At 35.3% G+C, this 72,089-nt stretch overlaps 1 long non-coding RNA gene across 1 annotated transcript; it reads right to left on the minus strand.

Annotated features, from left to right (window-relative positions):
* Positions 1 to 7,386: 7,386 nt before the first annotated feature.
* LOC146544754 (uncharacterized) lies at positions 7,387 to 17,457 on the minus strand. The gene is made up of 3 exons (XR_014882573.1): positions 17,326 to 17,457; positions 10,938 to 11,059; positions 7,387 to 7,625 (listed from the first exon to the last, which is right to left on the minus strand). It is a non-coding gene; the product is annotated as an uncharacterized LOC146544754 (long non-coding RNA).
* Positions 17,458 to 72,089: the final 54,632 nt, after the last annotated feature.

Here is a 72,089-nt window from a genome sequence, read left to right on the forward strand (position 1 = left end):
TCTTACATACTTTGTTTTGAAGTGAATGCCAGATTTTTCTTGATATCCATATGTCTAATTCTCTCTCTTATTGTCAACACTTAAGAATACAGTCTGGGACAAGCATTGAAAAACATGCCAGACAAAAATTTAGGGTTTTTCATTTAGTAAACTAAAATATTAGTTTTTTGAATTGAACAAAGTCTGTACACCAAGTCAAACTGCGTAATGGAGAGATCCAGAAATTTGTAAAGTTATGTAGAAGGTTTACATGGCGAGGTTAAGGTTTTGGTAGCAGGTGACTATAGGCAGTGGCCTCTGTGAGCAGCGCCCAGCAGCTGCCCCATGTCAGCAGAGGCCAGAGCAGAGCCATGCGCGACAGTGGGTGTGCTCTGGGTGAGCAGATATAAGAGGGGAAGACATTACTGTGCAACAGCAGCTGAGAGAGGACTGAGAAATATAATAGAAGCAACCCTGTCGGTACCAAGGTCAGTGCAGAAGGACAGGAGGTGCTCCAGGAGAGGCCCATAGTGGAGCAGGCTGTCTCCCTACACCAGGCAGGGTAAATCTCCATGTGCAGCCATGGAGGAGCCCATGGGGCAGCAGTGGGTGAGGTCTGAAGGAGCTGCAGCCCATGGATACCCCTGCAGGAGCAGCGTCAGGCTGGGACTGCAACCCGTGGTAGCAGCCCACAGCAGGGCAGGAGGGCTGGGGGAGCTGTGCCCATGGGGAACGTGTGGAACCTCCTGGAGGCTGGGCCCAACATCATGGATCTGTGTTGGAGCAGTGCTTGGTGAGTTGCAGCATCTGTGGGAAGGACCCCATGTGGAGCAGGGATGGAGAGAGACCATAGAGGAGCGTTGTAACTGTCTGCTACTCATTGCCTTGCATTGCTTGGATGGAGGAAGTAGAAGAGAGTGGACTGGGGGAAAGATGTTTCTAGTTTGCTTTCAGTTATCTCACTGCTCTATTAACATTCAATAAACTATATTAATCTCTCTCTCCGTGCCCAATCTGTTTCACCCACGATGGTAACTCATGAGTGATCTCTTTGTCCTTATCTTAACCCTTGCTTGAGCTCTTTTTTTCTCTTATTTTCTCTTGCTCTTCCTTGAGGGGGAATCAGAGGACAGTTGTAGGGTTTAGCTGCCCATCAGGGTGAAATGACCACAAATTATCTTTTTTTTTCCTCTTCTTCTTTTTTTTTTTTTTTTAATTAATCTTCTTAGCAGAGAGGTTTTCTCTCAGCATAGAGACCTGATTCTAGTCTCATAGATAATATTTAATTTGCAAGATAGCGTAATGAAAATATGTTAATAGCTTTTTCAATAAGTTAATAGCTTTCAAGTTCTTACTAATTAGTTTGTTAAAATATTCTATTGGTAAAATACTTATTTCTTCCCTGGTAAAACTTAAAAATGTAGCACAATCTTATAAGGGCCATCTTGCCAATAGTAAGGGCACAATTAGAAGTAGTATAGAAAATTTTAAAAAAATAATTAGCAAGTGAGTGATGAAGGAAACTGCCATAATTAGCATCAAAGATCACTTTCTGTCATTTTACAGCAAAATCTAAAAGAGCAGAGGAGTGAATCTTCCATAGAAATAAAGCATTCTTAGCAACAAGGATAAGGCAGACATCTTGTGATGGTGCTAGGTGTCTTGGTTTCCTGACTACCTAAGATGACGGCTGGAGGAGGAGTGAGTAGGACTCCATTTTCAGCCCTGGGGGCTAGGGTGCCATGGAGTTAAAGCATATGCCTTCAGGTGGAAAAGTAACCAGTATATCTCATTTTCCAAGTAAACACTCCATTGGCAGAGTAGTGCAATACTTTGTTCAATTAGAAGTAGCAAAGTACACTTTCTTTGATTTTTTTTACTTTTTTTTTTTTTTTAAACCCATATTCCCTACATTCTGACTCTATAAAATCTAGGTATACTTCTCTCTTTGGCATTGTTTAGTAGTGCCCTCAGATATCCTTGACACTGTCTAAAGTAATGCTCCTGACAGTCCTCCAATATCCCTTGAATCCCCATGCAAGTTGTTGGTTTTTTTTTTCTTCATTTATTTCTCATGTCTCTTCAAAAACTTGTAGTACTGTCAACTTCCTTTTTCTTCTGTTAGTTGGGAAAAAGGCATCACATTGTGAATTATTACAAACGATGCTTATTACAAAAAATGCATGTCCTGAATGGCCTGCTCCCTGTTATTAAAAAAATAAATAATCTAAGTCTTCCTTGTTTGGCCATTGGTCAGGAAATTGTTAGGGATTATTCCCACCTTTGTTTCTCTTGCCTTCCCTATTTTCTGAGCACCACAAGAGTTTTAATGTCTTTGACAACTCAGTTGCTTTGAAATGTCATAGAATTAGTCACTGGATTAAAATTTAAGGTAAGATGGTGTACTAATCTATAATTTTAAAATTTTACTTCAGATAATTGATTGCAAAGCAACATGAATCTCTGATCAATGTTTCAGTTGATGAGAAAAAGAAATTGAGAAGCAAATAGACAAATACATCGGTGTGCCCCCACTCCTGTCCCAGTCTGAGTGCACTTACTTTACCATCTGCTGTGCTCAGTCCATGTAGATGCCTCTGATATGGTGATGGGCAGCATAGGGGTTTGTGGTGGTCTGTGTGCTGGTTTGTTTCTGCTTCTTTGTGCTAATGGTTCCTGTATGGATCTACGGTAAGCCACACTCCCAAAGGAGTGTTCCTGTCTTGCTGTGGTCATTAATGGCTGCAGTCTTTTGGGGGTTTCCCTTCCTTACTGTGAGCAGCCCTTAGTCACAGTCCCTTGGTTGTGTCCATACAGTCTTTTGGCTTGGATTGCCCTATCCCCACCACATGTGTCTCCAGGGCTTCAAGGCTGCCCTGTCTTTTTTTTTATAAATCCAAGCTGAGATAATGTATGTTTCTCTGATTGAAGTTTTTTTCTGCTAATTTCATCTGCTCTCAGACAGACTAGATTCACTTTTGGTTGGTACACGATAGGTTATGACTTCCTTCCATGCTGATTTGTAGCCCCCCTTACTTAAAGCCTCTTATATGCTCATTATTGCTAGGTAAAAACAGAATGAATGAGTAGGTGGATCACCTACTTTACCTCTGGTGTTTCCTTGTAGAACGATGAGTGAAAGAAAAGGAAGGACACTAACTTTTCCTCTGCTTTTTTTTTTTTTTTTTTTTTTTGTGTGTGTGTGTGTGTGTGTGTGTATGTTGAAAGGCAAGATACTTACATTATCACTCATGGGGTGAATAACAGGCTTACTGGGAAGTAAGTAAATTTCAGTGAATTTCAGTGTATAATAGGAGAATTCCTTGTGGACTGGTGTTAGATAGCAAAGACCAAAAGAGAAATTGTATTTGAGATCCAGTCTCTCTTGTATTTTTAAATGAGTAGTTCCATCTTACAGTTGTTTTAACTTATAATTAAGCACTTAACTGTACTATCTGAGTAAATGTAAATAAATAAATATTGCTGAGACTTGCATTTGATTCATAGTCCCTAGGAATATAAAAATATGGTGAATGTGTAATTTTAACAGGAAAATTCTCAGCTTTCTGTTCACTCAAGCTTTTCTTGAATGTCTTACTTTGTTAGGCTAATGCGTTACTTTTGAAAATGTCATCCCTCTCTCTGAACAATATCATTTCTACTTATGTTAAAGTTAACCAGGTCACTTTTCTTTTGTGGTGTTTTGTTTGTTTGTTTGTTTGTTTGTTTGTTTTTGCTTTTTTCTTCTTAATAGCATTTTTCTTCTTCTTCTGGAAAATAATTTCTTGGTTCCATGGTCTGGTGAAGTATGATGACTCTGGTCATCATGAGACTTCAGAACTTTTTTGGTGGCTTAGTCCTCAAGCAAAACTTTATATAATTATCATTTGCATGTGAAATCTGTTTTGATCAAATATGATACGGTTTTAAATTTCTTGTAAGCACACAGATAGAATTCAGTGTTGTACTGGGCCTCAATTTTTAAAGCATTCATATAGTAACTATTCATTACTTCAAAGTGTGTTTTTCACAGCAGACAAAATTCAGTTCATACGGAGAAAAGAAAGGAGCAGTAAAAAAGTAAAAATATTACATTCTAACTGAATTAGAATAATTAATAAAAACAATTTCACTTCTTCCAGTCTTTGTGGAAGTCACGAGCCTGTAGAAGGAATTGAATGAAGCAAAAAAGTTTGTTTGGAAAACAGGGTTAGAATTGTATAAGAAGTTAAAATTTATTTTGGTCAGCTTCCAAAAGCTATATCCTAGAGGAAACCACGTTGTTAGTATGTTACAAAACCTTTAACCTCTAGTTCAGTCTAAATGTCTAATAAAAGAAAACTTGCCCTCTTCCTCAGCAGTTCCTTGGGGCTACTTTTTCAAGCATTTTAATTCCACAAAGTTGTTTTTTTTTTTTTTTTCAATACATATTAACTTACATGGGCACGCTTATTATGACAATTAGGGGGGGGAAAAAAAAAAGATGAAGTACTGTAGAAGGATGAGGAACAAATGAGTATTTTAGTTCACCGTAAATGTAAATACATTGAACAAGGTGATCCCTTTTTAATGCTGTGGGCTTAATTTTTTTTTGTTGTTTTTTTGTTGTTTTTTTTTCATGTGTAATAGTACATTTTTTTAATTCATGTGTAAATAATGGTTTTACTTATGTATAAATGATTTAAATGATCACAGTAGAGTTTTTGCTTCAAATAGCTGAAGATTTTGACAATGAGGTCAGTAATGAAGTTGCTCACTTGGCTTCTGTGATTTTGGAAGAAGACTTAATAGATAATATAAGATCATTACCACTGACTTGCTGTAAACAGAAATTTCTTTGCAGCAGATTTTTGCAGATTTGTGGCTTATTCTTTTTATTCTTCTTTATATTTTTTCCCATTTCTTTCTCCATATACTTTGGATTTACTGATTCTCCCAAATATTTGCTAACTTGGATTAATATCTTCTCCATCCCTTCCACCCCACCATGACTGAGAGAAAATAAAAGCTGATTTAAGTAAAGAAGCTTAAGAAAATCTTTTAATAAAACTCGCAGAATCCTAAAGGAGATAACTGGTAGTAGACTTTGCATCTAGTAGAGGACTAAACACATCAATGGACATGAGGTGAAATTTGTGAGATTTGATAAGATTTAATTTTATAGTGAGGATACTCACTATGGAATAAATACTGTAGGAATATGATGGACTCTTTAGAGTCTGAAGTTTCTTAAATTGAAATTAGAGATCATTTAAAGAAGAGAAGGCCCCAGGGAGACCTCATTGTGGCCTTCCAGTACTCGAAGGGAGCATATAAACAGGAGGGAGTACGACCGTTTATGAGGGTGGATAGCGATAGGACAAGGAGGAATGGTTTTAAACTGGGACAGGGGAGGTTTAGGTTAGATATTAGGAGGAAGTTTTTCACACAGAGGGTGGTGACACACTGGAACAGGTTGCCCAAGGAGACTGCGGATGCCCCATCCCTGGAGGCATTCAAGGCCAGGCTGGATGTGGCTCTGGGCAGCCTGGTCTGATGGTTGGCGACCTTGCACATAGCAGGGGGGTTGAAACTAGATGATCATTGTGGTCCTTTTCAACCCAGGCCATTCTATGATAAACTACTGTGTTAGTAGGATTTTATGAATTAATTTTGAATAATATAGTTGTGTTGTCTGTATTATAGCAGTGATCAGCATAAGTTATCATCTAGTTCTCAATAGCTTTAGATTCTACAAATTTAGAGTTAAAGCTCTGTCAGGTGAGAAAGAAGAATGTATTAGATAAGTAAGAAAGATAAAGGAAGAAGAACAGAAGGCCTAATCATGAATGGCATTGTGACAGAAGTCCAGTCTTTCATTTACTATACATCTGCTCAGAAAATGTTGCATAGGTGTGACAGTCAGTTAGCTAATAGGAGGAAGGTGTTTACTTTGAAAATAGGAAGTAGGAAGGGATTTTAAAGGCATATCTGCACCTTGCAATGCAAAATTAATTAGCCTGTGAAAAGTGTGATCCTAATGAAGTTACTAGGACTATAGCTAGTCTTTCTCCATAGTATTTAAAGATATTTAAAAGTATTAATAAATCTAAAGAATAGCTAAATCAAGTAGGTTCATTTTGGGTTTTCATTTTATTCATTATTTGATAAGTTTATAATAGTTTGGTTTAGTAGGCTTTTTTATTATAACAATGAAAGCTTTTCTACATGTATTGCTATCCTTTTAGACAATTGCAAGATTAATTTTAGAAGATCATTGAATTTCTGATTTTTCTCATTCTCTACTTCAGACATGATAGTAGAGATAACCTTGTTATGTATTTGTCTTGTCACTTTATAATAACTTGAGGTGTGCAATACTTACACTGAAAAATCCTTGCTTTAAAAATGTGATTTTTTTTTCCAATTTGGTCTTAAAAAAAAAAAAAAAAGTATGAGAAATATTCTATCCTAAATATATAACTATTGCAAATCATTATAAGTCTGTGCCTGGATATTATTGTTCTAGAATAAGCATGGTCATAGAAAATTGTGATTAAAAATGTATCGATAAATCATATTATGTAAACAAGTTAAAAGTATGTGTGTCATTTGCAACTATTGTGCACTACACCAAGAAAGGATGAGCTGGCCTATGCTACCAGCTTAACTCTTCCTCTGTGAATATAAAAGAAAGCAAAGTAGAAAACAATATAGAAACCATGTTAACATGTTAAAAATCTTATATATATATTATATATATATATAAAATCTAATACATATGTATAATATATATTTATATAATCTTTTTGCTCTACAAAGAGACAATAAAATTATAACTTGTTTTCACAGTACTTAATTCAATATTCAATATTATATAAATTATTTATACTTCATATGATACATTTATACTATATAATATAAAGACTTTTTACTTCGGTAATTGAAATCAAGCACTTCAAGATCCATAGATTTGAACTGTTCTTAACTAAAATGTGCTCAAAACAAGTAATTAAGTAACTTTCTTTCTTTTAGTTGTTTTTTATGTATGTTCCTTTTGATGAATAACAGTATAGAACAATCATGAGATAACAGAGCCAAGCACGGCCATTTAAAGTACTACTCTTGGTGAAAAAAAGCCAAACTCAGGAATCTCACAGGTGTTCATCAAGGTGTGGCTGTGATCTGACAACTCTTCTTGCTTTCTCAAAACTGCAAAGCTTTGTGTGCGTGACAGAAATGTTTGAAAGTGTCAGTGGTTTACGGGCTGGTCCAGCCCAGTTCCAGGACTAGCGGGGCAGAGGGATTTGCGCCTCTGGAAAAGGGAAACGGGACCCCAAAATAATTAAAAACAGCAGCAACGATCTGAGGAGAAACAAACTAATTTACTAAATACAGTATCGGAATGCAAGATAACACACCATAATACAATATAATTAGAATTGAAGCTAATCAAATATAATGAGAGAGACAACGTCCGAAAGGTGGATAGGCCTCACCATAACACTGAGGTGAGATGCACAGCCCAGTTGAACAGCAGGGAGACAGGAGGAGAGCGGATGAAGAAAAGCACATCAGGTGACCTTGCCAGGAGTTCTATCTCCTCTCTGACCGCAAAGCCCCCTGGGAAATGTAGTTCTTCTTATCTTCCAGACAGGTACCTGGAACTTGAGCATTAACAGTTAAACTCCAGTGCACTACATGATATTATGATGTGGAATACTGATAATCAAAAATCATAAAACCATGACAGAAAGCCAGTTTGCAACAGAATTTACCAAATGCTAATTTAAAAAATGCAAGTTGTACTAAGAAGCAGAAGCACTGAAGTGAGCTGTGTACCATTCTGAAACTGTTTGCATTCTAGTGCTGTATATTAGCAGACCTAGAAATTCTTGTTTAAGAGAAATAACCTGGGCCTCAGAATCATTTTTCCTTGTTGATCTTGCTAGGAACATTTTCGTTCCTAAGTAGGATTTGCTCTGTTAGTCTTAAATGATGAGTAAAGAAGGAGTGGGAGCTTTGGAACTAAACCATTTGGCGCTGGAGCTATATGAGCATTGCTTAATGTGTGGATTGAGGACATGAGACAATTACAGAGTAATAGACATTACAGATGGAAAAAGACCTGTTAGGTCATCCAGTCTGTCTCTTTACCAATTCAGGACTATTCCCTATAGAACATTTCCAACAATTTGTCTAGATTGGTTTTAAATATCCCAAATGATGGAGATTCCACTACTTCCCTTGAGATGCTTTTGTACTGCTTTGCAGATCTCATTGCCAAGTAGTTTTTCACAATGCTTAGCTGCAGATTTTTTCAGTACTTACTTTTTTATAACTATGTATTTTGTCTTTTCCAAACAATTATTTAATAATTCAGAATATTAGTCATATAAATATTATAATTTTATTTCTATCTCAGTGACTGTCTGTGTTTCCTCTTAATCCTCTACGGTGAAATTGTGTATTTTTAATTTTCAGAAGTTTTTTTTTTACATGTCAACTTTGCCAGCTCTCTAATTATTTTCATTGGCCTTCTCAGTACACTTACTCTATCATGGTGCACATGAACCCCTCTTCATAGTGTCCCTCTTACCACTTCCCCATGGACAAATGAAATGCTAGGAAATACTCTGGGTATGCTGATATAAATCACTCTGAATAAGATTTCCATATACAAATTCTAAGATAGGTAATTGTGCATCAAGGGAAGAAAGAACATTCACAGTTCAACTATCGAGTGTTCATGTGTGTACATTATTGGTACTCCTTTGGGACAATACATTAGTAATGTGGAAGTAAGACCTGAATGCTTAAATGAGTTTTTGCTGAACGTTCCCAGCTATAAACTTTACACTTGCATAGTACAATTGTAGGTTACCACTGTTAAAGACTTTTATAAACTAATGTTGTGATGCTTTTTGGGAATTAGTGTTTCCTGATGATTGGTTCCTTTCCTACAAGGTTTTGTGATGTTGATGGCCAGTGTAGTAAGGGAAAGTAGCTGTGTTTTGTCTTTATACTTGGTACAGACACTATTTCCCACGTGCATTTGTTACTTGAATATGTGATTAATTCATTATACTCAGTCAGCAGTTTGACCAGTGTCTCGCTCCAATTTATAAGAGGGAGAGGAGATTCTTTTTAATATATGTATACCCAGCATGAGATTAAGAAACAATGGTTCAAATGTTGGTCTGACTAGTTTATTATAAATCCTAATCGGGGAGATGGGGAAGGGAAGGACGGTGACTATTATGAATTAGGGTGATGAGGAAGGGAAGGAGGGCGATAGAAAAGATAGGAAATAAGCAAGAATCGTGTAAAGCAGGGATAGTCACCACCAGGATCCAGCAGCGGTCCCGCTGTATGCTGTTTTGAAGGTCCGAGGCAAAAGCAGCATATCTGGCCTTGGGCAGCAAGCAAGTAGCAGGAAGAAGTCGCAGAGCCAGTCCAGAAGGAAGCAACAAGACTCAGGTAGCAGGCTCAAGAGAGACCGTCAGCATGCAGGAATTCCGTAGTGAGGAATCTGATGGCAGATACCTCTGTTCTTCTTCAGCATCGTGGTAGAGTGCAGAGCAAGTCCAGGAGGGAGAGAGGCAGGTCGTGAGGCTTCTCAAGGCAGAAACCTCTTCTTCTTCATGAGGAATCTGTTGCCAGAAAACCTAAACCTCATGATTGTAGGTCCCCTTTTTATACTTCTTCTGCCATCGTGACATTCCTGGGCGCTTGGGTAAGAGTCATGTGCAGCACCTCCCTTCTCCGTCTCCCTGATTAGGATTTATAGTAAACTGGTTGGACCAACATTTGAACCATTGTTTCTTAATCTCACGTCGGGTATACAGATATTAAAAGAACCTCATCTCCCTCCTGTAAATTGGAGCAAGACACCTGCGGAAGTGGACCTGGAGGTCCCAAAGAACTAAAGCTGGACATGAGCCAGCAGTATGTGCTTGCAGCCTTGAAGGTCAACTGTACCATGGACTACATCAAAAGATTGGTGGCCAACAGGGCAAGGGAGGTGATTGTATGGAGGCCTAACTCTATTCTGCCCTAATGAAGCTCCATGTGAAATGCTATGTCCAAGTCTGGGGCACCCAGTGTGCAAATGACAGAGCTGTTGGAGCAGGTCCAGAGGAGGGCCACAAAGATGTTCAAATGTCTGGAGCATCTCTCTTATTAACAAATGTTGAGGGAGCCGAACTTGTTTAGCTTGGAAAAAAAGAAGACTTCAGAGAGATCTCATTGTGGCCTTTTCAGTACTTCAGGTGAGTTTATAAACAGGAAGGAGGCTGACCTTTTACATGTTGACAGTGATAGGACAAGGGGAAATGACATTAAACTAAAAGAGGGGAGATTTAGGTTAGATGTTAGGAAGAAGTGTTTTTCTCAAAGGATGGTGATGCACTGGAAAAGGTAGCCCAGAGAAGCCATAGATGCTTCATCCCTGATGACGTTCAAGGCCACATTAGATTGGGCCCTGAGCAGCCTGATCTAGTGGTTTAATATATATTGTTCTGTGCTCACGTGGCATTATAGAATTGGCGAATCATAAAATAGGCCAAGTTGGAAGCAACCCACAAGAAAATCCAAACAGTAGATTCCTTAAGTATCTAAAAAATCATACCTAAAATCCAATAAAAGGAATATTGTGATTTGTGAACTGCACTAGTGTGCACTGTACAATCCCACAAGCAATAGCCATTGTGCTACCTTAACCCTCTTTTATGCAACCTTACCTAAAAAATATACAGAAAATTAATTCAGCATTCATGTCAGTTAGTGAGCTTCCACATCCAATCCAAATCATCACTGGAGATATAAAATGTTTTTTTTTTTTTTTAAATGCAGATGACCAAGAATGCATTTGTGTTCTTTGAGTTCTGTGTTCAGGAGCTGTCAAGTCTACGTGGTGACAGGATATTGGGCTTGATACTGGATACTGGATATGTGGATGGAGATAGTAAGTATGGTACCTGCTAGAAATCATATTTCTTCAATGCAGAAGAAGTATATTTCTCATGTACAGTCTGCATAGTTTTTTCAACTCTATTCGTAGCCACTGACTGGGATCAGGCTGTTTACTGCTGCCTCCTCCCTGCAAAACAAAAAATAAATTTATCCATATTTTTGTAGAAAAAAATTAATTGTTACTAGGTAAATGTCATAATAGTAGTTAGGCCTCCATTTTCTGATCACATAGATCAGAGTGAGCTCTATTCATGAGTTTGCAGCTGCTCTAAAGTGCAGCTGCTGTTTAAAGAGTAAGACTAAAATTGTTGATATTCTAACCAACTCAACGTGGGTCTTTTTTTTCTGCTGAAAACTAATCAGTTTGAAAAGTTTTGTTTATATGTGCAAATAAGAGGAGCCTAGCAGAGCTCAAGAGTACTGACAGTAGGCAACACTGTGTATCTGCAACATCAACTGATATCCATTTTGGACTGCATCAGGGAGATTTCCAGTCATTCCAGGATAGCTCATGGATTTGCTATCACAGTGGTTCTGTGAAGTGTATCTGGTGAAGGTAAAGCCACCAGCTCAGTCAGCCTAAGCACAGGGAAAAAAACTAAGGCCTTTCCTGAAGTGTGTATCCTTAAATATTCCTAATTTATGGCCAAGAATACCCCTTGAAAATGTGATCTGTTATTATACTTCTATCACTTCAGGATCAGTATCACATCTGTTGCAAATAAATGTACATGTTCCTTTTTTTTTTTTTCTTTTTCTTTTTTTTTTTCCCCAGTGCCTTGAACTTTCAGAAACTGAGACTGGGTACACATTTTCTCACAGAAAGAGTCGTCTTTATCCTCTTTCTCTGCTGAATGCATCTATGGTTCCAAATCAGAACAGGCAGCATCAGAGATTCTTGCCTGAATAGAGAAGACATTGTCTTACTTGTGTCTGCCAGGCCATTCTAATCCATAGCCTGCCTGAAAAGTGGATCCTATAGAACAAAAAGCAAGTTTGAAGGTCCTCAGTAACTGCAGTCCAGTACTCTGGGTACATTTAGCTGTAAATGGAATTTCTCTTGCATGCTGACACTGAAAACTGTGTACTGACCCAGGAAATAAATTTTTATGTACATGTTCTCCTCCTATGACCTTGTTACTTTTAGTTTCTTAGCAGATGGCTGTAATTGGACATTAGTGTTCTATAATAGTGCATTGTACCATTCATTTCTGAATGCAAACTGCAGCTGCTTCAGTGATGCTTTCTTATCTACTTTGTCTTCAAAAAAACATGGTTCTGGTTTATCTTGTCGAATGCAAGATCTTCTGTAAGTACATCCAGTTTTCATAAATATGCAAATAGTTCTGGACCAAGTGTTCATGTTGTATTGTTATTTTTATTTCTGATACAGACGTGACTGATATGATTTTACCTAGCTGTCTGATCTCAAACTAATCTACAAGTGGAAAGTTAAAGTTTTATGTGTTATCTGAGACAGATCTACTTACTGATCTATCATGTGTGCCAGAAATACACTAATAGATCCATAAAAGAAGAAAAAGAACGAAAGGAAGAAATCTATGTCATCTAGGTTTTGTTTGAAAGAGAAAAATCTTAACATTCTAAAGTGCAGAGGTGTAACAAGAGAAAGTGAAGTGATTTATGACCAATGGTTCCTACAAACAAGAGTGACACATTCCTTGTTTTGTACTACAAGCTTGAAAAAGAATTCTAAGGTGCAACATTCATGTCTGTCAGTCCTGCTTTGAACTGTTGCAATTTTTCTTTGCAATATTATCTTTTCCTGTTCTGACTCACTGTCTTCTTGAATCCACTGTGCATCCATTTAAGTGAGCTACAAGCTGCCTGTTTCAGGTACTAGGCAGTTTTCTTTCTGCAAAAGCCTGTCTATGAAGTTCTTATGCAAGGGGGCACAACTATTAATCTTCACTACACTTAAAGTCCTTAATTACATTTGAATACAATTCTGTCTTGAAATTCTGTGTCACAATGAACTTGATCTGTGGTCCTGCACAAACTACAATTCTTTATGATGGTCTTTCTGTGTTTTATTTAAGGACAAAGTTCCATTCCTTTCCAGTTTAACACTGTCATTTAAGAATGGAATACTAATGTCCAGTTCAAAATACGCGTCACGTGCTTGGTCTATTCTTTTTTTCCAGCTGTAGGAAGAAGGCCTGTCACAAATTTCAGGAACACTTTCTGAGATAATATACAGTTTAAGGGTGCAGTGTCATAGTTTGCTTGAAGTGCTCCTTGCGGTCTTTTTTTTCAGTAACACAGAGAAGCTTGCTCATCTGTCTGAAAGTCCAGAAAAAAAGTGATTAAAAATCCTTCATGTGGACACTTTAGTGGAGTTGCTGTAGTTCAGGAACTTTCTGGAACACATTCTAAAGTATACCAATTGCATTTTTTAAGGCAGGGAATCTTATGTCAGTTTAATAACCATACGTATATTCCCTATATCCCTTTATCCTTTTTGATTTTGTGAAAAGTATTCAATTAGCTGCTATTTGCAATAGGTGCCTCCAGATCCAAGTTATTATATTCACTTAGTCTAACGTTTTGTTTTTGCAGTTCCTCTGTGTTCTGTCTTAAACATCAGATGTAAGCAATGAGTATTGCTTATGTGTAATTACATGGCAAATAAAACAGATTATTATGTGTACTTCTTCTGCCTCTCAAATATATTGAGATTTGCGAAAGCATATGTGTTTGCTTTATATAATATCATCTGAAATATTGGTGAACAGTGGAATGAATGCCCCTGAGTATGCACATTAGCAAATACAATGCTTTTAGAAACAGTGATTGTTGGAGGTCTTAAGGGGATTCCTGCACATGATCGAATAAAAAAACCTCTTCTGTGAAAGACACCATCTCCCTTGTTATTTCTGCTGTACAGAGCTTGTAGGTAAGAGACCTACTCATTGTTACTCATAGCAAAAAACACTCTCCCACATACTTTTCTCTCATACACCTGGAAATGAAAGACTGCTGTGTGCAATGGATGTCCTTTTTTCCTTCCCATCTGACTGGCTTTAGCAAGATGGCTTGTATCAGAAGCTGTTTGTTCTGATCTTCTGTAGAAACAGTGAAAGAAGATTCTACAGATTATTAGTCTTTTAGTCCAACCAGGCTGATCTTCCTTATTAAGGAACTCCTTTCAAGTTTAAGAATGCCTCAAATGCTGTCACCAATGGAAGACTCTTACAGCGCATCCCCTTATGCTCTGTCCTAGAAACAAAATCTTACTGTCTGCATTTTATTCTTCTCAAAAAATAAAATAAAACCTGCTCTCTGTTATCAACACCAACTTGACAGCTTTCCTGGCTCACCACACAGCTTCCCAAGTGTCTTGCCCACAATTTTTTCTCTGTGTCTACAAATAGATACAGCACTGCCCAAATCAGTAAAGGTAATCCAGGCACATTTCAAGTGCTTTCTGGAGCCTCAACAAACTTTTCTTGATGGCTAATAGAATCATAGAATTGCTTAGATTGGAAAAGACCTTCAAGATCATCAAATCCAACCATTAACTTACCTGACCTACCAAGTCCTGTCACTAAACTTTGTACCTTAGTGGATGCACAACTCTTAAATAGTTCCAGGAACAACTCTGCCACCTCCCTGGGCAGCCTGTTCAATACTTTACCACCTTCTCTTCGAAGAAGTTCTTCCCAATATCCAGTCTAAGCCTCCCCTAGCACAATTTGAGATCATTCTTTGTGTCACTTGTCACCTGAAAAGAGTCACTGATGTTCTCCTTGCTGCAACCTGGTTTCAGGCCTCCACTCAGCCTTCTCCAGACTAACCATCTCCAGTTCCCTCAGCCAGTCCTCATAGTATTTGTTTTCTACTCCCTTCACCACTTATATTGCACATGCTCGAGTATTTTTTTTTATAGTCAGGAACCCAAAATGGAACACAGGTGTGATTTTAACAGTACCATGTGCAATTGGTTCGGTACTCCTGCTGGTACACAATTTCTGATGCAGAAGTGTACTCAATACATCCCACACCCTCTGGATATTGTTCATCTTTGTACCTGTTCTTCTTTGAGCTGAAGACAAAAGAGAAAATAACTCAGTAAAGTATATGTCTCTATTCCATCTCCATCTCACTTTTTTTTTTACTATTTTTTTTTTTCTTCTCAATTTCAGTTTAACGGGACAGTGATAGAGTTTGACATAAGTGTATGTGAGATAGCCTGGCATCCACACATTAGTTAGTACTGCTTTGTAGTCCTTACCCTGGACTTTTAAGTGTACTTGAGTCTGAACTCCCCTCTCCATCCTCATAGCATATATATGGAAAAAAATCTCTTTCTTAGGTATTCTTTACATAATGATTAGTCTCTTATTAGTAATAAGAAATGGACTAAAAAGAGAGAGATTTCTTACATATGTTCCACTGAAAGATCATCCTTTGCATCCAACTCAATTCTTTTTTTCACCCAAGAGAATTTTCTCACCCATTTTTTTCTTGTGTACATCATTCGTGACTGATTTTTGTAAATCTTGTTATCTTCTTTCAGATATGGAATTTCAGGAATCTAAGTTGCAGTGAGTGTACATGAAAATGAAACTAGAATTTCTTATGTTTATAATGACTCCTCGAACTTTCAGTAATGTTGACTTAGGATAAATAACCATGTGTGGCTTAGAAAATTATTAATATACAATGCTTTGACAGATTTTATTTACTGCTAGTAAAATTGTTGATGGCTGGTAGTTTCTGTAAAGGTTAAAATACTTATTTTCCTATTTTTGTTGTGTAAGAAATCTGTAGAGTATGTCTTTACAAGTTTCAGTTTCTGCTGAGGTTTTTAGTTTTTATTTTTGGTGGTGATTTTTTTTTTTGTTTTTAAATAAAATATATATTCTTTGTCAGTGTACTTTACTATTGAGAGGTAAAAACCAGAAATAATAATTTGACCTTTCACTGTTGAAAGCATAAATATTTATCACTTTCCTTAGTTATGTTTACTGGATTTGAAAAAGATTAGATGAATAGTAATACTGAACACTAATAGTATGTGGCCTTGTGACCTGTGGCGAACTGTAATTGTTCTTAGTTAAAACACTTCCATATTGTTTGTAGAGATTTCCAGTACAAACACAGATAGGTTAAGGTGCACCAGCATTTGGAAGCCTACCATCTGGAAAAGATGGTATGCTTTGAAGAGAGTGCTCTTGGAGTGACAGGAAGCACTGTATTTCATAGACATGAGAAATGATGGTGTTAATGAGCTTCTCAGTTTGGTAGTACTGAATTATTTACCTCCCTCTCCTCCCCCTCCTCCCCCATACACACACACACACATACACACACACACACACACACACAAAAAAAAAAAAGATCAGCAGATCAGCAGCATGGAATATCTCTTCTTAGCAATAACAAACAATAAATTATTTATATAGGTTATCAAGTAATTCATAATTCTGAATCAGGTGTCTATTGTACTACTATTGCATAAATATAAAACCAAAAAATGATTCTTAGCCAGAAATGCTCAAAAAAGTTGAGAATAAAGAAAGTTTGCCCTTTGGTTATTACCTTTTTGAACCACAATGGGAGAAACTACTTGGAGGGGAAATGGAGAGGGCTAGCTGCTACCACTGGTGTTATTCATCAGTTGCTGAAATTTCATATGTTGTTAAGAAAGATGTCAACCAAAACCTATCTATGAGCTGAATGAATTACTTTATGGAAGACAGTCTGCTCTTACCTATTTCTTTGTTCTTTTCTCCTCAGTTATGGGAAAGGATTAGATATTTACTGTGCACACAGTGCAGTTGGACTTTATAAATCAAATGTTGTCAGGACTTTGAATTTACTGTGCATTTGCAGATTGACTGCTGTGTGCATATTTGTGTTGAAATGCAGGCAGTGAGACTCAAACCTGGGGGAAGGTAGGATGTCAACTGAGTACAGACTTGCCACTTAAATCTTGTTCTATGAGTCTATTTCTTTTCAATATATTCAACTCATTAAATAAAAAAAAAAATTCTGCCCATGACTGACCCATTCTTAGAGGCTTCTTCTCCTCAGTCCCATTCTACTGCAAGCATTTGGCTGCCTCTAGCAGTACAACTATATGTAAATATGAGTCCTGAGCTCCTTCTCTTTGAGTCTAAAATTTGCAGAGCACCCAGCTTCTCTATCCCTAAACATAATGATCACAACATGGCTTTGAAACATTCATTTACACTTGGTTTACTGTAATTACTAGCACAATATTAAAATACACATGTTCTACTCACTGGAGCTGCCTGCAGTTTAAGTACAGAGCACTCCTCAAAGACAAGTTAAAGCAAAGAAAAAAAGAAAAAAAAAGAAAAAAGAAAAAACACAGAACTTAGAAATAATGAAAAATTACTTTACCTAGGTAATTTCCAATATTATGAGCGCCCAATAGTCCATCTACTTTTTCTTCTTCTTCTTTTTTTTTTTTTTTTTTTTTCTTCTCATGTAGTGATCTGCTTTCCAGATGGCCCTTTTGCATGTGCAGGTGTGCAGCTGCTGAGTTCAAAGTACTGAGCAATTGGCTCATGGCTACTACTTGTTTAACCCTTGACTCTCCCTGATTGTATGTGAACTTACTGTGAACTGGAATTGAACTGAATTTTTTAGGATGTTTTCTTCAGAGGAAAAAAGAAATATTCCACTAGAAATCTGTTAATTTGTGTAACATTTTTAATATTGGGAACTGAACTGTTTTAATACTATGAATCAAAACACGTAAAGTTACACTAACCCACTTAACTCAAAATTAGAAGGTATAAATAATTCCAGAAATGTTTTTTCTTATTAGAGATGCAGGAAAAAACTTGGCTTGGGGATAGCACAGAGCATTACAGTGCACAGTTCTTTTTTCCTTTGTATCCCTTCTCCCTTCAGTTTGTGCATTACTATTTTTTCACAAGAAAAATGAAGCAAAGAGAATGATCCTGAATCATTTGAGATAATCTTCCTTCATGAGAAGTATCCAGTTTACTAGCACTGTAGATGCGCATTCATGCATCTTGGAAGTCATAAGGAACAACTTTTGTAAAATCAGATACCTGAGTATGAACAAAGTAATGTAACTAAATGTGTAGACAGGTGCTTACTTACAGAACCAATACTATGCTTTTAGAGATTTATTACCCTACAGCTGTTCATTACACTCAAAGAGGATAAATGGATTAATATGTGAGCGCTCCAAGTTCATTTCAGCACAGAGTGAAATAGGCTCACATAAATTAGAATAAGTAATATTAAGTAGCTACTGTTTTTTTGTGTGTCTTTTGTTGCTGTTTTTTTTTCCTGTGTTTTTCTTTCTTATCTGAGTGCCCCAAAATTAAACTGCATTTGTTCAGTTTAGTTTTGCTGATTATCAAAACACTATATTTTCTTGCTATTTGAAATTTTATTACTAATGTATTTTATTTAGACTACTTAAATCTTTGTTTAGGAATTAAATACAAACTATACCAGGAAAAGGAAAATGCAAATTTTGCTGCACCAAATAGATAGCAAATTTGTGTGTTGTAGATTTGTAGGGTCTTTCTTCTATAGATTTTTCTAGATCATGATACAACAGACACGTTCTATGATTTAGAATTATGGCTAAGTTTTACTGTCACTTAGAATTCTGGGTAAGTTTTAGAGCCTGTAGATGAGAAAATATAAAATAAAGAATATGAACATACGGTGACTAAAGATTTAGTAAAGGAAGACAATAAATTATGCTGCAAGGTAAATTATCAGATTATAAGGATCACTAAGGATGTTTTTTGGTGAATTTTGTTTTTAATAAATGTGTGAATTATTTTTGGATTAAAAAGTGATTCCTAATATTTTATTTTCTGATAATATATGCTGGGAAAACTGCCAAAAAAGGAGAAAGCTTCGTTAGGTTAAATGTTGTACTGTCATCTGAACATACTACATATACTCTCCACTAACATGGTGGACATATACTCTTCAAAAATAAAAAAAAATTGAGAAAAGCCTTAAAAATGGACATTTTATGACATATTCATAGAATAACAGGATATCCAGACTTAGAAGGGACCCATAAAGAACATTGAGTCAGGTTGGATGGGGCCCTGGGCAGCCTGATCTAATATTAAACGTGGAGGCTGGTGGACCTGCCTGCAGCAGGGGCTTTGGAGCATAATGATCCTTGAGGTCCCTTCCAACACAAGCCATTCTCTGATTCTCTGATTCTCTGATTCTCTGATTCGAGTCCAACTCCTGCCTCCACACAGCATCACCCAGAATTCAAACCCTATGTCTGAGAGTGTTGTCCCTCCCTTGGACAGGGATGCCCTGAGGCCTCCCTTCAGACTCCCCTGTCTGAAAAATCTGAGAGACCTCAAAGATTCTTCATACACATTGCCCTCTAGAATCTTCACCATCTTTGTAGCCCTACTTTGGACACTCTGTAATAGTTTTATGCCCTTTTAGTACTGTGACAACCAAAGCTGCAGATAGTGCACTGTGTAGAGTATTATAAGAAGCTATGTTCGGAAGTGTAGCAAATTCTGCCAGAAAAATTAAAATACAGTACAATGCAAAAAGATAACTTATCATAAATAAAACAAAAAACTCCAAGCTAACTCTTGAGCTTGAGTGCTGCTGGATTTTACTAAAGTCACAAAGTGTCTTAAGCTGTTGTTAACATCCTGACCATAAGACAATTGATGATTGCACAGCTGCAGTGTTGAGTAAAATATTATTAAGTGCCTACTATTTCTAAATCTATTGAATCATTTGAAATATCATATGTGGCCATTTAAATTAAGGAGTTTTTATAATGCATTAGTCCAGGTGACCCACTATGGGATAAGCATATGCAACCCCAAACGTAGCATTTCTTTGCTAGTATGCAGAATTTATGTAATTATTTAAAACAAAACAAAACAAAAAAGTATATTATTCATTGCTGCAATTGCATTGCATTTTGGTTTTGTGTACAAATCGTACCCAGAGCTATGCTACCTATATTGTAGTTTCAGTACTATCTTATAGGTGAGGTTCAATTTTTTTAACCACTTGGAAATATCAACCAGAAAAAAATATTTTTGACATGTGTCTGCACATAAAAAAAAAAAACAAAAAAACTTGTGCACATGTCATGTAAAAATAAATAAGATAAAATAACCCAAAACCTTAATAAGAGGAATTACAGTACTTGATAAAGTCCTTGGGAATTGCAATAGGTACAAATAAACCCTCCAGTCTTTGAAAAGATCAATGGCAGGTAGGCAGTCTCCTTTTGGTTATATTTCTTCTATTGTTCTGGTATGGACAATTACCATGTCAAAGGACTTAACCAAGTGCTTTAAAATGTCATTAATTTTCTTAAATGAAATGTATCACAGGAAATAGCTCCAGTGCTTAATTTCAGAAGCTTGGATAATATACTGTGGACCTATCTTGGGACAAGCAGTCCTCTAACATTTTGTTTGCCCTTGAGATTTAGAAGGAATCATATCTATAGTATTCATAATAAGTAGCAATTTAACCAAGTTCAAATTAGATGTGAACAAATGGATTAACAAGCACCTCATTAAAATTTTAATTTCCATTTCATTTATCATTTTAATAGAATCAATTCTGTTTCAGGGTGGGGGAGGATTCGTTTCTAAGTCTAACATTAATTTCACTTGTTTTTATCAATAGCTTGATATATATATATATATATATATATATATTTTTTTTTTTCTGCAAAACGTACTTTGTATGGTTTCCAAGTAACTAACACGCACATAAATGCATAAAGAATAAGGAAAATTCAGATGAACTCACTGTATATTTTTTAAAGTACTGAACTTTACAGTACGGTTGTCTCTAGTATTTTCCTCTAAAATTTTGATGTGTGCTTGCTGGTAAAGATTTGAAGAAGAATAAATGAATTTAAAATAAGTCAATATTGAGGAGTTACTTTCAGTGAAATTATTTAAATAGCATTGTAAATATTTCAGAACTAAAATCTGTTTTTTGAACTTTACTTTTAGGTTTGACCTTCAAAGCAATATTTAAAAGTACTTTGAATCCCTTAGATAGCAGATATCATAAAAGTGTGCAGAATTTTCATAATTTAATATTTTTTTATCTCAAATAAATCTATTAGAAAACTACAACTTTAATATATCTTATATCTTATCTATATGTTGTTGAAAAAGGATTTCACAAAAAAAATGCAATTCATAAATATGTGTTTTAGTAACATTTTTATTTTCAGGGGAAAAAAATAAATAATTACAGGAATATAAGAATTGCATTTTGTAGTGATTTGTCTGTCTTTTTAAGTTCCTATTTCCAGTAGTGATGTTTCAAGTTTTACATGCTGATTTTTAGTTAAGCTTCTTTTTACAAACATGTTATTCCCAAAATGTTTCTTTAATGTTGCTTTCTATTTTATACTGACACACATTATACTGATCACTGTCAGAAACAAAATCATTGTTTAGAGACATTTTTCTGTGTACTGAATGAAATACATATACTATGTATTTTACAATATGAATGCAAAATTGGAAAGTCTTGATTAAATAATATAGAGAGATGCAAACCACCTTTAAACATTGATATGGGAATGGAAGTAGTTTTCACTGTAATGGCAGATTGTGTGCAAGAGAGAGAGAAGAGTGGAAATAACATATCAGACCTGCGAGATTCTTATCACGTGTGTTTTAGGCTAGTAAGGCAAAAAAATAAAAAAGAAGCAACATATAAACTTATCTAAAAAAGAATCCAGATCAAATAACTAAATTGCTTATTTAAGATGGAGAAAAGTGTATTAGACTCCAAGTGCATTGCATCAAGGCTAAACTCAGTATTTGTCAGTCTTTTTTTTTTCTAAATAAATATTATTAAAATTGAATATTGTACTCAATTTTAGATATTTCTCTTTCACTGAATTGATTGCAGCTACTATTATTGTGGATATCTTGATTCTTTATATTTAATCTAATCTACAATCTCTGTGTGGCACAAAAATCTTACATAGGTGCCAGAGAATAGTAAAATCGTAGAAACACAGAATCATTTGAGCTGGAAGGAACCTTTAAAGGTCATCTGGTCCAGCTCCTCTGCAATGAACAGGTAGGATCAGTTCCAGTGCTTCACTAACTTAATCGGAAAATAAACTATTTCTAAATATCCCCTTTCACTCTGAAACCATTTCCCTCTGTCCTACCACAACAGGCTCTGCTCTCCTTTCTTATATACCGTCATTAGATGCTGAAAAACAAACAAACAAACAAACAAACAAACAACAAAACCCCTCTCCGAACAAACAAAAAAACCCACCAGGAGTTAAGGCAGATAACCTTAAAAGTAGCCAATTACATAGCAAAGCATAGATACCATGTTTCATATTTTTCAGTAGTAGTTCTGAGAACACAGAGGAATTTTCCTTATTTTGTTACGAAAGACTTAATGAAGGAAACTGTTCTAATTTCATATCTGAAAGATTAAAAAAAAGATTAAAGATAAACTCTGTATGAACGTATATACATGCATATCATCGTGCTTTGGGGTTGTTGCAGACAGTGGCTGATGACCTTTTCCTAGAATTACTGTATGAGTGAATTAAAAGAACAAAAATGTGGGAAGTGGTGCTGTGAAGCCTCCGTTGTTCCTCTGCTTCAACAGCCTAACTTTCTCTTCTACTGGAATTCTGCATTCAGGTAAGGGTTTTTGAACTACAGGTTAGCAAGAGAATACAGTGCAGTCATTTCTATTTTCTCATGTTGTCTTTTTGTTCTTGAAAATTTTATTTCCTTTCACCACAAATTTTTCTGGTCTTTGATTATGTCCCTGGTATGAAGATATCTAATTTTTTATACCTCGATACCACCATACAGGTGCAGAGTTAATTTATAATAGGTGCCATTTTGTAAATCATACCTAGCTGTACTGCTTTCTTAAGTAATATTTTGACAAGTTCTAATCAAACTTTTCTCTCCAAACTTGTCGGAGACAAAAGAAAGTGTCAAGACACTAAAGTGTACTTCAAGTTATTAAGATAAATTAATTCTAATAATCGCTAGAGAGATGAAAGATAGAAGTACAGGCTAAGGTTAATAAAGAAGATTTAGAAATTCAATTTTTAAATATATATTTTCTATTCCTGTCAGGATTTACATTTCCCACAATGCCTATTTAGTATGAATTTCAAATGGTGAACTGAATGAATGGCATAACTGAAAACCAGGCAAATAGCTGGAAAAACACAAATAACTTTTTTCTTTATTTCCAGAATCTACAGTTTGCTCTGTAAAGTCACAGCTTATTGAAGAGATGTGTTGGAGAGAAAACATAGAACAATAACAAAAAGACTTTCTGTTAAGCTCACTTTGACAGGTATTTTCAAAGGTGTGGTGTTGTCCTTCTGTCATTAAAAAACAAATCACACGATAAAAAAAACAAGCAATCTTGTAAAGAAATGCCTGTCTTACAAAAAAGCAGATGCAATGAGTTAAGTATTTCTGTTCTATCTGTTCTGTGAAGTACTAACTCACAAGATGATGAAATATTGTCATCAAAGGCAAGTCTCTAACATTGATGGATATTTTTTAACATCCTTGTGACTGAAAGACTCAGAGCACTTTTCTTTTTGTATCTTTTTAGCGTCTTAATCAAAATGTCTAGGGTACACAGCTGAATGCTTACAAAAGTCTAACTAGTCTCTGGGGGCCTATGATGGCTTGCACATTTGTGATGTTATTTGACAGATTATGCATTAGGCGATTTCAAGCATTGTTCAAGTCAGTAGACAACCAAAACCCACAATGACAAGGTTTATTTAGTAAAAATTATAATGAAAATATTTCTTCTCAGTTACGTGAAGAAATGAAAAAATTATTTACACACAAATGCTCTTCTGTTGCCTGCTATAACCTAAATCTTTAGAGCTTGAGATTGATTGCATAGGTCAATCAGTTTCAAACAGAGGAATTATCATAGAATGATATATTAGCTCTAGTTAGAAAGGACTTCAAGAGGCCAACACCCTGCTCCAATCTGAACTTCCAAACTTCCAAAGATGGAGTCCACATAGTTGTTTCTGGGCAACTTGTAGCAGAACTTAACTGGGACTTTGGGTTAAAAGAAATTTTCTTAGTCACAATTGTATTGGATTTACATGGCAAGGTTTTGGTAACAGAGGAGCCGCAGGGATGGTCTGTGTGAGCAGAACTCAGCAGTTGCCCCATGTTAGATCAGAGCCAGCTCCAGGACCTACTGCTGCTAGAGCTGAGCTGTGGGTGATGTTGCGTGTGATCTGGGAGAGCAGATTTAAAAGAAAAAATGCTGTACTAAAGCAGCTGCAAGAGAGGAGTGGGAAATGTGAGAGAAAGAGCCCTACAGCCACCAAGGTCAGTGTGGAAGGAGAGAAGGAGGTGCTCCAGGTCCAGAGCAGGAATTCCTCACAGCCCAGGAGAGGCCCATGGAGCATCAGGCTGTCCCTTGTAGCCCACGGGCACCACACACAGCAGACATCTATGTCCAGCCATGGAGAGCCCCTGGAGCAGCCCCAGACTGGAGCTGCTGCCTACAGAGAGCAGCCTATGGTGGGGCAGGAGGGCTGGGGGAGCTGTGCCTATAGGGATCCGTGTAGAGCAGTGCACTCCTGAAAGGTGGGCCCTGTTGTACAGAGCCATGTTGGAGCAGTGCTTAGAGAGCTTCAGCCTGTGAGAAGGCCACGCGGGATCAGTTTGGGAAGGACAGCATCTGTGGGAGAGACCTCATGTGGAGCAGGGGCAGAGCAGCACAAAGTGTTATGAACTGAGTGCAGACCCTATTTCCTGTTTCTCTGTGCTGCATGGAGAAACAAGTTAGAAGAGAATGGATGGAGGGAAGGTGTTTTTGGTTTGCTTTTAGTTCTCACTGCTCTAGTCTGTTAGTGATAGGCAGTAAATTATATTAATCTCCCCATGCTCGATCTGTTTTGCCCTTGAGGTAATTGCTGAGCGATCTCTCTGTCCTTATCTCAACCTATGAGCCGTTTTTCACTGGATTTTTCTCCTTCTCTTTCTTTGAAGGAGTGGTAATGAAGGAGCGTTGTGCTGGATGTCAGCTGCTCTTATGGGTTGATACCACCAAAACAATCTTTCTTGTTTCAACTTAAATGTACATTGCTGTCACAGGGCATGTGCTGTGACCCCAATTGCCTTGTCGGCCCTGCACTAAACTTGGTCCAGTTGATCAGTGGCTTTTTTATAGTGGGGTCGGTGGTAAAATAAGATGGTGTTAGGTGCCTTTACTGTCAGGAGAGGTCTTTCCCAGAAGAGCTGCTTGCCAGGCAGTCTATCCCCAGATGGTAATGATGCAAGGTATTCTTCTTTCCCAAGTGCAGAACTTGGCCTTTGTCCATATATATGTCACAGTGGTTGTTTGCCCTTATTTCTTTCATCCTGTCTATGACCCTCTCAAGCATATCCACCAGTCTCCCCAGTTTGGTGTAATCTGCAGATTTTGTGTGAGTGAATGGCCCTTCTCTGAGCTATTGTCTGAGATATTAAAGAGAAGAGGAGCAAATACTCAAGGGCTCCTGTGAAAGCAGTGCCTTCTTTTTTATTATGTTGGCCACAGTTTCAGAGGTGGATGGTGGTGGTATGGCAGCAGAGGTTGAACCTTCTCACCAATATTCCATTCCATTTTGCTACTCTGTGACGAAATGGTGTCTGACATGGAAGTGCATATGAAGCAAAGGTGGGTCACTGAAATCCTCCATGCAGAAGGGGGGGGGGGGGGAAGGGGAATTGTACCCACTGATATTCATCAACACTTGCTAAATGTTTATGGAGACCAAACAGTGAATGTGAGCACAGTGAGGCAGTGAGCAATGCATTTCAGTGGTGGTAACAGCAACAGTGCAGATTTGTCAACCGTTTACAGGCTGGTTCAGCCTGGTTCCGTGATTAGCGGGGCAGAGGGATCCACAGATCCGCGCCTCCAGAAAAGGGAAATAGGGAACCCCGAATAATTAAAAACAGTGGCAACAATCTGAGGCGATACAAACTAAGTTACTAAATATGGTATCAGAATGCAAGATAACACAATATAATACAATATAATTAGAATTGAAGCTGATACATAAATATAATGAGAGAGTATCTGAAAAGCTGTAGGCCTTACACTAGTGCTGAGGCGATGAGTACAATCGGGACAATCAGCATGGAGGAGAGCCGAAGGAAAAAGAGATACCAGATGACCTTGCCAGGGGTTATATCTCCTCTCTGAATGCAAAATCTTCCGGGATATGTAGTTTTTCTTCTCCCGGACAGCTGCCCAGAACTGAAGCATTAACTCCCAGTGCACTACATGATGTTATAATGTGGAATACCAATAACCAAAAATCATTAAACGATGACAAGATTTTTATGAGTGGCATGTGGGCTCTTGCTCATCACTGGCAAAAATCCATAGCTAATGGTGTCCATGTTGTAACATAGTGTTTTCACAGAATCACAGAATCACAGAATTGTAGGGGTTGGAAGGGACCTCTAGAGATCATCGAGACCAACCCCCAAATTGCTCTATAAGTGGTGTTATTGTGCTCTTTGTATCTGTTGTAGTTCCTGTGGAAATAAATAGGAGGCATTACTTCTGGAGTGATCTATGTCTTTCTGGTATTCCACTTGTTACTTACTGGCACACAAGTAGATCTTGGTACATCAAACTCTTTCCTCTCAGTCTGACTCACCTTTTTAATTGATCCAGTTGTCCATGCATCCAGTCTAACATTTTACATTGGATACAAGAATATTGTGGGAGACAGTGTTGACAGTTTGCTGGTCAGTAGTGAATGACAGACACCTTGAATGTCCTAAGATGAAGAATGGTGTTGGTGACAGTCAGGACTTTTCCTGGAAGACAGCTCAGGGCTAAGATTTGAGTTTAATGTATACTAGTAGAATTATATTCTTTATATTACAGACATTACCAGAGAAGATGCTTAGGGCAACATTAAAATGTTGAATCTTTCATTGCCTTTTTGTCTTTCATATGGTGTTGGCAGAGAATCTGACTGTGAAAGTTAGGTGAGAGCTATGATCTTTGGCTCTGCCACATAATTTTTTGACTAGCTACTGGAGTTGTTCAGAGATGGCTAACATAAAAGCATATTATACTATAATGTACTAATATTGTTCAAACCAGTTGCTTTTTGAGATATTCCTTATTCATACTTATCTCATGTTTGTTAAACCTATAATCTTTCATTTTTATTTGGAGTGGCTTTCAACATTTAAATTCCATATTGTCACTGTAAAAGAAAGAAGTAATTTTTGATTTGATTGAAACCACTGATGGTGAAAAACAGGTACTGTTTCCCTAGACTTTCCAACATTGTCAATTCTTGCTAAAGGGTTTAAACCCATGAGAGTCTTCTGTCATAAAGCAAAACATCACAACTGTGGCCTTGTAGTTTTCAAGACTGGATGTATTTACAGAAATACCTTTGAGAACTCTGGTTTTAGATCCAGCCACATGGGGTTGTGGTTTTCTTTTCTCTGTACTTTTTCTTTTTTTGTCTTTTGCCTTTTGCCTGTGGTCTTCCTCAGTCTTTTTAGTATCTTTTGCTTTTTAATGCAACTTAAAACTGCTGACAGACTGGTGGTGGGGAAGTGCTGAACGAGGCAGAGTAAGGAACCTCTGACATCAGATTATTTTTTTTAAATTATCTGGAAACAATGTTCAAATAAGATTGGACTAGAAAGGGGGCTTTTGCAGCTTATTATTGGTTAATTTGTGTGCCAATTTAGCATTTAGTTGTTTGGGTCTGCTCTGTTGCTGTGAAAGCATTTATGTTTGTGTTGTTCAAAGCGTACCAGCAAACATAACTACAAAAATGTACTAATAAATAAGGATGATTCTTTTTATATTAAAGTACTTAAAACATGAGGAAACTGAGGAAAAACTGTATAAAATTAACTTCAATTTCTTCCTCTTTTTGGTAGATTTCACTATCAGTTCCAGGGTGACCTACAGTTTGTCCACTGTACCAGGACAAGTTCTTGTAGATTGGCTTCACTTTTGCTATTGAAGCTCTACCAGTAATCAGAATAGATTTAAAGATCTTTTGGGTGTTGTTGCACAAGAATTATAATAACAGACTGAGAGAATAAAACTGTAAATTCTCAGCCCTTGAAACTAGATTAAATTTGTAAAAAACTATAAGAATATTAATGTGCATTTTTATTGTATTTTAAAAGGTGCAATACTAGAAATTAGAACACAGAAACTATTAGCACATTTTTGACATTAAAGAAAATATGATTTACTGAATAATAATCTTTCTGAGCAGTCTGAAGAATATAACTGTTGTGGCTATTGGCAGCTACAAGCTGTTCGGAAGGGACAGGTGAAGAAAGATGGAAAGAGGCATTGCCTTCTACATCACAGAAGAAATAGAATGTGAAGAACTTTCCCTAAAGAATGGTAACAAGTAAATCAAAAGCCTATGGGTGAGAGTTAGAGACAGAAGCAGCAAAGGGAGCTTTGTGGTTGGAGTCTACTATGGGCCATTAGATCAGTGTGTGCCTGTTGATGAAGCCTTCTTCCTCCAGCTGCAAGAGGCATTGCAGGCTCTTGTCCTTCTGGGGGACTTCAACCACCCTGACATCTGCTGGAAAAGTAGCACAGTGAGCTGTAGGTGATCCAGGAGGCTCCTGGAATGTGTCAAGGTGTCTGGTCCTTCTCAGTGTGTTTCAAGGGAAGTGAATCTTTTTCTACCTCCTGTGTTGCGCCTCCCATGTTCAGCAAGGGGTTGATACCATGATGGAGTCATCCAAGCCTCAGAGGAATAATACACATCAATTAGTGAGAGCTTTCTTAACAAAAACTAACAACTACTTGGAGGTAAAATTGGCTAATTTACTAATTATGATTAATAAGCATTACAGGTAAGACAATATTAGACAACAACTACTACAAAGTTTAAAATAATAAAAGAAGATAAAAAGAAAAGATAGAAAATGGGGAAAGAGTGGCAGACATACAAACCCAGCAAAGCAGAGCAGTTCACTATCCCTTGATCTGGAGATGTCTTGGAGTCAGTCCCTATGAGTCACAGAACTGGGCTGAAATGGCCCATAAACTGTTGACCGCTTCTTACCATTTCCAGACAAGAGGAAGACTTTCTGAGCCAGGTAATAGACATCTCCACCAGAGGGGATGTAGTGCTGGACCTGTTGCTCCCCAGCATGAGTGAACTGATTAGTGATATCAGGATTGGTGGCTGCCTGGACTGTAGTGACTGTGTAATGGTGTAGTTCACACTCTTGAGGGATATTGGGCAGGCAAAGAAAAAAATCAAGAAGAGAGAGGGACCTAGATGGGCTTGAGGGGTGGGCCCAGGTGAACCTTATGAGGTTTAGTAAATCCAAGTGCAAGGTCTTGCACGTAGGTTGTGGCAACACTCACTATCAGTACAAGCCCAAGGATGAAAGGATGGAGCACAGTCCTGATGAAAAAGACCTGGGGTACTGGTGGATGGGAAGCTGGACGTAAGCCAGCAGTGTTCCCTAACAGCCCAGAAAGCCAACTGTATCCTGGACTGCATCAAAAGAAGTGTGATCAGAAGGGCAAGGGAGATGATCCTGCCTGTCTTCTCTGCACTGGTAAGGCCTCACATGGAGAACTGTGTGTGGGTATGGAGGGCCACAAAAATGATCCAAGGGAGGAACCTCCCTTACGAAGACAGGCTGAGAGAGCTGGGGTTGTTTGCCCTGGAGAATAGAAGGATCTGGAGAGACAGTGTTTCAGTATCTACGAGGAAGATATAAAAAAGAAGAGGATAGAGTTTTTAGCAGGGTCTCTTCTGACAGAACAAGGAGAAATGGTTTCAAACAGAGATTTAGTTTGGATATAAGGAAAAAGTGAGTGGTGAGAAGTCGTGAGGTACTGGCATGTATCCAGTAAAATAAATGGTAAATGTATTTGAAAAGAAACTTCTTTTTTTTTTTTTTTTTTTTTTTTTACCATCTAATCTATAAGTTTTATTTTTTTGATCATTTGAATTCCTGTAAAAGCAGTTGATCTGTTAGAAAGTTAAAAAAAAAAAAATCTTCATTTGCTCCCACAAATATTTAGCCTTCACGGAAAAACTTATTAAAATTACAAGTGATGTATTAAATTCTGCATTATATTACTTTTTCTTTCATTTTATTTCTTATAAAAAGAAGTCTTCTATTGTCTAGTCTAGCAACCCGTGACTTAACCATTAGATTTATATTTTCCTGTCTGTAGAGTGCTGAAAAGTCAGTGGAATCACAAAACATTGCCTTTGGCCATCCATTATGAGTCATAGACGTACTCTCCTTTATATCAGATTATCTAAGATATATTCCTTTCAAAGTTATGATGATTAGTTTGTTTCTCTCGTAATCAGTGGAGTACAGTCTCCCAAGAATTTGAAATTTCTAAGCAATTTGCTGAAACAGCAAGTAATCTGACTGAATTTTGCCTTCTATTTTGCCAACTCTTTGAAGAAAAGCTGCTTATAAGACAGGCAATGTCAAAGTAAAATGCATGAAGATCATGTTTGTTGTTTGCTTTTTTTTTATATAACTTGTTAAAAGTTTATTCAGAGGTTGATTAAGCTCTTTGCTGCCAATGGTCATTAAGTTCTTACATCAGCTTGTATGTACTTTCAGGTTTGGATGCTACTTCTAAGAATGGCCTCTAAAGAACATTCTATCGAAGTGTGGAGTTCAGTGCTTTTATCTTGAAATACGTGGTTTGTGTCCCAATTATTCTAGCATCTAACACTAACGCTGAATGAACTAACTTGAGTACATTGACCCTTGCACTCCAACCTTCTGGGCTCTTCTGGTTTACAGTCTAGCTGTTTGGGGACTGTATAACTGTTAAAGCAAGGAACACGCTAGGTTTGCAGCATTGTGTCATCAGCATCAATAAAAAGTGCAAGAGTACTGTGGATCAATGGAAAACCTTAAAAACATCTACATGTAATTCCTTTCCTCAGTTTCTTCCCCAAATGTGGGGGGGCTGGAGGAGGGGGGGAGGTAGAGAGGGGGGAAGCTTTGGGCACTATTCAATACCCTTTCCTTTTTTTTCTCCCAGACCTTTTTTTTCTCCTTTCCTCCACTTCAGTCATCTCATTCTAGTGACAAGGCATAGTGAGAATCTGTCTTCCCCCTCCTCTGGCCCCAAACACTGTCTCTTGTTGTTTTCACAAACATTTTTCATGCTACATTTTGAGTGCAAGACTTCTGCTTTCTACTTTCCAGTGGAATGTCTGACAAATATAGTAGCCTCATCTAAGTTAGAAGTTAGCTTTGTTTTAAGCATAGGGTTGAGCAAGCTGACCTGAAAATGTCCCTCCCAACCTATATTGTAAGTGAAGATATACTGAAATTGCATTTCAGGCTCTAATTCCGCCAGCTACTCTTATTGAACTATGTTAGTAAAACTATTCTGTCTCAGTACTTCTCTCATTTAGGAGTGCACTATGTATTCTTAATAAAACTATTTCTTGTAGAACACTACTTCTGTACAGTTTAACGAAAGGAGATAGCTTTTAGTCAGAGGATTTATCTAAACTGCTCATACTTTTTGATATTTATCTATGACTTAGTAAGTCTTTTAGACCTAATATCTAGAGATCCCTGCTGAGAGAACTATAGAAATATTAGTAGAATTCTTAAAAATAAATTTGCCAGTATTTATTTATGATGTGAGAATTAAAAACATTGTAATACATTCTCAACTTGGTAATTGAGTTAGATGACTGGTTCGGAAAAATCTGGAAATCTTAATTACAGTAGCATCCTAAGAGCCTTATATTTTAAGGTCAAGCTAGAGTGTATTTTTAAAACTCTGGGGCTTGTATTGAAAGGCCACTTGTCTTTACTCTATAGACTTAAGAACATTTAAATTGTCTTGCTGGATCACATCCTAAGTCTATTCAGACTATTCAGGCCTTTGCCTTAAAGGGTGGTTAGTAGTGAAGAACTAGAAATACTACAATGAAGCAAGCATATTCCTTTTTAGCTAATATTCTCCAAGCTCTTGGCAATATTCATCTTAGTTACAAGTAATGTTATTATGCTTTGTAACCTTTGAATGTTTCTCTCAATTTTTCTTATTGATTTTAAAATTCATTGATTTTTAAACCTATGTAATTATTACCCCAGTTCTACCATTATGGAACCAAAATAGCATTTCTTTGTTTTGAATCTGTCATTTTGATGATTTCCACTGAAATATTCTAATTCTTGTTACAAGAATAAGTAAAATACTTTCTCTCTTTCTTCATAATCCTTGTGAGCTTATAGGTCTTTGTCTCATCTCTTCCAAGTTGTTTCTTTCCCAGAGGGAAGCTATTTATCTCTGGCTGAGTAGAAGGTGTTCTCTACCTTGTTTACCCTTCCTTTCATTTTGCAGGATTAGGTATTCTTTTAAGATGGAAAGCAGTGGGACCAGAATATGTGGATGTAGATGAATGAGTGCTGTAATATTAGTTAGAACTGTCATATCAATTGAAAGAGTCAATTTAATTCAATATTCTTCATCAAAATAGATAGTAAGAGGTACTTAAGAAGGAGAAAAGAACCTCAAGTAATTCATTTGCATACAGGAGTTCACTAATTCTGATTTTGATTATAGCCTTTGCTAATGTGTCTAGTGACTTCTGGCTTAATGGTGTGTGCTTGCTCAAATTCCTCCAGTACCTCTTATGATCGTCACTGGTTTTGATATACCCTGCATCAATACTGAGGAAAATCAAGGGTTTATATCCCAATGTTAGTAATCCAGACTGTTCATCCCTCAGGTACACTGAGTACAATATTGCATACTCTCTGTCCTTACGACTGGTTAGAGTCCATTCTGCCTGTTTGTATTGTATCTGCTTTCACAGTTCAGTTTCAGACAGAGCTTTTGTTGCAGTGCATTCTGCCCCCAAACAGTCTGAATACAATCATCTCCTCAGTTTGTTTCTATGCAATTATCCCTGACAGTGTTTTTGCTCCTGATGTTTTGGAAATATTTAGCATTAGATTGCATTCCTAGTTTAAATTGTTAAGATCTCTGTTTCAATTTTTATATTATTTATATATTAGTGTCAGAATATATTCCCATTTTCTTTTCTTTTTTTTTCTTAAATATGTTTCCCTCCTTCAGTTTGCTGTTTAGTCAGTCAGTTATATTAGTTATATTTTGCTTTTTGTTCTCTAAATCAGACCAAGCTACTTATATATCAGTCATAGTAATCATGGCACAGAGCTGCCCTTCCTGTGGACAGTGATAAAAATACAGCGATCGTACTTTTTATTGTTACTTCTCCTCAACAAAAAGGGGTTATGAATCTTTTTCAAATCACTTCTCTGAATCCCATTTAGAGTAACAGTGACTAGTTGAGTTTTAATGGTGTCTTTTATGTAGTTTTCTGTTGCAGATTTTAACATTAACTTAAAATTCTGTGTCATTTTCCATTTACATCCAAAACTGCACAAACTTATTTGGGAAGAGAAGTGACTAAGGCAAAGAGATGTGTAAGAAAGAGAAAAAGGGAGAAAAAAAATGGCACAGATCAGAGTAAGGAAGTTGAAGGGGAGACTGAATCTGTAAAAGTTTAAAGAAAGGAAAAAATGAAAGTGAAAAGACCAAGAACAAGCTGACGGAATGAAAATGATATTAGGAAAATATGTTTTGAACAAAATCAGTGACCTAGTTATTTAAATAGCAGGGTCTAGAACATATCCAGTTAAGTACTAAACACAAAAGTCTACAAAATTTTAAGTTCTAATGTATGCAAGCACATAAAACCTGAAGTCATGAAACATCTAATGACCCATCTATATATCAGTTAACTTCTCAGTCTCAAACTTAATGTTTGCGGAGGTGGTGTGGGTTTGGCCTCCCAGAGCACTGAGGAGCAGTTCCTCCTCAGTGTCTGCAAAGCTACAGTGTTTGACTTCATGCTTTTACACATTTCTTAAATTAGTCCACTGAGGTATGCACTAACTTAAAAATGATTATTGAGTTTTTATTTGTATTTAAAGTTAGTAGAAGGAATGTGCACCTTTGTTTATTAGTATATTTTAGGGAAAAACTTGAACTTGATGGTATTGAGTTTATTTCTGCAAATTGCCGAATACTTGTTTGATAATGCTGTCAAAGACTGAGTCCTTGTAAGAATGTTAATCAAAGGTATAGCTTTCTGTTATTGATGATCATACCTACTCTGGAAGTTACTTTCCACTTTGAAATAGATTGAATGCAATTTTGTGTATTAATATGTACTGCTTATATTGTCTTCACAACAAGGAAGATATTTTTATGAGTAAAAAATGTAGGTTTATACTAAAAAGTTTTTGCTTCTTGATTGAAGTTCAAATCTGAATATTAGTAAATTCAATTTTCCCTGTATCCATAGAATTTAACATCAGCTGACTGGGCTATATGTGGGAGATATAGCTCCTGCACTTAGAAATCTTTGAAGAGCTTCATGGGAATGGAAACTTCTTCCCTTTTCTTATTAAAAAATACAGCAAATTTAAAAAATCTTGTATAAAGCTGTGCATATTTAAAGTACTCCAAAGGAACCACTGTAAGCTAAAATCAAAGAAAAATAATTTTGTCAAATTGAGGTATTATCCTTTACATTCTTGATTACACATACAGGTATAGCTCACCTACAATAGAAAGTGTAATTGCTGTGATTTTCTTTGACATCTTGCATGCTACCATGGGATACAGAAGGGATGATGATGGTGGTAGTGACCTTGCAGATATTCAAATAGAATTCAGGACTGAGACTTCACTGAAAGCTGAATATTTAACTATTTACAGCTCAAGTTGTAAATTGTATTTTATAAAATTGAATTCTGTAGTTTTTATACCAAGGTGAAAATACCCTGGCAGACATTGCTTCATTCTTTATATACTGTTAAACAGCAGTGGCATGGCAGACTTTTATCACCAGTTCAGTTTAGCGTACTGAAGTATTCCAGACCACAAAAAAGTAGTTCTTCAATTTTCCCCTGTAGAGAAATACTCCTGGATCTGCTTGGAACACCTGGAAACCTCATTTCCTTCTTGAAATATTCTCTAATAATTTGTGAGAGAGTTCATAGAAGTTGTCTGCTGCGTTTGAACCTTCATTTAATAGCAGAGTTTAAGGACTATGTAGTGAACAATTGCATTACTGACAGTAAGAACTGAGTTTACACCAATGAATCAAATCTTATGGAAAAAAAAAAAAAACAGCTTTATGAAAGGTAATCAGAGTATTAAATGAAAGGAATATTATGAAATAAAATTAGTATGCTTATGCAAATGACCTAGCTATGACTTCATAATTTGTAATGGTATTCAGTTTGGCAGTGTTTACACTTGTTAATGACTTCCTTTATGAGTGATAATTGATCTTGCTCATTATCATATTAAATCCTTGATCATATGTCATTAGTTGGGAATGAAATAAATGGTCTGTTTGATTTTTAGTGTAATGAACTAATTAGACTAATTAAAATCAATATGTGTGCCAATATTAGACTTTGAATCCAACTGCTGCTGCTGTCTGCTGGCTAAAAATCTGCAACTCAGTAAAAATGTAGCTTAATGCTGATTTATGAGCACTTGATGAACGTGAGGTAGAATAAATTGCTTGTAGTGGTAGGAAGAGCATTAGTGAAGTACAGGATACTAAGTGCATTGTAAGGTCAGTGGTAAGGGCATTCTTACATGTGTAGTTATGTGGCACCTTTAAACCTTTTGAGTAGATTAGATCATTTTTCAGAAATTACTCAGTTTGAATATTGTATAATGCATTAATCTATATTTGTAAATGCAATATGCTATATATGTGTCTGTACATACAATTTGTTGCTCTCCACGTGCACATGTATTTATGCATGTTTGCGTATTTTGTAAATGTTATGTTTTGTACAGCCGTGTTATTTAATCTGTGAACATACCAAATAGTTAGGACTTCTCATTTTTAAAAAACTACTGTGACTAGAATATGTCATCCAACCATACTATCCATTCAATTGTATGTTTCTGACTAATTATGTTTATAAGCCCTAAGAGACAGGAACACATCCTGTAACAGTAATGACCTTTTGGAGAAGAAGAAACTGGCTACTACAAAGGAACAGAGAATATCATTTTAGAATTCAGGATCTTGGTAGTATAAGCAGCGAAAGATTAGTAGAAATCCTTTCGGCTCCAAGAGGAGATTAGAAAAAATGTGAGGTGATGGGGAGAAATATGCCACATCCTTATCTTCAATAAAAATAATGCTTAGAGAAAAAATTTTGTGTGTCAAAGTTTTAAATATGAATTAATATATTTGTGGAAAGTCCTTACATTTTAAAGGTCTGCATAGATTCATAGGTTCCTGGTGGAGCACCTAATGTTTTCAATGTGAAATATCTCTCTTAACGGCAAGCTTTGCAGAGAGCAACACTTTATTTTGCCAGTCTTTCTCTATTGAATTTCTAGTAATTATATGTATATTTTGTCACTAAGAAAGCTCAAATGTAGTTTTCTTTCCTTTATTTTTGTTTGCTTGGTTGGTTGGTTTGGTTTTGGTTTGTTTTTGGTAGGACATAAACAGGACATTCATAATTAGTGGGGTCCCAGCTCTTTTCTCCTTCCTCTTCCACCATATCCTTGCATGCAGCACAATTTGATACAAAGTTACAGTGATTTCATAACAAAGATACAGTTGACTGTCTTAATCAGTCAAGCAGTGTAAATAATATGCACATGCTTTCTAACGAAATAGTACTAATGTCAAGTTCAAAGAATTGTTAATGTAAGTAAGTAAATGAAACGAAACAGAGCTCAGAACCTTATGGTTTCCGGGCATAAACTTAACCCATGAGATCATGTGGCTTTTGAAGAAGTTCCACTTCCACTTAAGTCACTGAAAATGTGGGTGTTCAAACACACTAAATTTCAAGCTTTGTAGGAATAATCCCTTAATCATCTGACCTAATTTTGATGATGAATATTTTAAAATCGTGCTGACTTATTAACTAGGATTTCATAAATGCATGATTTGAAATAAGTGTCAACTCTAATTTAAACAAGTACTTGAAGAAAATCTACATTAATCAAGCATTAATGTAGACTTAAATTGATGTTAACCATTGAAATTTCATTTTTTCTTCAGTTTACAGACAGAAGAGAAGATCTCATGTTCAGAATATCTACTTGTACTGTACAGTTAGATTAATATTTGTGAAAATGATCTACCTTTTTAATTGTTGCTGCTAGTGTTTTATTTGTGACACTTAATGCTTGGAAGTAGTTCTTGAAGTGCCTAGAAAAGACAATTGCTAATTGTCAGATTCAATAAAATTTGTAATTACTAACAGGAAATGCTTAAGTAATTGACATTGCCTGCAGATTATTACATTATTTAAAGATTATTTAAAATTTTAATCATTGGACAAGCTCTTAACAAATGCTTGAAATGTTTTGCAGCAATTGACATATGGGAGAGTGCATGTATTGATCATAAACTTCCTTATGTTAGGTACTAAGTACACTTAGAGCGAGCATACATTGCAGCAACAGGCAGTGCTTAGGTGAGTATGTGCAGCTTGAATCCCAGAGAAAATACTTTGTTTTGTGCCTGAAGCAGTATACCCTGAGAACATAAATGAAATCCTTTATATCTGAGATGCATTCAGTATGCATATTAGCAGCCCTCTGATCCAAAGCACATAACCAGTGTCCTTGATTCTATAAATGTATTGAATGCCCTGAGGAACTGTGTGGGTTTGAAACATCTGACAGTTGTTTGTGAGGTGGTGTAAGTTCAAGTACTTTTGTTAGCAGCAAGGGGGGCTGAGGGCACTCTTCCTTCAGGGCTTTCAAATCAATTTTGTCCTTTATTTACCAAAGTTAAGAAAGAAACTAGTTTAAAATGGGGTGTCTCTTCATTAGTTTGATAAGTGCTCCACCATATCTTTCCTTTCATATGAGAGACACATAGAATAATAGCATTAAAAAATATCTAATGTGCAGTTTACTTGAATCTTGGCCCAACGGAAGATAACATAAATTTAACCCTCTAACCCTTGACTTCAATTGTTCTAAGGTTGCTAGCCAAGGTTTATGCATTCTGAGTTATTCGCTTGTTATTGCAAAGTTTAATACCTAATGCTGAACTTTAAAATTTCCTTAAAGTACTTCTGTAGAAAAGAGGTTACCATCTTTGATTCTATTTTCTTTGATATTACTTTTATTCTGTGATAAAAAGAAGAAATATTTCTTAGAATCTTTTTTAGATCAGTGTTACTTTAATTCCTTCTTTCTTTTAGCAGTATTTTTCTAAATCTGTGAAATAATAGTTCACTGACCTAAATCTTGAACCTTCAGTGAGGATGTTTATCTAGTTATAATAATTCAAGCATTCTTTCTTGTTCCATATGTGTGATATATTTTATCCTTGCATAATGCCTTTCTTATTGGTGAGAAGAGGGATTTTCCTGTTTGAGTTAAAAAGGATGGGACAAAGAAGTATGAGCTGTATCAGTGAGTCAGTGTCTCTCTCTGGCTGAGGAAACTAACTGGGAAATTACTGATTAAGGGAGAAAAGTGAGAGAGCTTATTGGTCCTGGGTCAAGGAACTGATTCATTTGGCTCCTAAAGTGTAAAAACGAGCACTGACTGATCAAGATACTATCATTTAGGTCATATCAAGAGAGAGCAAAAAGGAAGAACACATACCAGAAAGATCCAATACAGATTTGTTTTGTTCAATTGTTAGTTTACTTTTTCCACTGGTGAGAGAAGAAATGTGTTGTCCAGTCAATTTTTCCAGCTCCGTAGAGTCAGGGAAACCAAATCAGATTTGGTTTCAAATGCTTCAAGTACAAATGCTTCTTGTATTTTGTCTCAAAGCAGAGAAAGTTTTGACTAGGAAGAATCTTAGCAAGTACTCCTGTGTTGCCAAATAATTGTCAACCAGATCTAGTAATCATTGTGTCAGATGAACCATGACCAAAGGCTTGACAATTGCTGATTGACCCTGAATTTTGGGAAGAACCTTTTGATACAGTTTATATCATAAATCAGCAAGGTATTCTAGCACATCCTGGCCATAGGATATAGAAAAATCATAATCTGTATGATGCCTGTGATGTGGTCTTACAATAATAACATGTTATAGTTGACCATTATGTCATATGTCAGATTTGCTAGTAAGCATTGTGGATGTTGCCACAGACTGTGCACTGTGCATGGTGCTGAATACCACTTATCCAGACAGTACAGCTTGGTACCTGCACTGTTGCCGGGTTGTGGTAGGATGGAAATCCTGTAGAGAACCCAGGCCTGCAGACAGTTTGGTAATTGAGAGGACGTCAACGCTGAGGTTATGTGAGAGTCACTACTACTTTACTGCGAAGTCTGTGTTGGACAGCTGCCAAACTTTTCATTCTGGAATATTTTGCAATATGCCTGGCTAGACTTCTGTCTAGCAGGGCCTGATCAGAAGGGATATCTGAAGGTATGTGACAGTACAATACCACCTGCACATTCAGGTTAGTTGTAGCTCAAAAGATAACAAATAGGCTTTCATGCCTAGTAACATCTGCCTGTATGCATACATCATTTCAACAAAGTCTCTACTAACACACATCCCAAGTTGTCTTTTTACACTCTTGGAAGATTCAGTATGCCTCCTAAAATAACACTTGAGGCCTCCAGCAAGAGTCTCCTCACCATATCAAGCACAGATAGCAACTTAGGAAAGTTCCTTGGCATGAAAAAAGGAAGTGAATCAAGTCTTCTATCCAGTTACATTCCTTAGCAAGACTGAATTTTTTGGACTGATCCCTGCCCAGACAACTCTTTCTGTTGTGTCTTGTGAATTAAATGAGGTAGTTTATTCCTGACGGTTATTAGTTGTCTATAAAGCTGGAACTCCCATATCTGGCAAGAATCTGGTAGAAGTATTCATATCAAAGATTGCAACAAGTGCCTCATATCTTCTAAGTTTTAGCACATATATATTTTCATCAGTCAAGGAAATCATGGAGTAGTTTCTAGCAAATCTCTTTTACTGATAAGTTAGTAAAATGAAATCTGATAAATTTTGTTAAAACTAAATATTGTAGTATGCTCTGCCACTGAATATTCCTAATAACAAAAATATTCTTTTTAGTGTGCATGATGTTTATATGAATTTTGTTGTTTGATCTCCAGAATAAGTGCATTGAACCTTATATGTAACATATTCATTCAGAGAAAAGAAATATTTCAGTGGATGCAATTTAACTGATTTTTATTATTTATAAGCTTTACATCTATTTTCCTTCATTCTAATTTTGCATATTTTATTTTCAAGAACTTCTTTCCTAAAATCTTCTGAGGAAACTATGTTGTTTGCTCAAAGTTTACGATTTTTGGACCTTTTTTTTTTCAGTCTTTCTTGGTCACCTTCTTGTTTTGTTAAGGACATAAATCATCCTATTGCCAAACAGTTAATTTGAATAAGTAAGCAAGTCAGAACAAACTACATTCATTTTTTAAAATTTCTAAATATAAAGTATTGCATTTTTATGTTTCTTGCCAAAAGTCACGATAGAGCCGTTAAATAAATCCTGAGGAAAGTACTCATTCCACCTTTATGCAGCTATTAAGCACATAAGAGGGAATTACTCACACTGTAGAAATGTTATCTGCCACTATATTCTTTGAAACTGTCAAAAATTGAAGGCCAAAACAGATTTTCTAAAATCAAAGGGAAATTTAAGTAACTAAAGCATAGTTACTGTAAATGGAATCTCGATTCACATCAGAAATGTGCTGGGATCTTTCATTCACATACTTAAACTAAATTAATGTATTAGGAAAAATAAAATGGAATTTGCTCATGCTACTATCATTTGAAGAATTGTGTTCCCGTGTTGCAGTTTTCTCAGAAAGATTTTCATATTCCATTGCACAAATATTTAAAGTAGCATTTTATAATAAGTGTATCATCATATAAATTTATTTAAAATAAACTCTGAACTGGAGATATATAGGTTTCAGAGAAAACATATAGGTATGTTTTTTCTCTTTCTTCCATCTTTTTTTTTTTTTTTTTTTTTTTTTTTTTTACTTCTGTTGTACAAAATTAACTTTGAAAGCAGTTTCACAATTATTGACTTCTGGTATTTTGCTGCTTGATGACTCCACTTGATGGGTACAGTATGACAACAGGTAATAGATACAATAACAGTAAAACTGTCATCATTACTACTGGGACTAGAAACTCCCATCATTGCTTTTTTAGCTTTCCTCAGCTGGAAAGTTTTGACATCTGCTGGTTTGGGACATAGCTGAACAGCTGTCAGCAGTGGGTAGCTGCTTTCAGCAGCAGTTGGCGGGATGGCAGGGTGCCAGCTCGTACCATCTGTGCGCCTGACATTTCATTCTAATTAACAGTAGGGTTAATTGTTCTGGCAGGCTCAAATGTAGTGTCTAACATTACCCAAGGGAAACATGTACAAGTGCAGGAGTGGCAGGAAGCTGGGGACAACGTTGCTAACAAACCTATTGAGGGAGAATGGTTAACAACTACTGATGATTTTACTAGCTGGCCACGTGCAATAAGGCTGAGGTATTTTTTTATTCTGATGAATTATGCCAAGCCTGTAATGATGTAGAAGAAATCAAGCTTTGAAAGGCTGAGACTGCTGCCTTGGGGCAATTGAGAGAGAACAATTTGCATGTTATTACTGCATATTCATACCTAATTGTGTTAGGCTTTGCTAATAGAGCAGAATGACAGTATGAAAAATCGAGCAACTGCTTTATAGCCAACAAAGCTAGTGTTTTTTTCCTACACTATGAGTGCTGAATGATCATTTAGACATTTAGTTGTTCAATATGACAAGTCTACCATTTGTTAGCTTGACATATAGTAATTTATAAAGGAGTATTCTAATTTTACTTTTAGTTTATTCTCATTTTATACAGTATTCATAGTTGCAGTTTGAATGGGGATATTCATAGCTATTGTGAGTAGATAAAACTATTTTATATGAAGTATTTTTATTGCTTTATGATGCATTAATTTTAATGCTTAAATAGCTTTTTCAGGTGTTAATATAGTATAAACCAGAAGCTGATGAGAAATCCCTATTACAATAATGTTGCTACATGCTGATTTACCTAATGCTTTTACATTCCCTTTATGATCTGTATTTCTAAAGGATTAGGTTCGTGGGTTGGTCTAAGAAGTTGTCAAGTAATACCATACCAGATCTATAGATTCTAAATACAAAAATAGTAATATACTCAATTTAGGCTGAGTTATGATCTAGCATATAGGTGTAAATATCTCAAAACATCAAATTGATTGTATTTCTGCCTTTTTTTTTTTTTTTTTTTTTTTTCCCCAACAGTGCAAAAATAGCACTGTCTCTTCAGGAGAATTGTACCTCAGCTTCAGTTTCACTGCATGACTTACTCTTCTGAATTTATACAATCTTATAGACATGACTATTGCTCTAGAAAACATTACCACAGATCACATACATTAAAATCTTAGTAGCCTCTAGAACTTTTGAAATCAACTAGCATAATTTTTGGAAAATCTTGAAAAAATTGGTGGTAATACCAGACATTATAAAATTTGTGAAGAAAGGCCAGAAATAGGATTATCAATAGCTTTTAAGTAGTTCTGAAATCTAAATGACTTGAGCATGTAGGAGACTGAAGTTGCACAGTAAACTGTTGTAGTGCTTTCGATTTTTTTTCAGAAATGCTTCTGAATTTTTTCAGAGAGATATGTCCTAAATTCTTCTGAGTCTTGGTTAATCTGAGAAACAATAGATGACAAAATTGTACACAACTTAGGTAAAGTTTCAACTGCATGCTTTAATGATGCAAAATTAAAAGAAATTTTAAATATGCCAGATTAAGCTTGAGACTCAAAACTTCTTGGTATTGATTGGGAATTTTTGACATGTAAGTCTATTTATACAAATGCGTACTTTCCACATGGTTAATATTTTACTATGAGTAGTTCATACTTGGTTTTCTATGTAGTCAGTAGAAACATTTTATACTCCAACTTCTTTGTTTATATGCAAAATATTTCCAACATATATTGAGGCAATTTCAATAATATTTATTACTGTGATCAGTATTGTTATGTTTTACATGAGTATTTGTGTAAAAAATGCATATCCTGCAATATGTAGACTACAGGATATAATTTTTCAGTAGATCACAACATAATTGAAATGCGTATGATATGTGATTTTTTAAATTATTATTATTTTTTACTTCAGATGTAGGACCTGACTGCCAAAACTATTTTTATTTATTTATTTATTTATTTGCCTCCTTTTGTGAGTTGATTCTGATTTATATAGAAATGAAAACAGGAAGACTGATGTTGACCCTCTTATTGCAGCAAGGAACAATGTGATTGTTAAAGTAGCAATGGCCTCAAAAAAGTCTCTGGTGAAAAAGACCTATCAGTGGATAGATTAATTTTTATCTTTTAAATAAACCAAATTAAGTTAATGCTTTATTTCCTTTCAAAAACTAAAAGACTCAACTGGTTATATTTACCTGGATATTATGAAGAGTGTCACTGAATATATATGAACATTTTTTATAGATCAACATTCTGAAAATGCCTAGAGCTAATGTAATTTATTATGCATGGAAGAAGATGCTAAATATATTGGCCTTCAGCAGAAAATAATAAAATGGTTTGATTAGGTTTAATTTAATTATTGATGTAAGTGAAAATCCTCTATTCCTGCCTTCCCCCTGTCCTTCAAAGAAATCTTCCTAGAAGAAAAGCAGTAAAAATCCACTTACCTTGTTGCAAAAAACATGCCAGTCAAGGCTATTATGAGGTCTTGTCCACTGATTTCCTTAAGTCTTCTCTTTCTTTTGAAGTGTGACAGCTGAACATCAGTTCTTCGACATCTGTACTTTCAGTATATACCTAATCTGGTGCTACCCTGACGTTCTAGTAAGAAACAAAGAAGAACATGTGCCAAGACTTCAGAAGATTGAAAAGATAAGTTAGCAAGATACAATGAAGATTATGATTAATTTTCCTCTGTCAGGACTTATCAGAATAGATTATCCTATACTGAGGTTATTCTCAGTTTGCAATTTGGATGTATTTGACCCTTCCTTATTCCTTCCTGAAAGTTGTTTTCCTTTCCATCATATGTTTCCTGTATCAAATTCCACTTCTTTTAATAAAATAGTTATTTTTTACTATCACTTTCCCTTCAAAGCAAATATTTCAGGCCAACGTTATTTCTATTACTTGCTTTTCTCTTAGTCAAGTACACTGGAATTTTAAATTAATAGGTAGTCCACATGTGCTTTTCTTTCTAACTTGATTGTTATCAGAGTAATTTGTAATTTATTTTTATTCCATTCAGTAGGTTCCCTTCCTTTTCAGAGCATAGATGCTAGTGTCTTTCAGTCATTTATTCAATTTTTTTCGTATATTTATTTTCTGTCATGACGAAGATCCATGTTCAGATTGTAATCCAATTTCATTTTTAGACAGGAATCATATAAATGTTTTAATAAAATTTAGTTTATTTTTTGTGTTGTGACTTCGCAGTTACAGAAAATATTTGAGGCCTTATACTCAAAGATTTCTTTCTGGATTTATATAGTCCTTTTGAAGTACTGGAAAGAAGAGCAAACAGAATGGAATCTTAGATCAAATGGACTGGTAGCCACTGGTAACTGAATCTTGATTTCTACACACATTCCTGTGGAAATTTATTCTGTGTTATTTTGCAGTGCGTGTTCATCTGCATACCCATTCATTATTTTTTCTTTCTCCTACATACTAAATCTTTATTTTTTATGCTGTGGTGATTTCTAGATATCACTGTACTTATTTCTAGGTACTAATGTAGTCCAATTTATTCTGGAAACTTTTAGACTGTGAAAGAAGTGAACAAGATGTTATCTTAATACTTGGTCTGATTGACAAGACTTTTTGGTTTTGTGGAATTTTTGCTGTTCTGTTTAGTGATGGGTGTAAAAATAAAAGTCTCTCTAAGAAATACTATTGTGCATGATGATGGAGTGGAAACACAACAAATACAATAACTGAATATTTTTCTATCTCAATTTTTTTTCTCTTGCAATAACAGCTAAATCTTTTCATGCTGCCACATCAACATTGCAGTATTGCATTATGGAAACATCTTTTACTTTGTGGTTGAGGTTGATATTTTGACAAATTGAGTGTTGGCATGTACATCTTTACTTACCATCTAGAATTGTTTCAGATTTTTTGTTAAGAATTTGGTTTGGCTGAAGCTTACTGAAAGACAGTTATATTGATTTTGGCTATTTCTGTTCAATGTATTTAGTTGATCTGAAAATGATTTTTGTTATTTAATACCAATAATTTTATTATGCTATAGTTGGATAGTATATTTTGAGTTAGTAATTCCCATAATGGAGAACTGAGGAATTTAATATAAATTGCAAGAGTATTTATTACTAGCTTGATGCCAACTATGTATTTTTGTTAATATTTTTAGTAAGTTTTGCAAGGAACGTGATACTAACCTATGAATTTAAATCCTGTTGCTAACTAGCAGGGCTTTCTTACTTCCACTGTAATATTACAGAATCAGGGTAGTTGTGTCCTCGGTGTGCAGTATAGAGAAGATTCTTGCTCCATCTGCTTTATTTTCCCTATGAAGTAAATATCTGATATCTGCATACATTGACATTCTTCTGAGTCCCTTCTTCAAGATGAGAACTCCCTGCTCTCTCAGCCAGTCCTCATATAAGAGGTGTTCCAGACCCTTCATTGTCTTACAAGACCATTTCTGGGCTTTCTCCATTATGTCCAGATGCCACTTGTACTCAGGAGCCCAGAACTGGACTTGTAGTGAGGCCTTACCAGTGCTGAGCAGAGGGGAAAGATCACCTCCTTTTACCAGCTGGCAGTGCTGTTCCTAACAAAGCCCAGGATGCTGTTGTCCTCCTTTGCCACATAAGTACACTGCGTGGTCTTCTCCATGTTGTCACATCTCGCATGTCCTATCTATTTCCAGCCAATTGTCCCCTATTCTATACTGATGTGTAGCATATTCTCTAGTCAGTCTAAATTTGTCAAAGGATTTCACTTGAAACTTTTATGTGTTCAATGATTATGGGAATGTTTACAAGAGGGTCTGTCTTCTCTGGGAAGCTTCATGCCAATATTGAAAATTATAGTAAGAAGGAAATGCTTTGCAGAATGAAGTATATTTTTAAAATATTTCATAACTATATTTGATCTATGCATTTTTCATTATTTTTCATTATTGCTCCATACAAGCTATAATAGTATTTTTTCGTAGTGTCATTTCATGATGACACTGGTGATAAGCAGAAGTGTATCTTAACATTCTGAGAGAAATTAAGTAATGCACTACAGAGTTATCATTAATTACACGTTACACCTGCGCAGTCCACGATGATCTTTTCCTTTAACATTCTAATTCTGACCATCTAGAATAGCAATGTCTCAAACATTTTAACAATTTTTGTATTTTATACTAAAATTGCCTTTTAGTCCCAGTAATAGAAGAGAACGTTGTTATCAAAGCAAAATTCTCTGATATTTTTCTTAGTTACTTTTCTATTTCTTTGAAAACACTGCAATCTTTTCAGCCACTTTCTAAATAATTTTCCTGTCTTATACATAGTGACTGTTCATTTGTGTTTTTCATAAGCCCAATGGCAGTTTTTTAAATCAAAATTGTTATTTATACTTCTTAACTAAATCTGTAAATTTGCTGTCTGATACATGACAATTGCTACTGGAAATAAAAAGCATTTTTCATTCCTTACTATTTGAATTATCATAGTACTTTTTGGTCATAGGCCAATAGTAAGCTACTAACATGCAAACATAGAATGAAAAGGTATTTATCTTCAAGTTTTTTGCAATGAAACATTGGACAATGTACTTGAAATAGTCTAGACTAGAAACAATGGGAAAAATGTGATATTGGTCAATGTGATAAGAATAATCTGGGCACACACCATCTTGGAAATCAGCAAGATTTAAGAAAGGACTGATAGAAGGCAGTCCATTAAACAAGAATCTGAAGGAGAAAAGTATGTTGGTAGGTATTTCCAAGTGATTTCTTACCTATGTAAGCTCAGGCAATCCCAGATCCTAGACAGAAAAGGAGATAATAATAAAAGACTTTGCTGTGGTTCTGAATCAGTGATAGATGATTGGCACTCTTCACAATAATCAAGAAAGGAGATAATAGGTAGATATTGAGGGGAAGTTAAGCGCTCAGACTCATCTATGTTATAATAAATTGTATAAATAATAAAATTCTTATAGTTTTATATTTTCCAGACTGTGTTTTTTTCTCCATTCACAAATAAAGGCTAAGTTGTTTAGAATGAAATGTGCTCTTATAAATTCAATTTCTGATCTGACCAGATTAAGGTCTTCACATAGAATGCAGAGTCAAAACTTCTCTTTTACTGCTCACAGCACTGAAGAGCAAATAGTCTAAACTTGCTGAATGGACAGTTTCCAGTAGCACAAATAGTTACACCTATCTTAGCAGTCTGAATCTAGGAAGATCCATAAAAGCTGTAATAGATATTACAGTGTGTTTTCACCTATACCATCTGCAGACTATGTATTTTTTCTTGTAAATAAACAGTTAGTGGGCATCAGAAGGGAAGACTCCCTGCTTACCTTATTCGGACCAGTGTATTCCAAGTCATAAACTGTGGAGACAGGAGAGGATGCATAAAATGGCAAAGGACGGATTTCTTTGAGAATACTTTCCCATCATACTGTAAAACTCACCAAACTGTAAACTGAGCAAGAATTAAGAAAGATGAAAGTAAATGGAGACTCTACCATGACAAATTCTTGTACTGAACAAAGGATCTGCTTGTCTTTGTGAAGAAGACCACAAACAAGCTTCAGATATGCTGGTAAGAAAGAATCCTAGAGAAGAACATAGAGGAGATTATGAAGTGTGAGGAAAAGTGGAAGGCACTGTTAAGTGCTGTACTTGAACTGAAGACTGGATGAAAGAACTTCACCCAAAAATAATGCATAACCACTTCAAGATTTTGTGAACTCACAGTAATTTTCTTTCTTTTTTTCCTTTTCAGTACAAATGATGCAATTAATGGGAATAGTTCCTTCAGAGATTCTTCTGTGAATTTCATGGTTAATATGTGACATAACAGATAAAGAAATATCTTACAGCTAAAAAACCTTTGATAGAGAAAGTCATTTCAAAAATGGAAATAAGAAGTTTGTAATTTCCCACATGCTTCTTGATGGTGTGGTTGTGATAGTGTTGGTTTTCTTTCCAGTTTCATGAAAAGAAATGAATAATCATGGAAATAGGAACCGATATATTGTTTCTCAGCTGAACACCACCATTACAAAGCTAAATCTTGCCTCCTATTGCATTCTTCTGTTACTAGTATTTTTGATTTTTCTTGTCAGTTCATTTCCTGTTGTTTTTTTTCTTTTTGCAAATTTATTTAGTAATATTATCTCTTGTTAGATAACTAGAGCAGTCTTCAGTTGACACAACAACCAGAAAAATCAAGAAAAAAGGATTTATCATTTCATAATGTAATTAATAGGTAATTGTGAAGATTACATCTTGTGAAGCAGAAGATTTTTGGCAACGTTTTCTGTGTTCACTTTACAGACCATCTATTCCTATTGTCCAATTGACAAACTTTACAGCAGCTAAAAGTCCCTGGAACTCTCGCAGTTTTAAGCACATGCTCCTGGAATGGAGTTTAATCTTCATTTGAAAATTTCCTGGTTTCTATGAGCAGTTGTAGACCTGAATAAGAATGAAACAAACTTTCAGTACTTGTCATATTATCCTTAGCATGCATTCCATAGACTGTAGCTTTACTGCAGCTATTCTGCATGAATGTGAATTTATAATTTCCTTGCTCATTTTGATGACTAGGATTGGATAGCCTAGTATATAGTCTTTGAAAATAAGAAAAAGAAGAGTTTACAAATAAAAGCAGAAAGTTCTTTGTGCCATTGTGGAAAAGTTTGAAATAAAGTGTTGCCTTGTCAGAAGTTAATACTGGAATACAGTTAAAATAAGTGTCCCTGTATGTGGAGAATTGGAATATACATAGGCGACAGTTTTACATTTAAGAGCTTAAAATGAACATAAATAACACAGATAAAATATGGAGAATTAGATACAAAGTTAAAGAATAGTGGCTTATCTGTGACACTGGATGCATGATAAGAATATAGTTTTCTTTAGCATTGTTAAATAGAAACTATCTATATCTGTCTGTTTAGACCTTAGTGTTACATCTGTAACTTGGTATCATCCTGGTATTCCATTTCCAGAAATATATATATATATATATATATATGCAGCTTTTCCACAGCTCCTATAAATGACTGTACACATTATTCACAAAGAAAAACTTTTATGAGAGAAGTTTTCTGGTCTCCTTCTGGCTACAAATACCCACATCTGGAATAAATCTAACTTAAATCAAGAAATAAGAATTGATCTATACTTCTCGTGTATCTCTATGCATGTCATGGTTAAGCTAAATTTTGACTGTGCCCATTGTCTTGCTTCTGTCTAATAAGTGTCAGGAAAATAATTTGACATGCTTGTATGAACACTGAATATTTTCCAAGGAACTTGGGAAATTTTAAGAATGTATTTTAACTTCTGTATGAATCCAAGTGGGAAGTTTCATAAATGTTAGTATGGTAATAATGTAGGAGAATTTTAATATACTTTCCTGCTTGTACACAGACTACAGAATTTTAATATTTTCCTTTCCCTCTGATTATCAATAAATGGTTATGAATTAATTATTTTATTTGACACACATATGCATTTTAACATAAATAACCAAAATGTAGCTTTGTTTGCATTGCCATCATGTAAATTACATCTGTTTAAAGAGACTTTCACTACAGTAGACATCGTATTAAAAGGATATAGTTGTCTCATTTCCTTTTTTTAATTGCTATATTTCTTTATAGTTGATTAATGTTCATTTGAATGATTAATTTATAATTCATATAGCTCCTGCCTTATTAATTGTTTACTTTCAGAGAACATAACTGAGTACTAATGATATGCAAGTTGTCAGTCATAGAGACACATTAAGTTTAAATGTTCCATTGATGCATAGAGTAGAAGTGGTCAAAGTGAATCATATATGCGTTTTAAACATACTACTGCACTTGTAAAGAAGAGTATCAATAATGATGTTATGGCTTATTTTTCCTGTTTTTTGTTTGTTTGTTTGTTTTGTTTTGACAGAATAGAGGCATTTGATAATTTTTCCTATGGCAAATTTTATGATCCTTTACTGGTTTTGCTCTTCTTTGTTAGTCTTCTCTGCAGTAGGCCTAGCAGAAAGAGGAGCAAATTGAATAAACAGTGCTCATACTTGCTAATAAACAAGATTAAATATGCAAATGTTTAATTGATGAAATTAACCTTAAATTGTAGATAAACCTTTTGCCTTTAGAACTGAAATCAGTCTCAAGATAAGTGTGGATCAAAGGAAAAGAACCTGAATCAAATTGGATCTTTAGATGAGGATACACAGTGGTTCTGCTTCACTTGAGAGCCTATGACATTCACAAGATAGGACTTAGTGAACTTGCTGTTTTTCCAAATCCACTTTAGGTAGATCAAGAAGAGAATTCCTTGGCTGAATGTAGTGGTCAACATATGAAAATGAAGCATTTTTGAAAGTTTTTATTTTTGGAATTGCTAATAGTAACAACTTCCTTGTACTTGAATTTTACCATTTTACATATGATATGGCTAGCTTCACCTTGTGCTTGTATAGTATGCTATTTTTAGAAAAGTAATTAATAAAAGACAGAAAATGATTCTAAGGATTTTGCATCTTAGCTTCCTGTTATTTTGCTTTCCTTTGAAAGAAGTAAGTTATTTATTTTTATTAGCATTGTGAAAGAAGTGAAAATAAAATCAAGTAGCCTGCACTTCAATTTCTTTTTTTTAATCTTGACATTTAAAACTGGGAAGTTATTGTTATGTACGATAGAAATCTGGTAAAGAAATATTATCTCCCCACCAGAAGAAACATAATAAAATGCATATGTACTTTTCGTTTTCTCTGCATACAATAGATAGCATGTTCTGTAAGTGGACAGAAAAGCAAATCCCCACATAATTTGCATTAACCATACTCACAGAGCAGCATGCCTAACATTAAAGAGAAGAAAGAAAAGAAATAATGAAACACATATTCTTTTCCGCTATACGATATTAATATAAGAAGTAGAATACCTTGCATGTCTGCTATCTTTACTTCTCCTATTCCTGTGAGCACTGCAGGAATCTCTCTTTTACGGTAAAGAAAATGGATTGAGAAGGCAAATACCTTTGTGTTACTTATGGTCTCAAACAGCAGGGTGTCTCCACATGATATGACACCTGAAGACCCTTTACATTCTGAGTCTATTACCAGACACCTGTCCAACTTCTTTCCCAAGAAGCATCAGGTGTATACAATGGCTAGACTACCAGGCATGATTGGTTCTCTGCGATCATCTTTCATAGCTCTGGCTATGAAGAAGAGGCACCAATTCTCAATAAACTCTTATAGTGTAAGGTTCCCATAGGTCCCAGCGCTGTCTCTAAAAGAACTCCAGGGTGCAAGCTCATTACCATATCATCTAATCTCACAGTACTAACTTTTTCCCACCTCAGACCCTTATTCTTTGCAGTGCCAACTAATTATCCAATTATAAAGTGTTCTACAAAACAAGTAATTGCAGGAGAACATCTCTTGAAGCTACAACATCCTGTAGTCCAAATGTTGCATTCTTTAACCCTTCAATTCACACTGAGAGCAGCCTGTATCACTGGCAGTTACTTACAGTGTATAATAGATCTTTCTCAAAATGAAGACTCTCAGTTGACTGAAACCTCAGCTATTGTGATATTGGGGACTAATGAGGCTCTGCTGACTATAACACTACTACTTATGTTGTCTGAAGTAGGATGAATTCAAAGTCAAGGTATCTCTTAAATTTTTTTTTTTTTTTCCCCAGGAAACTCAAAGCCCTGCAATGGAGTGTGTATCTACAAAGTGCCTTTTAAATTGGTATGTCTAGGAGAGTCTGCAGAAAAAAAAAAGTAAAATAAAAATGAATGGAGTACATTTTTGAAGAAAATTGAAGTAATTCTTTTTGTATAATCCTATACCTTAACTAATGCTAAGTAACTTAAGTGGAGAAATACTAGAAACATTGCTTTCAAGTAAGGATGAGGATATGATATCTTACAAGTAGCAATCTATAAGTGTTCAGACATTCTTCGTGTATTTTCATACTTTTCAAATGCCTTGCAGTGTTAAGTAACATAATATAGTTTCCTCCTCCCTCTGAAGTTCACTGACATCTGGCATAGTATTAGCACATATGACATTCTGGCATTTTCACAGATGTTTTCTCAGTTACATGCTATGTATTCTGAGGTGCCAACATATTATTTATTTGTTATGCAAAAATTAACAGTAGAATAATTCAGAATAGTTTGTGAAGGGAGTTCGAGATAAATATTAACAAACTGTTTGATGTAATTGTTTGAAGGGAGATTAAATAATGTGTGAAGAGTTAAGTATAGGAGAGTAGTCCAAGAAAAATGGAACAGTTCACTAAAACATGGCTGCTCCCTTTAGCTGTTCCCTAAATTCCATAAATGGAAGGTGACAAATACAAAAAGGCATCAGAGCAAATGGAAAAAATCTAGTATTGATCATAGAGGACCAAACTACATAGGCCAAGAAACAGGAAGACTATTTCAGCTAGAGCTGAATTGATATGCTTATCAAATTCAAGCATATTTCTCAGTGGAAAGGTAGATTTTGTATAGCAGAAAAGATTAAGGAGCTACACAGTACAGAAAATGGCAGTATTTCATTTCTCATAGTGGGGAAGCATTTGTAAACAGATATGGCTTAGAGAGGCAGAGTACTTTCTTAAAGCATTTATAGATTACTAGACAAAAACAGATTTGAAGGCAATAATATATAATATTTTATCAGATAAAATTGCTGTCAAACTAAGGAAAACACTAGTCTGACAAATATGTTTCAGTACCTTTTGTTCTTGTATAGACATCTTACTTTTTTTTTGTCATAAGTTGTTCATAAAGATTCTACTTAGGAGAAGAAAAAATCGTCCAAAATGTAAATTCTTTCCAGATGAACTGATGTAGTACACAAATGCAAAAAGGTTTCTTTTTATTTTCATTTTCATTTTTGGAGCTAACAGTTTCACTAACAAATTGCATTTAGGTTGCTTTACAAAGACTAACTCTATTAAAGAGATTGGCAGCTAAAGGGTGGAAAGAAGTGTGAGTCCCCCTGGGTCTGTCTTGTTCTGTTGTGAACAAGCAGTGCTGGACAGAATTGTCCAGGCTGTCCTTTGAGCTTCAGTGTTAACTAACAACTTCTTGTAGTGAGGTCTCTACTGTTTCCAAGTTAATTGGTCCACCTTCACACATTCATACAGAAATCATGCTTCCCTGGAAAGTCAGTTCAAACTACCTGACATTAGACAACATTTTCACAGGGGAAAAAACAAGGCATTTTCCTAAAGATCAAGAGACAATAACCTTAGAGAAGTGGGCCCTAAAAGTATCATCTTGAAGATTTCCTGTCTGTTTGTGTCCTTGCTAAAACGTGAAAGAAAGAATAATTCTCTTGAGTAGCAAAGTGCAGTTCTTGATAGCAGTTTGTATCTGGCTGTAAGTCAAAGTGTTAGATAATAGGCAAGCTACATGGGTGTCTCGAGTCTGTCACAGTGTGGGGTACTGGAGGTTTTTTTCAGGAAAATAAAAAGGCAACAGGCTAGAATTCTCAGTTAATGTTCCAGTAAAACAAACAGGAGGTTCCTACTTACTGTTAAGATCATGCACAGCTCTTTGTGAATGCATGGTTTGATTTACACAACTTAGGTCAGTGGAGCTTAGATGTAGAAGAAACCTGTGCAAATGTGGAAACAAATCAAATATTCAACCGTAACAGAGAGTCTGTCTGAGACAAAATAAAATCAAGAGTTCTCTTTTCTAGTAAGCACTCACAGTCCTGATGTATGTACTTCTAATCATTACAGAATGCCTACTTGTTTTTCCTGAACAGTTTATAGCTAATATATTTGATTTGTTTATTTCCCATCAGGGAGGTAAAAGTACCTTTCTTTTTGTTTGTAAGGCTATAGTAGTTGTGATACTTCCTTTAGGTTTTCTCCTGGATAATTATGGTAAAGTTTTGTTTGTTTGTTTGTTTGTTGTTTGTTTGTTTGTTTTGTTTTGTTTTTATGTTTCAATGACACTATTCAATTTAGCTGAGTAATTGCTCTATTAACGCTGTTATTTTTAAATCCAGAGGAAATCTGTGGAACCAATGAGGACATATACATTTTCTTAAGAGATATCTAGAATAATACAATCTAATTGAAGTCCCTTTTCTGTTGCAGAGTTACAAAAAGTGTAGTCTGGCTTATGGGGTTGTCCAGAGGAAAATATAAAAGATGACCGGAAGAAGCATAAAGGGTTGCAGTCTCCCACTTCATGACTTTTTGTTGAGCCACCATGGCATAGCTTGAAATTCATGGTAAAGAGTTGGAGCTAACCATGGAACTTTATACAAATGCAGTGGGATTCCTGTAATCACAGAATCATAACTAACAGAATGACTTGGTTGAGAAGGGATCTTTAAGACCAGACAGCTCCAACCCCTTTCCATGGGCAGAGGCACCTACCACTAGCCCAGCCCAAAGCCCTATCCAACACAACCTTGAGTATTTCCAGGGAGCAGGCATGAACAGTTTCTCTGGGCAGCAGAACAGAAAAAAGAAAAATGACTACAAAATCCATTCTCTTTTTTATTTTATATTTTTATTTTTCATTTTTTGCTGAATCAAACAGGAGATAGCCTTGTTCCTGAGACTGTTCGCTTGAGAAAGTGTTTGCTCTCTCCACACTTTAAAACTAAATTTATCTGAGATATTTTTCTAAAATGAAATTGGTCTTGGGTCAGTGCTCAGGTATTGTGTGAAATGCTGACCCTGTATAAAAAGACAGGAGAGCAGATTTTTTCAGTAACTACAGTTTACAAAGGAAATTGCAACCTTGATTTTGTACTACCAGTAAGCGAAGGACAAAGAAGCATTAGATGAGTTCTATATATTTTTGGGTGCTCTTCCACATTTTTGAGGTTTCCCACTGCTTAATACCACTACCAAAGTGAAATGAAATTCTTGTCTGCATGCTTTTCTTTTTTTTTTTTTTTGCTGTGATATCTTTGCCATAAATAAGACGTTAAATATTTTGTAGAAAACAGTCAAGATATAAAATTCAAGGTTTGAACTAGGATAGTTTTCAAGTTTCTGACTAGCAGCTGCCTTTCTCATCATAAGGTCATGAATCCATCTGAATGGAGTGTCAGTATTACCACTTTTATACCTTTACAAATAGATCCCTTGGTAGCAGATCTGGGTTCTTAATAGAAACATGTTTCTGTAGTCTTATAACAATACTGAAGAAGAATTTTTTAACATCTGCCAGATCCTTCCACCCTCTCCTTGATAAGCTTCTTCCACATTCTTTAATGATTAGAGATAGTTAAAGTAATAGATTTATTCTAGAACTTAACAGTAAAATGGCTTTCTAGATGTATCATTGTATGTTTGGTTGTTAGATAAATAATTCAATTGTGAATAAATAACTGATTAATGTTATTTTTTACATAAACTTGTATAACGGAGGAACTAAAAAGTCAGGTTTATTGTAATTATCAATTAAACTTTTGAGAACAGTAAAAAATGATTTTCACTCTTTTTTTTTCTTTCATAAATCAAAGTGATATGAAAGTTGTATCAAAGTCTTTTTTGCCAGTATTTTTAAAAGATGTACCCATTTGTGCACTGCATACTCGCACATGTGCATGTCCGTCATTCAGCCTGGTGTCAACCCAGCAGACACAAAAGCAGAAAAAGACAAAAAATCCAGTATGAACTTCAGGTACGTAAACTGTTATAGCAAATGTTTTGTACTACAGTTTTATATGAAAGTGTGACATTGTATAAAAGAAAATTAGATCTGAATTCATCCTTTTTGCACAAAAAGCCCATTTGTTTTCTGATGTTACAGTGTGAATTCAAAAGAGTAATTCTCAAAAGAAAACATCAGGTTTATTTGAATTCTATATCAAGATTACAAAGAATATAAATACCAAATGAAATAATAGCTGAAGGAGACTGCCCCTCTCCACTTTTTTTCCTGATTGTTTTCTGCAATACTTTACCTTTGTAGATGAGATATATAGGTGAGTTAAAATATATATATATATATATATGTTAACTACAATGCAGTTAAAATAAGAATGTCAGCTCCTGTTTTGGGCCTTTATAAACTAGCTTGACTTTTGGAATTTGTCAGTCTGATTAAAAATTACAAGTTAAAAACAGTGTTAAATATGTTTTTTTTTTCCTAAGCTGTTGTTTTCTTTTTGCTTATGTAGATGATCTAAAAGGAATGCTGTTAGGTGTTTGTTTAGAATATGTATGAAAAAGGGATGTTTTTTATTCTCATGGAAATCTTCCTGCTAAACAACTGAAAAAATATCAAGAATTTTAAAAACTGAAGTGTATGCTTAACTCTGTTACGTACAGTTCCATCCATGCTCATACATTACAGAGGAAGCTTAATCACCCATAAGAAATTACTAGCTTCTCTGTATGTGAAGCATGACATTTCAATTGCACAGCCAATAAAAGAATTACATGAAGAGGGCTGAAATGATTTACTGTATGGAAAGCCACAAGACCAAGGTTACCATGGTGAACTACCTTTCTGTGCATACAAGGTCAAGTGAGAGTGACCCGTCAGTGGACAACCTTCAGTGCTAACATAGTAATATATTGTACCAACAATTGTTTGTTGAAACTCTTCTTAAATAATTATAAACATTTTAATATTTGGTGTTTTGCATGGCTGAATTTTTAAAATGTGGATAATAATGAATACAGAATTCTCCATTTTATTTTTCAGTAGTAGTAGTTTAAAAGCATTAGATGAGCATCTATGTTGAGCAAATTTTTATGAATCATAATTGTTTACAGTACTGTTTTGCAGGCTATGCTCAATGCTGAAAAAATTTGCGAAGGGTTTTCACATATTTAATCTTGTGTTTATGAGATACTAGTTGAGGCTTCTCATATTTTCTGACTCTGCATTATTATATACTGCAGAATTTGTTCAGTTCCAGTGGGGATTGAGATAGGGAAGTAGGGAGCATTACAAGTAGTCTGTGTACAAATATTGTCAAAGAAAACATACAATTATAATTAAAATGCTCAGAAAGAAGTCTGAAAACAAGGGAGTTCATCTAGTGATTCTCTGAAAAATATTTTGTTGATGCATAAAATGAGAACTATACTAATAAATGTCTCTTGAATTACATATGCTGTAAGAAAATGAAACCCTTTGGGTTATGAATCTTGGATTTAAAGAGGCAGTCATCAAATATTTAAGATGAAAATGCAATAACACATGCTAGCTGTCATGTGCAAGTTTGGTGAATGTTATGACAAGGTTTTTAAAACATTCATAGTTAGAGTATTTTTATAAAAATGTTCATTAATTCAAACAGACATTCATATCTGGCAACCTGCATTACAAGTGAGATTTCTAGATGCATGAGAAATCTTTGTAAAGCCAAGAAAATATGGGTGAAATATATAGCAATCATGTTTAAATTATACATTATAAGGCATACCTATCGGTATGTTGTCATATTATGCATTAAATTTAGTGCATAAATCAGGTTGTTATAATTCTGATGTCGCCAAAAGGCACAAAATATGACAAACAGGACTAGGCATGTAGATATTATCATACTCAATAATTCAATGAGCATTTGTTTTATGTAAATTAACTTCAGTTAATAGAAATTATACTCATTTATTACATCACTTCTATGTGATAATTAAAAAAAACTGTCCTTTTTCTGGAGAATTGTTACAAAAATGTGAATAACGCATTTGTTTAATATCTTTATAAACAAGACCTTATCATCAGATTAGTTCTGGAAATGAAAGTGTTATTGATTTCTATAATAATTTCATAATACTGTTTCATTGCAGTGCTGAAACTGCTAATCTCGTTTTTGTGGAGAGCTCTATGCATTTAAAGCTGTGCTTGAACTCTCACATACAGCATATAAACAATATTAATTCGATATAGGCTACTATTGTTGAATCCGCAGAAAACATACCTTTTAAAATACTGAGAATAAAATACAGATACCCTGACCTGCATCTTGTAATACGAGGGACACAGCTATCTATTAAGACATCATTTTATTGAGTGGTTTCTTTCAATACATTCAAGCATGTTGCGTGGTAGTATGCCAAAATTCCTAATGATTTCAATCTTAATTATTTCTTGAAAAATATCCCAACCTGAGAGATGTTTAGAGCTGTGATTTTAATAAATCCCAGTAGTGTCTATGATTATGAGAGATATCTTATAGAGTATACAATATATTATCTATGTCTAATTTTCCATTTAAAAAAAACTAAAATTGAAGGCTTATTGTCTAGTTTTAATTCTAGAATATGGAATTTATTTGTTTATTTGCTTATTTATAACTAATTAATAGGTACAGCCTTTCTTAAGACATTGCTTTGCTGATCTTGCTAGAACATCAAAAGACAGAAGTGAGGATGGTCTGGGAATAGACTGAAGTCAAGACCTATTTCATGCTGAAGAAAACATTGGTATAAGGGCTATTAATTGATTAGTGAGCCAAATATTGTAGAATACAAGGAGACCCTGTAGACGTCTTAATAAGACATAACATAAAAAAAGGGGAAATTTTTGAACCTAACATGCTTCCACCCTTCATCCCTAGACCCAGCATGGTTCTTGGCAGTAAATAAAATACTCTTCTGTTTTTGTTAAAAGTAGCTAAATAAGTACTTTAAGGTACCAGGCTTATTAAGTTATGTTATGTTATATATTATATTATATATTACTATTTAATTATTAATAATTTAATAATATATACTAACATTATATTTTACTATTATAATATAATATATATAATACTGTATTATATTATCTACTATTTAGTTGATTGTTAGTGTCAGGATGCTGGAGCCACCACTTAGCTCTGTAAAGTGGCAGAAATCAAAGAAAGCCTTGTTGATTCACACTGAGAAGTGGCAAATGATCTTGAAGTGGGTTTTCCAGCTTCCATGGAATGGTATGGGAACACCCTACAGGTCATGTGCTCACTAGTGAAAACTCTTCCATTCTCTTTCAGAACATACCAAGTTGGGAGGTAGTGTCAATCTGAGGGTAGGGAGGCCCTTCAGAGGGATCTGGATAAGTTGGATTGTTGGGCTGAGGTGAATGGGATGACAAGTTCAACAAGGCCAAGTGCCAGGTCCTGCACTTTGGCCACAATTACTTCATGCAGTGCAATAGGCTAGATGACTGTGAAGAGGAAAGGAACCTGGGGGTGTTGGTTGATATTTGGCTGAACATGAGCCAACAGTGTGCCCAGGTGGCCAAGAGGGCCAATGGCATACTGGCCTGCATTAGAAATAGTGTGGCCAGCAGGAGCAGGGAGGTGATCACCCCTCTGTACTCAGCATTGGTGAGGCCGCACCTTGAGTATCGTGTTCAGTTTTGGACCCCTCACTACAAGAAAGACATTGAGGCCCTGGAACGTGTCCAGAGAAGAGCAGCAAAACTGGTGAGGGGTCTGGAACACAAGTCTTATGAGGAGCAGCTGAGGGAGCAGGGATTGTTTAGTCTGGAGAAGAGGAGGCTCAGGGGAGACCTCATTGCACTCTACAACTTCCTGAAGGGAAGTAATAATGAGGACGGGTTTGGCCTCTTCTCCCAGGCACAAACAGGACCCGAGGAAATGGTCGCAAGTTGTACCAGAGGAGGCTTAGATTAGACATAAGGAAATTTTTTTCTCTCAGAGAGTGGTCAGGCACTGCCAGGGAGGTGGTGGAGTGTTCAAGAGGCGTCTGGATGAGGAGATACAAGATATGGTTTAGTGCTTGTGGTAGCAATGATAATGGGAGGACGATTGGACTAGCTGATCTTGCAGGTTGTTTCCAACCTTGTGATTCTATGATTCTATGATTCTATGATATCGTGCCTAGTCACAGGACATTTAATAGGTCAGCACATTAGACAACAAATTGTATGCAGACCAGATCATGGAATTACTGTTGTTAAACTACTTAAAGACTGACAAACAATATTTAGTTTTGAATAGCACATAGGGAATGCAAAAGTGGAAGCTAAAAATACTAGGTAATGTGACATTTTTATCAATCTTGTGGCCATAGGGAACTGTTAAAATAAATGGAATTATATTTCATAATCAGAAAGGCATAAGCTAGATAGTGTTAGTATTTTAACTACAATGGGAAAGAATGTCTGAAATATGGAATTCCCTCTGGTAGTCATAAATATGAAGGTAATATCTGTTGTTTACTTGAGATTGAATTAAGGGGAAATTTGTAACAGGTTTTTAAAGAGAAAATGAAAAATTCACCCGAGAAAATGAGCACAATAAAGCAAGTGTACTGAATCTCCAGAAAGATAGTCTGTGTTTTAATATACTTGGATATTACAACTTTAAATTTTTGTCTCAAATTTCAAGCTCCTTTGCTTACTGAAGGTATTAGAAATTTACCCCGGCTATTTCAGGCCCCTGTGTAGATCCTGTAAATCTTCTGGAGATATTCTCATTTCTTCATTCAATATGTAACAGGACTTTTCTCCTATCTTTGTTTCTTTGAACTGCATCTTCCCATGATGTCTAATTTGTTCATGTATTTGACACAAGACGAAAGAGAAAACAGAGATGGTTTTCTAATCATTATAAATAAGAGGAGTAAAACAGTATTTGAATTCTTGCTAAATTTGATTCAGATATCAGGTTTCCAACTGAGGAACCAAGTGTTGTAAAATATATGTATTAAATGAACAGTAAAATTTTAGTCTACTTTGTTAGTGAAATTCTGCAATGTAATTCCATACTTCTTCACTTTAAATTATACAAAATTATTAAAGAAGGCAGTGAGATCAGATGAAATTTAATGCTAATAGGACATCAAAGTCACTGAGCAGTCTTGTTTTCCTCTTTATACACCAGCTAAGTAAGCAATTTAGGTATTTGTATTAATCTGAAAGGTGGTGATAATAAGTAGATAAGATGTGATTTTTTTGGCCACTGAATCATTTAGAAAAATATATGATAGTGAATTATAAAGGTATATTCACTTCACATCATAAATAATTGTCAGCCTACTTTCCATGTTACGCATTACATATTACTACCTATACTGTCTTTTTTTTTTTTTTTTGCATTTGGAAGCAATCCAAAATAAATACAATAATATTCAAGACTATGTCTGTTTTCCTAAGAGAGATTCTCAAACATTAAGCAAAACTATTAAAATACACATTACTCTTCTTTTCCATAAGACAATTCAGACTATATTTCTCTGAAAGGACTGCTGTTTTCAGATCTTCCTTTTCTAATGATTCTTTGACTTGACTTCACTTGAAAAGATATGAAAAGGATGTGGTTTTTGGTTAGTTTTAGGTTTTTTATTTATTTACTGTTTATTTCACATATATACAGTCAGTGCATTTAATGGTAGAAGCTGTGATTGGTTGATCTGCCAAAATACCTTTTTCTGGATTGCATTTATCCAATTAATAATAACATTTAGATAATCCGAGCATAAGTATCATATAAATTACTAATTAAATGTGAAGGATTCATTTCTCAGTATGACTCTTTTTGATAATTATATTTAATATTTAATATTTAGATGCATATAAACTCTGTGGGCTGGAGGAAAAGAAACAAAACACAGCAACAGATAGTAAACTTTGTTCCACAGGAGAGAGTATAAGCACAAATCAAAGCAAGTAAGTATAAAAGCATAGGAGAACAAAAAGAACATTCCAAATTGGAAATATAGCCTTACTTCTGTGGTGTGGGCTCTTTTATAACTTTTGAATTCCTATCTCTGTGTGGAGAGGAAAGGAAGAAGAAAAGTCCCTCTACACTGTGTGCAACCCATTACAAGGAAGTATGGCAGATCTCCCACCACAAGAGAAAAGCTATTTGAGTGATAAGTGCAGTTTCTAAGTGTTGCTTCTAAAGGCATTCTCTCTTTTGTAATCCTTCTCTTTTGTATTTTTTTGTATTTTTGTGATCAGGATATTCTTTTCCTGATTGCAGTGTCTGGGTGTTTTTTGTTTGTTTTGTTTTGTTTTCTACAGAGCTACTGAATTGTCACTGCTAATTCATATCAGACTAATTCTTCATACAGCTTCCAAAGATTTGTCTAAGAGTCTCGAATAAGTATTTTCATACAAATGGATATGCACTAAAGTAAGTTCAGTTGATGTTGCATTCTACACAGATACCTTGAGGATCTTTAATTGTGATTGTCACGGTTATTTTCAGTATGTGGGCAAGTTTTTATAAAAAGAGGGAAACAGATAGAAAGGTTCAGACGGAGTTTCTCGTTTTGGATTCTCTTCCTTGAAAAACTGCAGGTGCAGGTTCATAATTTGACAGTTCAAAACTGCATTATGGATTAGCTAGTGAAGGCTATTGTACAGTGAGAAGTGCAACCATCTCATTGACCTCCTTGAAGTCCAAGTGTGTAATCTCTGTGACACCAACACTGCTGCCAAACTCATGTTTAAGTGTTGCAGCAAACCAAGTTTTTGAAAGAGCTATATTTACAATACAGACTGAACACTGAATTTTTCAAAATGTAATTCTATAAATAATCTATACAAAAACAAAACAAACAAACAAAATCCTCCAGAACGCTACAGCAGCTCTGGTTTGTTTATTTTCTTGTTTATTTATTTTAGCTCTATATGAACAAAAACTTATTTTAGATGTTAATGAATTAATTATACTTTCACTTAGACTGATTACCTGTGCGTGAAGTATTAACTTGATGCATTGTAAAAGGCTTAAGAGATTAAGACTCTGAAATATTTTTAGTAGAAAAAGCTTGATTATGACTAAAATAAGAATAACCTATGCAAATCTATGCAATAAATTATTTTAAATCCATAAATTAATTGCAGACAATGAGGGAGGATGTGTTGATTAAATTGAGAAGAGAGAACTCTACAAAACTGCTTAAATCCAAATATAAACTCAACATCTATCTAAATGTAGATTTTGCATTTTCAAAGATGACTTCTATACAGGTAGAGGAGGAATTATTTTGCTGACACAGATATCCTGGGTCCTATATCTTTTCACCTCCTTTCCATTAGCACAACCTGGTCATGTGATATTATAATAGCAGTGTGATGAAAACGTGCCTTCTGCTTAAGATCCTGGCTAAAGAATCTGAATCTTGTTATCAATGAGTTTTATAAAAGTACTTAATTCTACTTGGAGAAATCTGTGGTTGACTTTTACTTTGCTGAGACTCTTCAGGAAAATAACAACGACAACAAAACAAAAAACAAGCACCATTTAGATGATAAAACTTAGAGAAATGCAAACTTCAGATGTGAACAGTTTGAAGCCTTAAATTCAGTAGAAGAAAATCGTGAAATAGCAGTAGGGAAGGGGTTTGTCTGTCAAGTATGGATGTAAAGTAGAGCTGAGGAGAAAGGAAGCAAACTAACCTAAAGAAAGTGAAGCTTTGCATACAACCTCGAATGGCTGAAATATATTATATCCTCATATACCTTTTTCACTGTCACATCCTATCTACTCTATGCGTCTTCTTTGTCCAACTTTTCCACACCCTCTCTCCCTACATGTCAGTTTTCCTTAAATTTATCTTTTACTGTCTGAATTTCTCCTGAATCACTGCATTTATATATCTGTTTCTGAGACCGTGAGTGCCAGTTGGTTTTCTAGCCTTGTCTTCCACCTCTTGTTTTATTAGTACTTATTTTGCACCTCAGGTGACCTTGTTTTTCATCACATTTTTTCCACTTCAAATGCTTTGGTTGCCCTCAGTGCTCACCTTTCTATTCACCATCTATTCATATTCACAACTCCTACTCATATTTGTTCATAACAATAGCGAGGAAAATACTGCCAGTGGAAAGTTCATCAGAAGTCAAGATCAAAATGCCTGGATGTAGTAGAACTGAACTTTTAGAGGTTGGGCTTATTTATGTATTTATGTATTTAGCCAGTTTCATCAGTGTTCAGTTTAAGGCCTGTTAAATTGTGGGCTTTTTATATTTTTGTGGACTAAATAAAAATTTAATTTTTACTTTTGTACAAAATCTTTTCTTAGTCTTTTTACTTCTTCTCATCTACTTCAGATTTTATGCTATAAATAGTAATATTTATAGTAAATAAATTATAGTAATAATTTAATGATGTCAATTATTTTCATATATTTTCCAGGCTTATAAACAATGTTTTGCAGAGGTTTAGAGTTAATTAGTAATGGGCAAATATCTATTTTGTAGACAAGTGTAATTACCAACATTGAAACAAATAAGTAAACTAGATCCTAGTTCATCTCATGTTAGTTCAACTGGTTTAACTAACATTACAGGAAATACAAATTACAGAAACTAAAAACACATTAATTATCAGAACAGGCTGAAGTAGGGTATTCATCCTTGAGGTATTTGAGCTGTTTTCTTCTTCTCTTTTGTAAAGTATTTTTTTTTTTCATTTTTCATTTTTGTATTTTCTTTGTGTATCAGTTCATTCAAGAAAGCATAGATTTTGGAAAGTACGCTTACATCTACAACTCATCTTTGAATTCATTTTCCTTACATGAAAACAAAAACAAAAACAAAAACAACCAAAAACAACAACAAACCAACAACATTATTTGAATTACACTACTGGTATTGTGTGCTTAAGCAATTCAGATACAATTACCCCCAGTGACATGCTTACTGCATTCTCATACACAGAATGACTTTCAGTCCAAGAAACACTTGTGAGACTACTCCTACCAAAACTAAAATGGTCAATTGTTTTCTATTGGTCCAGTTTTCAGCTTCATTTCTTTCTTCAAGTCAACTGAGGGATATTTTTGCATTACCAGAAGATGCCATTTCAGTTTACATTTTAAACTCTACTTTGTCCCCAGATGATGCTATAAAATGAATTGTATTCAGGCAGAGTATTCTCAAGCACAACTGCTTCATTTAACAGCAGCATATAACTATTCAACTACCAATCCCTGGAGTTCTCCCTTTGCTAACAGTTCTAGTATGAGACTTATACTGGCAAGGTGTTTTAGAGAACACAGCTTTTTTAAGCCAATTACCTTTCATTGTGAAATATACGAAATAACATTTTTCTCTATTCTAAACAAGATTACTAAGAAACCTAAAGAAACTGGGAAAAGGATGAAGTTTCCTATTAACTTCCCAGATAAGAAAATAAAGATGAAATTCAGGGTTTCTCTGAGACTTTTGATAATATCAGATGGAGCAGAATCTCATAGAATCATAGGGGCTGGAAGAGACCTCTGGAGTTCATTGAGTCCAATCCCCCTGCTACAACAATTTCTCTAATTGTGCAGAGAAGGGTCTAGGTGAGATCTGAGTATTGCCAGAAAAGAAGATTCCACAACTTCTCTGGGCAGCTTGTTCCAGTGCTCTGTCACTCTCAAAGTAAAGAAGTTTTTCCTCATATTTGCATGGAATTTCCTATGTTCCAGTCTGTGCTCGTTGCCCATTGTCCTGTTGCTGGGTACCACTGAAAAGAATCTGGCCCCATTTTCTTGACAGACCAAATTTAGATATTTATAAGCACTGATAGAATCCCTGCTCAGTCTTCTCTTCTCCAGGCCAAGCAGTCCTAGGTCTCTCAGCCTTTCGACATAAGAGAGATGTTTCAGACCGCTAATGATCTTTGTAGCCCTTTGATGGATGCTTTACAGTTGAAGGAATCTCTGTCTTCATTCTTCAATTTTCCAACCAGATTAATGACACTTGATCTTTTAAGTTCTGTGGACAATAATAGAAGATGAATAGAAAATTCCATACTGATGCAAATTTCTGTGAAAGTCTATCATTATAGAAATCAGAATGTGAGGATTCAGATCTGACATACTCTGCACTAAGTTTTTAAACAATCATACTGTGTATTTGTATCTTATCTGAGAATTTTCTGTTACAGAAGAGTCCTCTCATCTAGGGAAATCTTGTCAGGAATTTTCTTATAAGGAAGAAAGACATAAAAAGATTAATTGTACAGCAAGTTCTGTGGCAGACAAAGGAATCTTCTGAATCTGCATTTATGCCTTACAAGAGTCAGTGTTTTCTCCTGGAGTTGACTGTATTGTAGTGAGGTGTACCTACATCATCTAGGAAACTCCTAATTTTGTTCTTTTTATGTAGAATCTTAGAATAACTTAGTTTTGAAGTGACCTTAAAAATTATCTTGTACACTTCCAGGGATGGGGCATCCACAACTTCTCTAGGCAACTTGTTCCAATGCCTCACTCCCCTTTTGTATAAAAAATATCCTCCTCACAGCTAAACTAAATTTCTCCTTTTTTAATTTAAAACCATTCCTCCTTGTCGTATCACTATCAGACTACGTGAAAAGTCAGTCTTCCTACTGTTTAAAAGCTTTCTTTTACTGCTGGAGGGCCATTGCAAGGTCTGTCTGGATTCTTCTCTTCTTCAAACTGAATAAGCTTGCACTTGGTCTTGTTGAAGCTTTTCAAGCTAGGCCAGGTCCCTTTGGATGGCATCCTTTCTTTTTGCTGTAACAACTGTACTGCTCAGTTTAGTATCATCTGCAAACTTGCTGAGGGTGTACTCATTCCCATTGTCTAGGTTGTTAATAAAGATATTGAAGAGCACTGGTCTCAAGATGGACCCTTGGAGAACTTCACTTAGGACAAGCACTCACCTTGGACATAGACCCATTGACCACAAGTCTCTGTGTCCATCCAACCAATTCCTTATCCACTGGATAGTACACCTTTAAAATCTCTCTCCAACTTAGAGATAAGGTTGTTTTATGGGACCATATTGAAGGTTCTGAAAAAGCCCAGGTAGACAATGTCAAGTGGTCTTTGTCCACTGATGCCATCACTGCATCATAAACAGTCACCTGACTGGTCAGGTGAAGTCATGCTGTTTCAAATCACCTCCTAGTCCTGGCAGAGCAAAAGGAACAACTTAATTTTGTTGACTGAAGTACTTGGTTATACCAGGCAGATATTATATCTACAATTGCAGTAAGAGGCAGTAGTAAAGAGGTGAAGACAAGGTGAAAAAGGATTTGATCAAGAACATAGCCTCCCTGACAAACTGAAAGCTGATGACAATCATTAATTTTAAAAGTATCGATATCTCTTGACATTATTAATTTTGTTTACCATTGTCTGGTCAAGTCTGCTATCTTGCTTTTCAAAGTGTATTGAGAAATGAGTCACTCACAAAAACCTCATAACTCTTAAGTCTGTCTTCCTATTTGTTTGTATGAAGAATGCAGTGGTAATTGTACAAATGTTTAGTTGTCCAAGTTTTTAATATTTTAGAGCTGTTAGAAGAACAGAAAAACTCTGTGTCATTAATGGATTGGTATGTTTTGTAGAACTGTATTTTTAGATTCTGACAGGGAAAAAAAAGAGGAGGAATATGTCATTTTTTTGTTTTATTTACATATATATATGTATATACAAACACTATATATAATATATACATATATATATAAAATTTTTGTAAGAAATCCCAAAGTATAGTGATGCACAAACATGCATTATTTTGTAAACTTTTCTTCAGAGTTTAGTTTTGCTAGCTGTTTTTGCATTCCCCATTTATGGCACTGTATCATACCACTGTAGACATCTTTCTTGTTTTCGTAAGAAAGGAGACTACTTTATGTGTCTTCCTTCTGTTGGTGTTAAAGGCCATTCATGACTCCTACGTTTCTACACTTTAGGAGTTTTTAACTTATATACCTCATAAGAGTGACATTCTTCAGTGACAATATTTTGATATCAGAGGAAAGGAAATTAGGAAACCATTCTGGATAGAAAAAAAGCAAACTTTTTATCTTCTAGTTCATGCTCATATTTGTTTGTTTGTTTTCATGTATACAATTGTTCTTAACAGGGATCATTGTTATTTCAAGATATTTCATGTTAGTCTACTTTGATTCTGTTAGTTTTCAATAAGATATTGACAATAATTACAAACTGTCATATAAAGATGTCCTTGATGCCTTCTGAAATGAGTGGTCGTTGAAGAGATCAGTAGTAATATGTATTCCTCACATTCACATCTCTGTAGAAGATCAAAGTTATTTTCCAGCATCTAAATTGTGAAGTTGACGGAGTCACTGATGTGACTTGAAAGTCATTAGCTTCCTTGCTTGCAGAAATGTTCCATTTTGTGAAATGTGATCAGTTGACCTTTTGGCCAACTAGCACAATATGTGGGTTGCTCTGAAAGTCATGCCTCCTATTTTATTATGTTGGTCTACAATATCAAAGGCAGATGGTGGTGGTGTGGCAGGAGAGGCTGAACCTTCCCAGCAATATTCCATTACATTTTGTTGCCATGTGACAAATGGCAGCAGAGGGGCAGTCTGATAAAATGATGTTTGATATGGACGTGCATATGGAGCAAAGGTGTGTCGCTGAATTCCTCGATGTGAACAAAATTGCACCCACTGACATTCACCACCACTTACTGAACATTTATGGAAGCCAAGGAATGAGGTGGAGGGTGATGCATTGTAGTAGTGACAGCAAAATGAAAGACAAACCACACTCTGGATGGCCATGCACAGCAGTCACAACATGAAAAGAAGAGCATCTTGATTAACTCATCCACTCAAATTACCAAGGTTATGACCAAGGGATTGTGGGAAAAGCTGAATATTGGCTTCAATGCCTTGGAAACAATGGTGGGAATGTTGAAATATTGCAAAGTTTGTGCAGGCTGGGTCCCATGAATGCTTACACAGGAGCAGAAGAAACACCATATGCAAGTTTGTCAAGACCTACTGAATCAATGCGAGGCTGAAGGTGACAGTTTTCTGTATTGCATCATTACTGGTGATGAGACATGGTGACATCACTATGAGCCTAAGTCAAAACAGCTGTCCACATACTAGCAGCATGTGAGTTCCCCACTGAAGAAAAAGTTCAAGATGCAGCTCTCAGCTGGTAAAGTGATGTGCACTGTCTTTTGGGATAAGAAAGGGGTGATCCTTCTGGATTTTCTGGAATTCAGACAAACCATCAAGTCTGACTAATACTTCTTGATGCTGACTTAGCTGAGGGCTTGAACTTTCATAGTCAGGCCAGAGAAAGACAACCTTTCTATTGCAACTTGATAACACCAGGCTCCATAACAGTTTGAAGACCATGTGGCACACTATCTATCTTGGCCAAACATGGATGAATATTGTTAGATGAATGGAAAATAAAAAGGTTATTTGGACTCAAAGAATAGTAATTAATGGCTCACCGTTCAAATGGCAACTAGTCAATACTGCAGTCTTTCTTACTTAGTTCTTTTCAACAGTGATCTGGATGATGAGAATGGACCCTCAGAAAATTTGCACATGAAGCTGAGTTAAAGAGGAAAGCTTAAGAGAGATACTGGGCAAAAAAGATTTTGAGAAACTTGAGGATAAGGCCAAGAAAATCCTAAGGAAGTTCAAAAGGATAAATATGAAATACTGCCCTTCAGACAAAAGAACCCAAACCATTGGTGGAGTCTGGGAACTAATTGTAGCAGCTCTGCTTAAAACAGATTATACTGAATTTCAAGCTCTATATGGGTAGCATGCTGTCACCACAAATAAGGCAAACTGGGTCACATCGGAAGGGGCATGGAGAATATATGTAAAAGGAATTTAGTATTCCTTTATACTTTGCACTAAATGGGATGTAATGGGAGTATTTTGTATCAGCAAACAGTTCAATACAGTTGCTGATCCAAAAAGGGTCTATGAAGAGTCTAACATGGATAGAATGCTTAAGCGCATGATCTTCAGTGAGATATTTCAAGAGAGGTGTTAGCTTGAATAAAGGAAGTTTAAAGGGACATTTCATACCAGCCAGTGAAATTTAAAGAAAAACTGCTAGGATGATGGAGATAGATAACTCTTAGTAGCGACATTTGGTATGATAAAAAGCAAAACCCACAAATTCAGTTTCAGTGTACAAATTAGAAAAATCAGAAAAATGTCTAAGGAGGGTTCACAAGAAAGTTTGTGTAAAACTGAAACAGTTTATAAATTTTTTTTGAGATTTTCTATACAATGTCACGGCTGACCTGATCTATTACTGTTGGTGCTCTGAGTGAGATATCAACTAGAAGCCCTCTAGACATTCCTTGCAGTCAACACTGCTATGATTCTGTGCCTTCTATGCCTTGTACTAGTGGGTATTTGAATACTTTAGTTGTCCTCATACACTAAATGGGGGGGAAAAATATAGTCAGGGCCTGTGATCACTGTGTTTATTATACATGTAGACATGATAGTATAGGAATTCAGTGATTAATTAAATATTTCCTTTTCTTCCCACGAGCATTGGAAGATGCTTATATTCAGACACAAGAATAGCTTTACTATCATAATCCCTAAACAGTAGCAAGAAACATGTTTTGTTATCTTCATTCCCTGGGATCCTTAATAATGTTTGTACAAATTAAAAACTGTTAATAGCAGAATACTGTAATTGATTAGCTTCTGTATGTTTACAGCTCTCTTTAATTGCTTAAAAATGTCATTTGTCAGCTTCATGTTCTATTGACAATGTTATTGATTTATCTGATTTGGGCTTTGTCTTGTCTCTCGTACATAAAACTCACATATGCAGTTCAAATGGGAAATGACTCTATTGATTTCCTTAACTTGAGCCCAAATGCTAAAGATTTTTGGATAAGCTTTCTCATTACTTAAGCCAAAATCAATAAGAGAGAGCATCTTTTAATGAAAGAGCAGTTTGAGCAACATACTTCAGAAATGGGGTCCTGTTCATCCTTTGCTTTACAAATCGATCTCCTTGGTTCCTTAAGTGAGGTCCAATTGGTTGACATTGTGGTTTGTCTTTGTGTGTAAACTTGCAGCTTCAGAAAAGAGAAGATGAGCTACAAAGACAGCAATAGAAAACACTCTGCAACAGAGCAAGGATGATCTTCTTACTGAGGTACCTCACTATAAATTGTAAAAAATATTGCGTATTTCATAAAAAAAATAACATGCCTTTCAGTTTTAACTTTGTCAGTTATTATTCGTTTGATGTTATACTGCATACTCAAATGAGACAGGTGTTTAATTCAGAATTATTACCTTTTAGTAATTGTTCTGCATAATGAACTATCACTGACAACAACAAACTGGTCGTACTGCTTTGTTAACTTTTTAATCTGTTCTGGCTTTGTTTCAGCTCTAGTCTCAAGAAATTGGACTCACCAGCTCCAGGCTGAGCTGCGTAAAATGATATCAGGTATAAAAAATGGAGAGTTGAAGTTGAAGAGCTACAAAATGAACTGGGTATATCCAGATAGTTATATGGGCAGGCCAAATGTTCATGTACTGTACTAAGATATCATTAACTGTCTTGAACTACATAAATTAAGCTGATTATGCCTTCACTTAATTAACTGAGAATGACCTATTGATGTATAGGCAGAACAAGATAGAGACTACAAGCTGCACTGTACTAAATTTATAGGTTTTCAATTAGTTCTACAACTGACTGAGACTACTTAGAAAAGTAGTTTACTTTTACATTTTGTAGCAGGGTTTAAAATCAGTATGAAAATGTTATTTGTTTGTATGCTCTTGAATTATTTGAAAAATGATCCAGGGATAATTGTTTATTCAAGTAAATCTAATTTTTACCTCATGGCTGATTAACAGTTGCATGATATTAATCTTTGAAATTTTAATGAATTATTGTAATTGTTGATTATTCATCTCCAGAATGTTAGGCATCTCCAAATACTTTAAATATGTTATTTAATCAAATTAGTTGCTGAAAAGAATATTTTAATGAAATGCAAGGAAGATATTCTCATAATCTGATATTTTTATTATAAACTGAGTTAGTATTTTCTTAGAAAAATGTACATTAG

This window comes from Meleagris gallopavo, chromosome 3 (assembly GCF_905368555.1).
Source record: "Meleagris gallopavo chromosome 3, MGAL_WU_HG_1.1, whole genome shotgun sequence".
Taxonomy (NCBI): Eukaryota; Metazoa; Chordata; class Aves; order Galliformes; family Phasianidae; genus Meleagris; species Meleagris gallopavo.